General features: G+C 48.8%; 1 protein-coding gene across 1 annotated transcript; it reads right to left on the bottom strand.

Moving 5' to 3' along the window:
* Nucleotides 1-3,988: 3,988 nt before the first annotated feature.
* LOC144145344 (UPAR/Ly6 domain-containing protein crok-like) lies at nucleotides 3,989-26,293 on the bottom strand. The gene is made up of 3 exons (XM_077676918.1): nucleotides 25,852-26,293; nucleotides 8,355-8,513; nucleotides 3,989-7,495 (listed from the first exon to the last, which is right to left on the bottom strand). Exons 1-3 carry the CDS (start codon nucleotides 25,910-25,912, stop codon nucleotides 7,248-7,250), a joined length of 468 nt encoding a protein of 155 aa, XP_077533044.1. The 5' UTR covers nucleotides 25,913-26,293; the 3' UTR covers nucleotides 3,989-7,247.
* Nucleotides 26,294-72,089: the final 45,796 nt, after the last annotated feature.

The raw sequence follows: 72,089 nt of genomic DNA on the forward strand, positions 1-72,089 counted from the left end.
TGCGCGTGGTAGCGTGGTGAAGCGAGTGGCCAGCCAATGTTGCTGCCTTGAAGAAGACCAGAAGCCGAAGGCAAACTTAACTTGCTTACTACATGGCGAGAGATGAGCCGAAGCCCGACAAGAAGAATGCCCCGACGGGTGAGGTTACAGTACAGGACTCGAGCAGAGTGACAGCATTGATTCACTGCTCAAACAGGAATGAACTATATATATATATATATATATATATATATATATATATATATATATATATATATATATATATATATATATATATATATATATACAGCGCTTGGGGGGGGTCTTACTTATACCCAAAGCGCTAACGGTCAACTAAGCGTTCCCTCTAGATTGTGCACACGACACGAACGGTACAGACACACACAAAGCTCTTTCCACAGTTCGTGAGTGGTCGGTAGTAGTGGCGCACGCTGAGCCCCAGAGAGGGGAGAGAGAGGAGGTCTCCACAACGACATCCGCGTCCTTCGGACAAGTCTCTGCAAGCCTCGTCTGCCACCGCCGAAGTTTGAATCACGCAGAGAGAGAGGCGACAGCGATCTGGACTTTCCCAGACATGTAGCGTCGTGTCTGGATCCGTCGGCTGCAAGCGTGAGTCACCGACAGGGAGGCCTGCTCGAAAGACGCACGTAGTGGAGGTTTCGCCACACAGCCGAGGAGTGCGGCACAAAGCACTGAGGTGGGCTGATTCGTAACACCAGCTTACCCTATTTTAACCGCTGTTTCCACTGCCATTGTCGCTGTCGCATTGGTTCCTCTGGTGGAGCTTGGCCGAGGATGGTGATGGTGACCTGGTAGCGGGAACACTCTCTGCCTTCCGAGGATTCCGGGAGGTAGACCGCGACGCAGGCCTCTTCGTTTCTCCACCACCCCTCCGTGTTTTTGATCGGGAACGGTGCCGCGCGCTGTCGTCCACACGTGCACAGTTGCTGGAATGCCTCCGAGACGTGCTTCGGGAAGGTCTTGACTGCGTCGTAGAGGACCGCCGCTGGGTTTCGCGGTCCCGCTCCAGCGCCTTGCGTCGCAAAATATAGGGCTCACAGAACCGCTTGGGACAGCCCTTGCTGGCTGTCAAGTGGTCCCCTTTGCACAGGGCACAACATGGGCTACACGGGTGTCCTGGTTGGGGATTCTGCCCACCGCAAGACTGGGAGCTGCGAATGTTCAGATTCGGGCACACGTCGGATCGATGGCCCACGGTCTGGCAACCGCTGCAGAATGGCACTGTATTTTTTATAGAGATAGCACTTGACTTCTACTCCCTTGTAGTAGACGTAGAACGGCACTTTGTGCCCCAGGAAAGTGATCACAACCATCCTGGTGGTGCCGAGGCGCCGGAATGAGAGAAACTCGAACCCCGGGAAGTATAGGTCGTCTAAGACTTGCTCCATCGTGTAGTGGTTGGGTATGCCGTGGATCACCCCTTTGGCAGAGTCGTATGGGGCGAGCCCGTAGAGATTGATCAGGTATATTCGGCCCCCAATAGTCAGTTCTCGGGTTCTGTTAAAGGCCGATCTACACGACGGACCGAGTCCGCGGTCCAAGCGGTCACGTGATGAGACGTCACGGTCCGCCGCGGTCCGATCTAGAGTTCCTCTATATAGCTATATAGAGAACTCTAGTCCGATCCAGAGCAGAGCACATCCACACGGCGGGCCGGCTGAGCGGACCGCGAATGGCCGACCGTCTGAACTCGCAAGCTCTAAGGTTGAACACAGCGCCGTTTAGCCGCGACAACATGATGCAACGCACAAGCCTACACGAAACGTTTCATCCCCACAATAACAGCCACCCGCATGCCAGCCCGGCGGACGCGCTCACGCAGCCGCCGGTGTCGTCCGCACGAAGGCGACACTACGAGCGGCGACGGCGGGGCAATCCGGGCTGCATACGGCTCGTGACCGCTCGCTGGAACCGAACGCTTCCCGTAAATTGAGGTCCACATGCGTGAAACAAAGTGATAAGCTAGCATCGCACTAGGAAGAGTCATAGGACTCGCTAGTAAAAGCGCGGATGAAGTATGCGTCGCGATTGTTAAGGTCCCTGACCTCAGCGATTGTAAGCCTAGCGCGCCTCCTATCCCAGCGGGGGGGATTGACAGGCTCCTTCGAGCGCTTCGAAACAGCCGCGCTGCCCGCGCCATTCTGTATTGGCGCAACTGGACCCGGCTCCGCCCACGCGGCGAGGGAGCTGTCAGACCACGCTGTTTAATGTCGCGGTCCGCCGTCGAGGCCGCGGACCGAAAAGCCTCGGCGAATGTTTGGACCGCGAAGGCCGCGGTCCTGCGCGGTCCAACGGCGGTCCGCGCGAACTGGTGACGTCCTATCACGTGGTGCGCGGACCGCCGGTCCAAATAATCGTTTTGGTCCGCCGTGTGGATCGGCAGCTAGCTGATGAGGCGTGCTCACGGTTAGAATGTTCTGGGTTTCTTCTACTCGAATCCGCATGTCGGCTTCTCGCCAGGTGAGTCCTGCTTCTCGCAAAATCGCTTCGGATAGTTGGGCGGGGCCAAGCTTGGCGAGGGCGAGGCCTTCCCTGGGTCTGATGACAAGTTTATAGTCGTCTTTCGGTAGTCGTGGTGGCTTAGGCTTCTTGTCTTAAAGGACAAGAAGCTTGTCTTAAAGGCTTAAAGGAGCCATGGCTTAAGTGCCGGACGAGCAGGGGTGAGGCTTAGGGTGTTAGTGCCACTCACCTTAGCTTTACGTCTCTGAGTCCGTCCGACGTGCAAGATCCAGCTTCGTCATTGTTGCTTTCGGTTGGGTCTCCTTCATCACTGGGACCGCACTGCATGGTGTCTTCATCGCTTGGTTGTTCAGGCTGATCACTTTGGGGTTGAGCCGATGACATGACCGAGCTTGCCATCGTCGCTCGGCGCGCAGTCGTACTGGGCCCAAAGTTAGGCCCAGCGGAGCGCCACCGTTTCAAAAAGAAAACCGGCCGTGGAAAGAGGTGCCCTCACGGACGAATTCTTGTTTTGCACAGGCTCCTGATGACCTCAGGCACACGATACAGATGTTTTCGCGCGGAAACACTGAAGTTTTCTACTGGAAGGTCGATTTCCAGCAGAAAGCATTGCAAACGTGGCCGTGCCTCGTCGTCTTCTTCCTCTTTCCCATTAACTCTGAAGTTTTTTCCACACTTCACACTGCAGTCAGCACTTTTTCCAATGGGTACCAGTTTAAGTCTTAGGTCTCAAAGCGTAACGTTAGTAACACTGAAATTTGAGTTTCATGACGTGCCAAGCATGCAAAGTCGCATTGTACGTCGAGCTGCGGGTACAGGTTGACTACGTCAGTGGTGCAATCACCACAACTTTTGGGCAAAACAAAGTTATTACTACTACTACGTCAGACCTCAAGGCGTAACGTTAGGCCTCACGTCAGTCCGTTGCATCCCCGGGTCATCTCCCTAATAGAGTCTTCCCAATAAAAATTACCCCTGCAAGAAAAAAAAACAGAGGGACCTTTGCTGCTCAGATCACAGTTGTGCACACAGATTACGGAGTGTTCGAATGTTCCTTTTTGCTTTTTTTCAGGGATGGCACACTATGGTGGCCTCTGTAATAACACGCTGCCAACATTAAAAAAAAAAAAACGCGAAATTTCTTTGACGAGCAAAATAAAATGCGCTGCCAAAAGAATACACTAGAGATGAGAAGGTTCATCGGCCTGGTTCAAACCACGGCCGTAGAAACGTTGCAGCGAGGAATGGGAGCGAGTGCAGAGCCTATTGTGACGACACGCGTGAGCACATCAGCAGGGCCTCTCGATGAACCAGCTTTCTGGTTGGGTGTGCCCGCCAAGGAACTTTGATTACTGGCTTTTTTTTATATAAATGACCGCGAAAAATATTTATTCCCTTTCAGGATCTCGTTCCCTCCGGTTGATGACATCGGAGCCGAGGCACGACTGCGCGACGAGCAGCTGGCTTTGCTGCGTATTTGTGCAAGGAACAAGACAATTCACGAGAGGAAGCCTTGCAGAATCTTGTATTTCGCTCATTTTGCACGTTCCACGAGAACAAAACAAGCTTACATAATAGCGCGCACAACCAGCATCGTGATTTATTTTTGCACGTGCACGCTCATTGCATACTCCGTATAACGTGTTACATACATAGTACACAAGCACTCGCGCCATTCTTTCAAAAGTTCAAATGTGTGCTGCATTCGCAACTTTACTACAGTCATACGCAACCTCCCAAAGTATATATAAAAAAGATTGAAACAGAATAGAAAGTGCAACAGTGAAAAGAGTAATAGCAACACTTGCTTATATCTTACATAGACAATTTGTGGCACTTGCACCGTTCAGGGCAATACAAAATGGACGGAATGTTTGTGTCGCGACCCCCAGCAGTAAAACGGTATTGGACAATAAAGAAAACACACGCGAATATCTCACTTTCATCCGCTGAGGAGGTTTATGTAACCTTGGGGCACGAGTTTTGCGAAGCGAAGATGGGGCATGTGGTCCTGTACGTGGTAGTCAAAAGACTAATGGCCTCGCCTCCATGCGGTATACCCGCCAGACTCGTACAAAGTGCGGGTTATCGGCGTTCAAATTTGTGGCTTGATCTGGCGTAGGTGCACCGGGCTTCAGGAGCACCGTTGTGTAGGGCTCCCAATTTGGACCGCCTGGCCGCCTACACCGAAGTACCCGCCGCGGTGGCTTAGTGGCTAAGGCGTTGCGCTACTGATTACGAGGATGCGGGTTCGATTCCCGGCCGCGGCGGCCGCTTTTCTGATGGAGGTGTGTGCGCGAGATTTCGTCGCCCGTTAAAGATCCCCAGGTGGTCAGAATTACTCCGGAGCCCTCCACTACGGCGCGCCTCATCGCCTCCGTTGCGTCGGTGCGTTAAAGGGACCCAGAAAAGCCTTCTGTAAAAGTTACAAAAGGCCTGTATTGCCACGTAGCACCAATATAGCGATGCAATGCCGTTGGAATTATTGATCTACATTCAGTATTACCTGCGCCAGAAGCAATTAAAGGCACCTCTCCCCACTTGCCGATCGACTCCTCCTCCCTCTCTGCCTCCTTCAAAGCAGCTAGCTCCATTCCTGCGCCTAGGCTCGCGTCAATCACTGCGGAGCCGCCTTTGCCGCCTTTGCCTCGGGATCGCGCAGGAAGGAGGAAGAGCAGCCGGAAGCCAATGGCAGTGAAGCCGCCGGCGGCCGACCTTGCCGGCGATTGGGCGAATCAGGGGGCGCCTTCGCCGTTGCGTCAGCAGCGATCGCCGTTGCGTCACCCGCGGTCGCCGTTGCGTCAGCCGCGGTCGGCTCGCTGCGGCGTCGCGCTCATCGGCTGAGAAAGGCGATCTTCAAAAATTGTTTACAAATTATCTGTACAACGTATGGGGCTCACACTTGGCTCAAAAATCCCCCGTTATGTGTTCTACCACCTGAATGCATTTGATTGCCACCTTCACAAAGCTTTTCGGGGTCCCTTTAAACCCAAACAACCAATCAATCAACCTCTACACCGAACGTTGTGTGCACTAAAGCCTATCCGTCGTATTCCCAAAACCGTGTAAAGGTCGGTATGCGCACGAACGCCTTTCGCCCGTGACAAATGAGCCGGATATGTTTTGCACCCCTTTTTTATTAGGCTGGTTGTTTCAGCTTAGCTAGCCACTTGCTACACTTTTCCGGTGTGCCTATACGGAAGAAGTGAAACCGAAGCGCAACCAAAACAATCTCCGCCGAGATTGCGTCAGTTGAGTCGGCATTTATGAATGTAAGCCTTCTGACAGGTGATTGTTCTCTCAGGCACCCAGCACATGCGCTCCATTACACACGCGCTGTGAACAGGAATGATAAGTCTCGTGCCGATGATTTAGAGGCGATATAGATGTTGGCGTGAAGCCTTTGCACATTTCGCGAGTGTTTCGAACCTCAGGTTCACGCGGTCGGCTGTCGTAGAACACACTCGGCTTTTTTCAGCTGCCTGCGAGGTCAGGACCCGGTTGCTGCCACAGAAAAAAAGAGCTAAGTCCCGTGTAGGCACTCGTGTTGCTCCATGTTGATCACTTGCAGAGACGCACAAGAATCGTCGCATAAATGCTTGCTAAAACTGAGCCGTTCCGCCTGACACGCAATTTGTTTTACACTCACGCTTCACGACTCTAGACATTGACTCGAATGCCACAAACGGACTCTCGTCGAAAGGGATTCTCGGGGTCTTAAAGATAAAAAAATATCGAAGTGTGTGTAAAGGCGATCACAAGTCATTAAGGCACTCCATGATTTCCTGTGTATAGTACAGGCACATCAGCTGAGCGGTTTTTATGCTGCCAGAGGAGACGCCGGGCAGTGGCAGTTGCTGCTTGGACGGTCATCTCGTTCTTGCACAATTTCCCCAATGCATTCGCGATGAAATGACGTCATATTAGGTTGCGCCTAAAATGATATGACCGCTGCTCAGGCGATGTGCATTTTAGGAGGCAAGAATGCTTTAATTAGCCGTATTGCGACCCTCAATGTTTTTTAGAGGCACTTCTCTTGTGGTGTTTCACCCTTATGTGAGTGGACACCACATTCACTTTTTAATTGACAAAGGTGTAGCCACCGACATAATCCATGAACGCGTTTGTGCCTCAGCACAAACACCTGACGGGGAGAAAATATCGATAGAGGTAACGAGGAATTGTTTAGGCGCACTCGACACTTTTTACTCCAAGTCAATCATCAGCCCATAGCCTCCTGCCATGTCAACGATTCTGTAGGAATGACACTTTGAGATCGGAGGCTTGGCGCAGTTGACGCCTTATACGTTAAGATACCCGCAACAAATTGCTTATGCGGTAATCCCGAGAGCCTTTACAGCTTTTCTATCATATTCACATCCGGAATGAAGACCTGCAGCACCAAGGAACTGGTACTGTACGATATATTCCGCACCTGGTCCATTCCAATGGCTGTCCTATTTGTAAAGGGCAGCACACACACTGGGCATCACCGAAGGGCAAGGCGTACATATGTTGGCGCAGACACATGCACCATTGTCAATATACAGCGATTACGGCACGCAAGAAGTGAAAAGCACAAGCTTGTTTCTTCTCATCGTACCAGTAACACGAGCGACCTCCTTCACACGCTACATCTCTTTCGAAATATCGCGTGGTGACGTCGTTGTGCGGCGATTGTCTCTGCATGCGGGCGCAACCAGCCCGTGTGAGCCTTTGGCGGGGAAGTTGGTGCACACAGCGCATTCATGCAGGGCCAGGTGTGGTTAACGGGGCGCTGCTAGGAAAGCCCTGGTGGCAGCCACCGCCACGGTCCCCAGAGCCAGCAGCACCAGCGGACCGGCTCCGGCCGTCTGCGAGGCGCCGTTGCAGCCGTCCTTGCTGTTGCAGGTACACGTTTCGACAAAGACATCGAAGGTCCCGGTCCGCATGAGGCAGTAGTTCTCATCGTAGGTGCCTTCGCCAGGAGTGCCCAAGAAAGCGCAGGACCGGATGAAACGCCAGTTGCCGTTCACTGCGAACCAAGCAGACGGTAGACACTTGATCGCGTGCACGTGTCGTTGCACCGCGGTATGTTAACCGTTCTGAAAATTCGGAAGCCCAGCTCTGCGACTCACCTGTGCTCTAATTCCCTCTGCCGCCCCCACTGCATTATCCCGCCAATAAATTCCGGCCAACACATAGAAATTGCGAGAGCCCCGCATCTAGTGAAAATTGTTAAACCCACATAATGCCCTTGACGTGCAGACCGCTTTATGCCTAGTTCGTTCATTAATATTGCACGAAAAACTTTCGTTGCCGCGCGTTGCAGTTAAGTGGTCTAACTTGTTTGTTCTGGGCTTTGCATATGTAGAGGCTGGAAAAAAAAAAAAAAAAAAAGATATCTCGCTTCCGCTCCTCTCGGCGCCTAGGAACATGGCAGCGCTCACAATCCTAGAATATCTGTTCCGCTATTTGACTATAAAGTTCCGCATTCGCAACTTATTGAAGCACTTGGAAGTGAAAAAAAGAGTAAAAGAACTGGTGCTTCAAGCCGCACGTTATTGCTGTCTGCGAGCATATATAGGGCGTGCGACCTCGTGCGCTACACCGAAAGAAGCCGCGCACACGACACAAGCTTGAAGTCACAGCAGAGAAATGAAGCGCTTCCTGCAGTCACGGCGACGAGAAAGAAAAAGCATGCACAGTGTGTGCTTGACGTACACCACGTGCATGGTGACACTCGGCACGTGACATTCGCCTCGCCGAAGCACGCACGAAAGCTAAACGAGCTCCCCTATAAGAGGCCAGGGCGCACGTTCTCAGGAAACGATGCCCGCCCCTGCCCCGTTCTCTGTTTCACCGGCGTTCATAGACGGCGGGTGCGAAGTTACCTTTCTGGCGAATCTTTCGGCACATGCTGGCAGCGAGGTTCGGGTAGTGCGGCAGCGTTCGAGCCGCGCACTCGGCGATGGGCAGCGACGAGTTGTCGAAAGGGTCGGCACAACGGGGATCCGCGCGCGAGTTGCACTCCCAGCACTTGATCGCCTCGCCTGCGAACGAGAGAGGAGAAGCAGAGCTCGTTAAGAAGCCCGTTGTTGATCTACGGCGTACCAATAGCCTCTAAGCAAAAAATGGCTGTACTGTTTTGCCAAACCATGGACGCGTGTGGATGCAAGAAAGTGGAATGTTATTATTTGGTAGTTCAATTCGCTCTCGTACCACTAATACACCTGGAGCGGAATTGGTTGTGTCCGTTTCGAAAAGGTTCATTTCGTGCCTGCTTCAGTCGTGACGTGGTTGCACTCGCCAGACCTCTGTCCAATGATGAGCTGCGTCACATCTGGTCGTCTGCTTTCAGCCAATCAGGGATCGCTCGAAACGGACACGTTGAATCGGACATGAAACTGACGAAACTGAGAATTCCGCCTCTGGTCAGTAATAAAGCACTAGTGTGAATTCGCGCTGTAAAAATAACCCGTGTGTCTGCGTCTACCCCAAAGCCACCTGAATAGCTAACCGCTGCCATCAAACGAGGGAAATCGGGCTAATGGTGAGGCTCAATAGACAATTTTACTGGAAAAATCTGACCAGAAGTGACATTGTGCAATGTGTAATGTCACACTACAAATATCATTTTTTAAGTCAAATCCGTGGCATAGCCGGCATTTCGTATGAAATTAGCAGACCGGGGGGGGGGGGGGGGGAGGGACTGCCTGCCAAGTACGAAGTGGAAATAAATATATGAACCAGGTCATAACACGACACATTTTATAGCAGTCCAAACTTGCATCACACGGGATCTAGAACAATGAGCTTTCGCCATTTGCGTTTAAGGTGGGAGCCTATACAGCCTATGTACCGATAACATTCACATTTGTCATGACATCATGACATAAGGACTTGGTTGCTCCCTAGTTGGTGCATGAATGACAAAGAAATAAAACTGCGCAAGAAACAAGGACGAGAACTAGAGGGAGACAGGACTGCGCTCGACCCGTCTCCCTCTAGTCTTCTTGGTAAACCAGTCGACCTCCCTCCCAAACATTCGGGAATATGTGCACGGGCGGGCGCCACTCCCCGCCTGGTGGCTACGCCCCGGGTCAAATCGTATGTCGGGCCTCGTTATTAGTGAACATTTCTCCCTACATTGAGGTCATCAATTGCTCTTCTTGGTGAAATGAAGGAGCTGAACCTTACAGGCGTTGTGAGCATCAGTTAGGGCGTGACACAATTTTTGAGTATTTGATTTTTATTTCTTGGCAGAACCAAGGGGAGGCTGAGACTAAAGGCGGACGTGGCCTGACAGGGGCCTCAGCCACCCGATTTACAGCGTACATAATCGTTCTGTTCGTCGAGCAGAAGTCTTCAAAAGTACGTAGCAGCCAACGCCATTCGTGATTTAAACGCTACTTGGGAAGGCCGATAGCACCGAATGCCGACATTAAATATTTCTTATAATTTGTGCCGTTGTTGTTTCTCTCATTGTTGCGCGTGGAGGCCAGTTACCCATTCTCCCGGATTCCCTTGAAACGCGCGTCCTATCCGCCCCAAAAAGAAAAAAAAAAACTTTACGTAATCGCTATGAGGGACATTCGTAACAATCGGAATGAAAACAAGGAATCTTGTACCCAAGAATGAACAATACCTAACTTTCCTGGCGCTACGTTACGCTACCACCCGCACAACGACACCACCCCCTCATGCGTACGTCAGAACCTGCAGGTATACAGCAACACCTCTTCTGTAAACGACTTGTAGCTACCCCTAATCTCGTCCTTATCTCAGAACTTTCGCTATAGCTGGATGGCTTTCGTTACATTAACCATCAGCCAATCAAAGGCTAGAACAGGACGACAAGCGTGTCATGCCTTTATCCAAGGTTACATTAGCTGCACAATCAAGTAGGTTTGATACCGGCTGTACAGGCACAAGTAATGGCAATGCTGTGTCTATATCGAATGTCGTGCGTGCGACGGATATACAACGCGAAATCCTTCCAGCGCAACACCGCTAAAGGTAAAACATGTTTCCGCCCGTACTGTGGCTAGACAGGTACACTAGATCTAAGGCAATCCTGTGGCCCGGCGTCATCGTAATGCACTGGACTAAACAATCCATGCAGCCAACAAAGAAATTTCGGCGAATGACGATGTCGAGCATACGATTAAACCCAAAAGTTCGGCCTCAGCTGTCGCATCAAGCAGTGCAAGCATGGCGTTCTGCATTGCGCAATGCCACGAAGCAGATCACATTTTTGAGTACAATGGTGGTATCCACGTTGCTGTCATTCGCCGAATTTGCTTTGTTCGCGGCACGCATTGGTCACTCGAGTGAATTGCGATTGACGCTGAATTACGGGATTGCCTTAGAGTGTAGAATACTAGCGTCGAAAACGAAACACGGCAGCGCGAAATGGGCGCAGCGAAAGGGCAGACAGCAGAGACCGAATGGCGCGAAAGACAACTCGCGCGGGCGTTGATCCACTCTATGTGTGTATACATTCCCGCAGCGGTTGCTACGCCGGCTGCTTTTTGCGAGATCAAGGACCTCATGAGCGCGCGCGCGCGTCGGGGCGAGGCTGCGTGTGTTACGAACGTCAAAAAAAAAAAAAAAGTACGAGCAGCGGCTGCTACATCTTTCAGCGACAGCTCGAGCTCTTTGTCACGCAGCGTCGCCTGCGCTTGGATTGTCGCGTGTCCTTGTGGCGGAAAACCCACGCGTGCATGGCAACTGTTTAAAACACTCAAGACAGACACTCGAGACAGACACTCGAGATCCGACAGACAGACGAGTCCGAGACAGACACTCGAACGCTTCCAACATATCAATCACTCAAGTGTTACCTCTTCTGAGGTCGAAGACGCCTAGCAAACAAGTCATGTCGCAACAGGCAATGCTTGGGAACGCGAAAAAAAAACACAAAGGTGCAGTGTAAAAGCAAAGACAACGCGCTTTTCCCACCCATATCGTGCCACTGCGAACATGGGAAGATGTTTTTTTTTCTATGCTGTAAGAGTATAATTCAACGATGCGCTGATGAAAACTTAATTTTTGAAAGTAACGAGGGAAAATAAATGTATAGGAGTGGTTGCTGCGAAGAGGAGTGCCTCCTCGTACACTTTTCGGACATAACAGTGTCTCGACCCTCCCATAAAAACTTTTTTTCGAATATCATTAACGAAACGACTCGCTCAATCGAGCACATGGAGGGGAAAAAAAGGTTTCTTTCCTCCATGATCGAGCACATATTCATATTCCGACACCATTTCCAAGGTATACTTTTTAACGAAAGGTTTAGCTAGAATACTGGCAAGGTTCGCCCACAATAAATTAAACACTGCATTCGCTCGATACGAAGTACCGTCAGAGCAGCAAAAGAACATCCAGACTTTGAAGGGAAAAAATGGAAATCCGGAAGGGGTTGTGCTGTCAGTTACTGGTAAGAAATAGTGCCGTGAATAAACGCACTCTTCCTCTGCCACCCGACATTCGCAGGTTCCAATCCTGGTATATGGTGACTTTCACAGTGACGCAGGTATCAACGGCCCAATTTCGTCAAGGTACTGTATGCGTTATGTCGCCGATAACCCAGCGGTTTCCGCGAAACCATCTAAGAAACGAGAGAAAGGCGCGGGGTACAGATTGGCCGCTATAGTATATACGGAGAGCGACATTGGCTCGAGCGCGGTCGTTCGAGCTCAGCTTTGATGCAAAGTTTTGGTCGAACTTCCCAAACCAGACTGTAAGAAAGTTCTATTGCCCAGGCAGTAACATTGGTCCCCTGGTCGCTGGCGCCTGCTACTGAAGTGGGTATTCAGAAGCCTGAAAACATGCGTGATGTGCTGAAGACTGTGCTCGACCTATATAGTGTACTTTTCCATCATCTCCCCCTTTGTTCTTGACGCCGCGAGAAACGAGAAAAGCTGAACATCGCAAGGACAACGCATGGAACCGCGAGTGAGAGCTTTTCGAACGAGATATTTTGGCCATTCTCGAGTGATCACAACTCCCTGGAGAAAAACAGCACCGAATTCCGTTAGAGTTCCTCGCAAGCCATTGGCATGCGAGCGACGGCAGAGGATGGCATCATAAATTTTGGCAGGGGGTTAAATAAAAAAACTGTGGTTTATTTCTCCATACCCAGCTTTCTCGCTCAAAATTCCGACCTCTCAGGAACCTAGGAAAACCACTTCAGGAAAGTAATATTTGGCACAAAGCAAGAAGGCAACGTGAAGATGAAAACACTAGAAGAAATTTCCAGGATTTGGAATATTTCATGTGCAATTCGCTGTCAAATCTTACTCCCCATGCATTTCTATGGGATAGTTTCCATGGCTCAGGAACCTAGCCGCAAAACATGCAAGACTTGAAACTGTGCGCAAATCAAGTTTTCACCCCTAATATTAGCAGCGCAAAAGAACTTTACATTACGCTAAATACCTACAGAGTAATCGCTGTTGAAAGGACTGCCATGAGCGGGAAAGCTGCACATGCTGTCATAGGAATCAGTAAAACAAGAAAGTGAAATGTGCAGCGAAATCTGCAGCTGAGCATGATTTGCAGGTCGGCGGCAGTCTTGTGGGTGTGCTTGGCGAGCGACGTCCTGCGGGCGGGTCGCTTCGGCAAAGGTGTACTGGCGTAATTTCCGTGATGAATATAACGTCAGTGAAATCGTGGGGTATCGCGGCATAAAACACTTTCGTGTTAAAATATAAATCCCGAAAACGAACAACCCTAAGTATAACGTACTGATGATGATGATGATTGCTATTGGTTTCCCCTTTGTAGCGGGGTGATGACATGTCACCTTAACAAAAAGGACAAATATACCTATGTTTTAATACTCTTGGTTTAATACTAGCGCTGCTTCGGGCAGGCGCAAAAGCTTATAAGGCACAAAATACTTTATTTTTTCTGTTACAGGTGGTAACTGTCCTAGGCAATAATCCCCTCTTTGCTTTTCGTCCACCAGCATTCTAATACCACTGTCAAACGCGCCTATTTAAGTGCACTTACGCCAAGTGCACTCGGGCTTTCCGAATGACACTTTGGCTGCGCGCTGCTAAACGGCGAATGCTTGATTGTGGGTTTAACGCGCCGACGCAACGCAGGCGATGAGGCGCGCCGTAGTGGAGGGCTCCGGATTAATTTTGACCACCTGGGGATCTTTAACGTGCGCCGAAATTTCGTACACACGGGCGTTTTTGCTTTTCGCCTCCATCAGAAAAGCGGCCGCCGCGGCCGGGAAACTAAACGGCGAATGAAAGTGCCCTTGGCCATGATGTCGGTGACGATAGAAGGCATAAATATTACGCAGAGTGACTTGAAATTTTCTCTGTTTATTACGTGAGCAACAATGTAAACATCACGTTGTGTTTGCATTGTTCAAAATCGCAATCGGCGCTTTGCACAAGTCCACAAAAAAACGGAGTCGAGACGGCACCGGCACCGGTGCTGATATCATCACTGTTATTCACTGCACAGTGAATCGCAGCAACAATATAATTTGAGGGAAATTATCTCAGTGTAGAATATAACAGAAGAAGGCTGAAACGGGAACACAACCACAGGGCCACAAGAAGCCACCTACGAAAGCGCCGCAGAGAACGGCCGCCATAGAGCAAAACCCCACCAGGCGACACTTGCACGTCGTTGAGAGCGCCGTTATTTTCTTGTGCTTCGTCACCACTTCTCTTTTTGTAGAAATAATTGAACAACATACCCATAATTAAATTGTAACGTTACTTATTAAAATCTAAACGCTCACTGTTTTATGTCATTTTTCCCGATTTTGGACCCCTGCGGCCGAGACAACTCACTCGGCGAGCCGGCCCGGGTAAAGTGTGTTTCGGAAACACACTCAGCTTAAAGTGTGTTCGGTGGTAAGTGTCATTCGGGTTTGCCATTTAGCTGCGCCTGAATGACACTTTAGCCGAGTGCACTCTGTGGAAGTGCACTTAAATAGGCTCGTTTGACAAGGGTATAATCTTCTTTTCGTCACCTTACAGCCTTGAAGTTAACTGGGCTTCTAGAAGCTGAATATTTCCCTCATGTAGGCTTGGATGGATACCCTCACATTCTAACACTATGTGCCGCATAGTTTCTGTTTCTTTTCCGCAGACCACGCATACCCCATCATTTTGTGAATACTTCCCCACAAAACTCTTAGTTCGCAGGCAACCTGCTCTAGCCTCAAAAAGCAAAGCACTGCCCTGGGAATTATCGTAGAAATTTTCCTTTCTGATGTTCAATTTCTCAGCCCTGTACATCTCTAACGAGGTTTTAGCTTCCATTTTTTCTTTACATTTATTGGTTTCAATCTGCCTTGCCTCTTTTTTGGTTGCCTTGGCTGTTTTGGATTCTCCACTGTTCTTTCCGTATTTCATCGTTATCCTTCTAGTCTTCCTTAACCACTGCGTGTCCACGCTTTTCAAGTATAGGTACCTAAAAACCTTAGCTGCCCACCTTCGTTGATCCATTGCTCTCAACCTCATCTCAAAGCATATTTTACTCTGTGCTTCTCGAACTTCAAACGACGCCCAGCCCATAATTCCCTGTACTGCTTCGTTAGTTGTTTTTCCATGCGCGCCTAAGGCCAAACATCCTACCACTCTCTGGTTCATTTCGAGGCCTGATAGAACGTCTGATTTTACTCTCTAGTGCTAAAGGTTGCTTCTCCGCACGAAGACCCTGTGTGCAGAGGTGCACCCTTTACAGGCCGCTTGCTTCGTTGTACAGGCGTCACTTACGTGATGGATATGACGTCAGCGAAACCTTCGTGTATCCGGGAATAAAACACTTTCGTGTTAAAATCAAATGCTGTTTCACACATTTCCGCAAGTCGTCCCAGTTGTCGAACGTGTTCTGCATAATGTTAGCCATAGTTGTACAGACACGCTCAATGTATTATTGCCCGGTAGTCATTCGGGTGCTACAGAGCCACGGAACCGCGCCACTCCGACCACAGTCACGTCGCCATGGCTGCGCACACGCAGTAGCTTTTATAGTGAGCGTGCGTCTGGAGGCTATACAACTGCCATTGCGGGAAAACGGTGTCGGGAAAGCAATTTATTGATTGATTGATTATGAGGTTTAACGCGCCGACGCTACACAGGCGATGAGGCGAACAGTAGTGAAGGGGTCCGGATTAATTTTGACCACCTGGGAATTTTTAACGTGCGCCGAAATCTCGAACACACGGGCGTTTTTCGCTTTTCGCCTCTACCAGAAAAAGAGGCCGCTGCGGCCGGGAATCGAACCCGCGCCCTTGGGTTCGCCGCAGAGTCAACGCGGCGGGTGCCGGAGAAAGTGAAACACCCCATTGCAAGACGTACGACGACTGACTCACTGCATTGAAGGACTCAGCAAGAATACTCGCATCACGCGTTCCACTTAACAGGCGTATGACTCAGTACATGAAATTGCCGCGGTAAACGCCACGCGCCTGCTGGCACGCGAACGCGGCAGGCAGGCTATTCTCGCATGCGAGCTGAGCGCGTGTCGCACATTATATGTTGGCCACTTGGAGCGAAGCCAGTTCCGTATAACCAGCGGTCGCTTATTATACGTGCGCTTGTTTCAGGTGCTATTTATAACCTGAAAGCATTTACAAAACATGCGCACTCACGCGCGAAACAATGAGGCGACGACCAATAAATCAGTGCACATGGGCACTTTCACACTACGTCGAGTCTTGACGAATCTTCGAGGCCATGTTTTCGCAAGACGCTCCACATGCTTTCAAAATAGCTGGGCGCGTAAAGGTAGCGGCGTGGTTTGGTCACTCGAGCATTGTGGTGAAGAGTGCGTAGGTTGTCATGGAGGGGCGCTGGTCTTCAGCGATAGGGCCGGCTATGCCCTGACGGACATCATCATCGTGTTATAGAAATCGCGATGGCAGTGCGAAGGCCCCGATAGATAGCAATCTCCGCCGATGGTGAAAAGCCACGCGTGTGCCAGAGAGGTTACTCCAACGTACGTCACCTCGGGTGGGAATGCGAAGCCCTGAGGGAATTCCGCGACGAACATTAGTTCCCAACAGTGGCGTTCTACAAGGACTGGATCATACGCCCGCGATTTTCCAGAAACACTAACTTGCTTTGAAGCTCTTCGTGTGAGCTTCCGTAGTGAGCCGCGAATACGATTTTCCCACGTCCCTTCCAAACAGGGGACCCAGCCATCCTGCTTGATAAGCTGTTCTCCACCCACACCTGGGCGCTGCGTCAAACTTCACAGGAGGGTTCCAGGTGAATCTATGCCACCTGCAGGGTTATCTAACGTGTGCACAGCCGGTATTTTTGTCCTTTAACTCCATCATGAAATTGAAAGACGACCACAAGGGCACTTGTACATTTCATCGTCAGCTGCTTGACACTCGGTGACCTCCACTCATATCCAACGATGATACTTCTTACTTTCCTTTTGGGGTGACTGCTACTATTATACTATATCTTGTTATTACAAAAGTAACTTTTGTTGATTACCCACTGGATCAAATACCCTTACTTGAGAATAAAGGTCTTACAACAACATATCCTCTTCATTAAACCTTGACTTAACGCCCATCTGTAAGTATGTGCGGGGCGTGGAAGGGTCTTTTTTGGCGAACCACGGACGATCTGATCTCTGAAATCAAGACACTAGCAGACTTCACAGTAAGAAAGCAGCCGCAGCGTCCTAGCTTCCAGCCAGAGTCTGCGTACATAGCAGTAGAGGGCCTATTGTCAACAACCCAACGTGGAGGGATAATTACATTAATCGGGACTCCGCATCTGCTTCTTTCCAGCGCGCGTGCTACAAGTCCGTCACGCTGCCGGAACGCTTTCAGATTGCCGAAGAATACAGCATTTATTTCGCCACTGTTTTTTCTTTTGTTGCGCTGCGCTTCTCCACTTCCGTGAGAGATGGGTGGTAACCGGATTTTGTTTGACTGCGAAAAGTTGAGTACTGTCATCATTCTAGGCCGATTCGCACCCGCGAATTATCCGACGCACTATAGCAAACTCGCGGCAATACACGGAAGCCAGTCGCGTAAATACGCCCAGCCGTAACCGCCATGCGACCGAGGCACGCACACGTTAGCCCCCGTGTGTCTCTCGGATATAGGAAATTCGAAACAGGGCGTTTCCCAGCTTCGTGGCAGCCACCCATGTATCCGCCCCAGGAATGGCTCTGTGAAAACAGGCGCCGCCAAATACGGAAGCAGGCTGGCCAGCCGATTGAGTGCGTGCCTGAAATGTATGCATATATTTGCGCACGTTCCGGCGAGTAGTGCGCCCTTTCGGCACCAAACATGGAAACCCTGCACAAGTGCTAAAATAGCAAGTATAACAGCCAAGCTGTGTACATAAAGTGCTTCTGGGCCCCTCGTTCGCCATTTTTTTCAATTCAGGGCATCATCACCATCGTCACCCCCACCGGCAGCAGTCTGTTAGTGTCCATTTCAGGGCGAACGCCTCCCCGAGAGACTTTGAACGACCACCCATTTACCTCCCTTATCCTTTTACCTCCCCATCCCTTCTTTCCTTGCTCCTCTGGCACAAAAATGTGCGATTGCACAGCATGGTGTCTGAGCCCAAAATAAATGCGTATTACCACCAGCACATTTTTATTTATTGACGTAGGTATACATATTTATTTGTTACGAATACCTACAGCGCCCGATGGACATTATTGTAGGAATGTTAAGTCTGTAATCACATGAACAACTAGTAAAGATGGGAACGCAAGCTACAGAGTGGTAATGTTAGCAGCTTGGAAAACACTGACACAATAATATGGCCAGCAAGAACTAATTTAATACAGTAACACTTAAGACACACTTTTGAGGACACTTAAAAGATGCCTTTTTATTGATTTCATTTAATCCACTCCTAATGTTATATGGCACCTTTGCCACCCTAAGTTATCTCGCATCTCAGACGTTCTTATTTCAAACCGGAAGTTATGTGTAACAAATCGTGCTGTGCGTTTCTGTACCCTTTCTGATACTTCTTTCAATACTTCCGTGCACAGGTCCCATACTAGACACGCGTATTCTAAAACGGGACTAATGCTGGTGAAATATATTGTGTCTTTTAATGATTTGACGAGTCTTTAACATTTATTTAGAAAAAGTGCAAAAACCGAGACGCTTTAGTGGCTGTTGCACGAACACAGTATGGCTAGTTTAAATTTCACTCGATGTCACACCAATATATTTCACTTCTTTTACACTTTGTACACCATGGTTTAAAAACAAGAACAACGCATAGTTTTTTAATCAGTAAAGATTAGAAGGTAGCATTTAGCGATGTTCTAATTCCTTTGACATTGCGCACCCCAGGCCGAAACCTTGTACAAATCTGATCGCAACGCACTTCGGTCATCAAAACATTTGACAGGATAATACAGCACAAAGCCATCAGCGTGCAATTTTACATTCGACCAGGCACCACTGTGCCACGGCCGGTCTGGAGCATGCACGCCTTCCAGACAAGCCGTGCACTATAAATAACTGACGAAAACAACAAAAAGCATCGGCGAAGGGACTGACCCTTGGGCCACGCCAGGCAGAACATCGACGGGCGATGATGACGTATTATTTATGATGATGACACGTTGCTTATGTGCAATGAGATAATCTTGCAGCCAACCAAGAATGCAACTAGGTATGCGCAAAAGGGATAAGTTATGTAACAGGAGGTTGTACGGTACTTAGTCAAACGCTTTTTTTCTAGGAAAACTGTGTCAACCTGCAAGCTTTAGGCGAAACAAAACGCAGCATCATACGCAAACTATCACACGTCATCGGGCTCATAATTTTTCCCGAATTTTATTACCTGGTCCACGGCCGCTGAATTAGAGCGCACGCGCAGTCATCCAGTAGCCGTGTCTGGTCTCTCACCCGGTTTTCTGCCTACTCATACGTTCAATCCGGCCCTCCGAACCAATTTTTCCAACTCTGGTAATCGACCTGTTGTCAGTCCTCCACACCAAATGTCCGACCCAACTTTACTCTCTTAACTTCACCGAGTAGGTCGTCTTCTATATGAGCTTGGCTCCTTCCTATTCAAGATTACTCGGTAAGTGTTTTCTGCGACCATAATTTGTGCCCCACAAGATATCAACGAAACATCGAAAGTACGTATTAGTTGTATACCATCGGTTGTGTATAAACCCTACACGGGTAACCGCCTATGCTTCCAAAATACACACCAGCCTACATTAATTCTACATCCTTGATTTATTTTTCGTGGTTAGGATCAGCCCTGACTTGTTCAGGATAATTATATTCATCTAACCCTTTAGTATTTCATCACCTAGGCTGGTGGATTTGCTCACTTCTACGCTAGTACTATTAGTGGTTATCTATACTACCTACTATTACCACTTTTTCGACCGTTTGATTCACAGTTATACCTCTGCCCTCCTTTTGCACATGACTTGAATCCTCGTCCATCCGCCACGCAGGGTCAGTGGCCGAGGCGCCGGAACGAAGTCGTGGCTTTGATGGGGGTGAAAAACCGCGTACACGAGGTGTCGGCACTGGTTACGGATCCCGTGTGGTCGAAATCAATGCATCGCCCTCAACTACGCACGGTTCTCGCCATAGCCGAAGTGCATATTCGACACATAAAGCCCCAATTGGAATTTAAAGGGTTCTTAAAGCCGTGAAGCAAAACTTCATACAAACGCACGCCTGTTCCTGGCAAAAACAAAACAAAACAAAAAAACAAATAAATCATCCCTTCATCCGGACTGCTACTCTCATGGACGATGCCTAGAGCAACGATGAACCATGTACTTGAAACAAAGACCTATGGCGAGTGAAAATACTCCTCCATGTGCCCTGAAAAGCAGCAAGTGTTGTGTCCACACTGGTATACAAAAAATAAGGTGTGCACACTTTTCATGGGCCAGTTTCTATGGATATCAACATGAATAACGCAAACTGCTATAAGCCAAATTGCCGGAACACGAGCGAATATTTTCCTATACGCGTGCCTGCAAAGCTTTTCACAAGACGGACCTTCCAAGGTAGAAGGTATACCACCTTTCTTCGTTTGGTGGCCTTCACCAGGCATGGGCGACTCTGAAGCGGCATTGCAATCTTAATGAGTAGGGGCCACGAGCAGCCCGTGAGTGACCGTGCTCTTCCGTGCGTTTAAAACGCCGAAACATTGTTCTCGGTGAGGCATGTAAGAGTAAGTCAGCACAGACGTTATAAGCACCCACACCTTGGACAATCGCTGTCGTTAGTCACAACAGGTAGCGCTTCAGTTAGAGAAGACCATATTCAAGAGGAGACCGGAGAGGCCCCACCCGGTTTCCTATTGTTACAGTCTGCGCTAGCGCTTAGCGTTAGCCCCAACAATGGTGACGCAGCCACTCCGTAACGACGTGTTTTCGCGAGCGAATCCAAAATGCGTGTTTGGGATAGTCAGCTAGAACATGGCGCTTGTTTCAAACCGCTTTCCTGGCCGCCGCAACGGGACATTCCGTCTACCGTATATGCCGTAAATTACGTTTAAGTCGTTGACCTACCTAGAGCCACTAAATAGTAGCTATGGACCTACCGTCAATCACTCAGCGTTTGAACAGCCGAGCCAGTGACGGTGAGTCTTAGCTGCTGCACCATTGAGTGAGTATCTCTGTTCCCCCGGGCCCCTACAACGACGAAATTATTGCACGCGGAGAACATCAATCCCCTTCCTAGCCACGCCGCACATTTGCAAAAACAGGCGGCACACACGAGCGTCGCGTTTTCGTGGAGTGGCACGAACGCAAGACCCCCGCTTTATCTCTCATGGTCGGTAACGTGACGTCACGCACCTCAGCCTCCTCCCCCCCCCCCCCCCCCCCCCCCATGCATCATCATGACATGGCAAACGCATGCCATGATGCAGACGCATCAGAAAGCTTTGAAGTGCTATTCATTAATTTCCCACCCTCCCGTAACATATATGGATTAGAGGACTGAGGCGTTGGACTCTATTATCCCACAATTTTTATTTCCAGAACGGCCACAGAAAATTCTGGCTACAACCCCGGCACGAAATACCCGAGGCTCTTGTTCACCGTAACGCCCCTGAATCACCAATCACTGCGATGAAGGCGAAACGGTACACCACCAACGAGTTTCGGATTGTACGATTTGACTGGAAAGGTGTGATCTTCACTCTCTCAGTCTGTCTGCAACAGAAGCATGATTTTTGCATTGCTTACACATCCCGTTTTTGAAGCAAATATGTCCAGCGTCGTTATTCACCAAATTCATCCCGTATACAGGACGCGGCGATTGGTCACTCAGGCTCACCCAGCAAAACAGGCCTGCACAATTTTTAGAGGACATTGCCGCGGACGTCCTCGAGTGTTTCGTGGGTGGGAGGGGCGAAGAGGCTGGGATTGCTACCAGATACGTATTCAAATACAAAGAAACTATATTGCCAAGGCGGAAAGATGTGCGTTTTTAACATTTTTTTTTATAACAATAAGCGCAGTTAGCATTCATTTGGGCTCCCGTACGCCTGTTTTGCCACAGCGCACTCAAGCGAAACTCAGTGCCACCTCTGAGCGAGTTTGCAGTTCGACTTACGAGGCCAAAGACACGATTGGAGTGAAAAGATATATATATTAGGCGCTTCTCCGGTGCGCAATGTTCAACCGACCTCTCTCCACTGATAACAGCCTTTTCGGTGCGTTGTGGTCAGATCTACGGGGTTTCATAAAACGAATGGATTTATAAGCCGTTGAACTGCTGGATGCAGACTCTCACACCCACCCCTACAATAGCCCAAGAATCACGTGAGCTGTTTTGGACGTGGCAAAATATCACGCGTTAGATTCGTCACAGTTCAAATTCAGGGAGGCACGTCTAGCTCCGGCAGCGAGGAAACAGTCTGGGCAACCAAGAGAAGAGCACGGCCGCTCGATGTGCATGAGTGTGCATTGAGTCAACCAGTATGGGAGGAACATGAAGCCGCAGCGGAAACGGGGCGAAAACAAGACGTCTCGCAGGCAGGAAGCGGCCTTTGTCGCGTCGTCTTTCTTTCTTTACGGCGTGTTGTATTCATGGGACTTCGCCAGACGTGCACGCCCCGTACTTTTGGCAACAACGTCCCAGTACGACGCCCTTTTTTTATGTTACTGCATGAACATTTCGCAAACAGAAAATGGGAATAAATAAAAGCTGTAAAGCCAACCATGCATCCTGTTTTGTACTTGTCTCTGTTATCAGGACACCACAAAGTCATCGCAACACCACATGGGTGCGTCTCCATTAGCTGCTCATAAACGACAATTAAACGTGCTCAAATTGAAGTTTTCCTCAAATGGGAAGTGACCTCAAAGTGAACCTAAATCTTGCACACACCAGCGTGTTTATTTTTCGTTTCTATCAGGAAAAGAGCCGCCGAGGTTGGGGATTGAGCTTTATGGAGTTCGGCGCCACCGAACCACCACGGCGGATGAGCAAAAGCACATGTAAATAGCCAATGGCCGATTATCGATTTCATGCATCGCGCTCTACGCACACTATGTCGGTTACGTGGCTGTCTTCCGGTCCCGGTAGCAAGCAGGCAGTGAATTTTAGTATGATCAAACAAAACATGAGCATGAGTGCGGCACAGTGTAACGCAGGCTCTGACTCCTTTGCTGCGCTCGGTAAGTGTGGTTTAGTGGGACGCCGTAGGGGAGCGAATCGGGGTGTGTAGAATGGTGCCCAAATGGTACCCCAAGCGCTCCCCCCCTCCCCCTTGCTTCATTTTTGTCCAACTATACTCATTTTCGAGGTGTAAATTACAGTAGGCTAGGTTCCCGTTAAGACCAACTCAAAGGGACCGTGAAAATTGGTTCGTATGATCAGAAATTCGTTTTAAGCGGAGGTTTTTGCATTGTGGACCCTATAAAGGAGAAAAAGTGTAGTTAGTCTTAACCATGAACTTCGCCTTAACCGAGTTCGTCTTAACCGGAGTATACTGCATAATGATATCGGATATTCGTAGAAACAGGTGCGAACGAAGTCAAAGTTCGCAGGGGGACCATAGGGCGCAATTCACGTACAAAGACATGCAGATGACTGCTATAACGCCTTACTCTAAAAGAAGCATGGATGAGCTTCCCAACAAAATGATTAGGTTTGGCGGAAAATAACTGTAGTAAATAAAAAGCGGTTCAGCCACGCCGTGGCCGTTGAAACGCCCGTGCGCCGGAGAGCTTTTCCTGCATTGTAGCAGTGTAGCCCTCGAGGGCTACAATTCAGTTTCAACCCCATGCGCCGAAAACCCGCACACGTTTTGTTTTTAGAGCGAAGCTGTCCATGGCTAGGATCCAGCAGATTATCTCCGACAACAGAGCGACGTAGACAAGTATCGCGCGCGAGCGTAGCGCCGCCTTGCGGCACCCACTCGAATTCCCGAGATCTTAAAACTACGCGCCACATCTTCAGCGCATGGAAACAATTTATAAAAAATACAAAAAAGGTCCTAGTGCTTTGATATTGATATAGGACGGCTTATACTAGCCCTAAATACATGTCTTCCCAGCAATGCATTTGTGTTTAGAGGTGAGGCCGATCTTAAAGAGATCGGTGTAAGCTTGGTTTTTGTAGTTGGCTTTTTGTGCATTGCACAGTGAAGCATGGCCATCTACGGAAGGAGTATGATTAGAGAAAACGGCTACAACTCTTGTGTTATCAAAAGTATCGCGAAACAAATTATATGACAATTAGCCGCGAAGACAAGTCTACCATTGCGCCGAGTTTCATTTGCTTATCTTGAATAGTTCACAGAGAAGTTGTAAACGTTACAGAATTACTGCCTGCTGCCAATACATACATCGGCCATCTACGGAGGGAGTGCGGTTACAGATTATGGGTGTAACTGTTGTTTTCCCGGATCTATCCGGAAACAAATTATGTGGTATGCCGGAAATCTACCCCCGCGCTCAGTAGCCGAACGTTTGTGCCGCTGAATCCTCACGGCGGATCCGCGCGTCTATCGTTCAAAAGTTTACCGTCGTATAGAAGACCTTAAGGCCCGTTCACACTTTGGAGCGATAGTAGCGACGCGATTTCTGTCGCTTTTGTCGCAAGTGTGAACGGGCCTTATATAGCACAATAAAGACGTGAGATGGCTTGGGGAACCAATGAAGGGTTGGAGTTGTTATTTAGATTTGCCGGACTCATCCTGACGACAGACCCCTCAGAAGGTGAACGCCTACTGCCCAATTTCTGCATCAAGGAACCTCCATACGAAATCGTGCGGCGAAGTATAAACAGAACATAGTAATTTCTTCGAAGTCGTGCAGCGCGCTTCGAGGCGGCAATTTGGGAATCTACTCACGAACTGAAAGGTATCATTGAATATCCTGGCTCGGTTCACTGACACTTCCCTCGCAACCTTCGAATCTGGTAGCCGATCAACGCATTGCCTGTTTTCGCCCAGCGAAGGCCAGTCAGTGCGCACGATTAGTATGTACCGGTGCGGTGACGTCAGCCGGGGCGGAAACCGCAAAATTCCCGCGCTCCTTCGGAGCGTTCGAAGGGCGCACGCCACGCCGCGTGTGCGCGGTCGTCGCCGGAATGTGGGCAAACATCCAAGCGGCGACGTCGGTGACGCGCCTGCGCGCTCGTCCGCAAGTTCAACTGACAACGCGCGAAACCCAACTGACCACTTTGTGGGCGCAGGACGAAAGCGGTCAGACGACGATCGACAACAGAATCGCCATTCATGCGCGCGGTCCGACGTTCGCTTAGCGGGTCATCAGGCACGCATTAGCGAGCGCCGAGTCCATTTTCCCCTTTTCTTTTTCCCGCCAGCCGCTGCGGCCTCGCAGGAAGCACTCAACGGACGTGGCTAGTTCGGAAACACGCGCCGCCGCGCTTGTCCGCGCGATCCCGAAACCGTTGCGCGTCCGTCGCCGACAACTAGCGCGTGACAGCACATCGATCGAGGCACAGCTGCGAGGTAGCCGCTTTCTTCGTCTCGCGCGGGATTAAAAACGCGACGATGCTTCGCATATCGCCGGTTCGTGACCTGCGGGCCGTTTTTGGGTCTCTCAAAAATGCTCACGCCGGTTCTGCTAGTAGGCCTAACATCCCGCCCATCGTCGCGGGTGCGCATGCGACGGGTCTGTCCCGTGGTTATGTCAACACATAGCATGGCACGTTACCCGACACTGCCGCTTACATGAGTGGCATGCAATACATAAGCGCAGTTAGCTAACATCTCCACGGTTAGGCGAACACACAGCTACGTCCTCCGCATGTGCCTTCGCGAGTAGCGGGCGCATGAAAACCACGCCTCACGAAGCGACATCCATGCGCGCACGTAGCTCGCGTTGGGGACTCTATGCATTTGTCGCCATCTCAACCGCCACTCGCGCAAGAAGTAACAGAGGCAACGTTACCCGACTCCCACAGCAGGACGAGGCATAACGTGAGCGCCGTCACGAACGCGCTGGTCTCCATTGCCACGCGTGCTTCGCCTATCAGCAGCAGCACCTGCTCGTAGCGTAATCACCACCGGCACCACCGTCTGACGAGTGCCGTCATCTGCGAACTCCTCCGTCGGCGCACTGCTTCGAGGGCCTTTGTGACACGGCGCGCGATGTGCAGTCGGCAGCGGGCGGGGACGCTTGGCGAAGGTACGGGCGGACAACGCCACTCAAGTGAGCAGGCGAACAAGAAAGCCGCGGCCGCCGGCGGGAGCGGCCGCTCTCTTTCCCTTCCCCGCCCGCCTCCTTTCCATGGAAACAGGTACGGTCGGTCAGGTAACTGCACGGTGGCGGCAGCCTCTGCACGCGCGGGGCTGCGGCGAGCGCTGTTCGTCGGCGATTGGAGGCGCTTTGGGAGGTGTCCGAAGCACTGGGGGAGACTGCCGACGCTTGCCGCCACCGCAGCGACGCTCCGCGCGCGAGTTCGTTCTAGCGGCTCACGAAGAACAGCTGGCGCTGCCGAGGAGACAGCGTGAGGTTCGCTCAGGCAAATGTTTCCGTTACTTGTACAAGCGTTGCACTATTGACAAGAAAGGGGGCGGGATCACTTGCGCTCCTCTCCGTCACGCCCCTCACTTTTTTAGTGAACGCTCCCAAAAAAGGACACGGGGCTTTAACCGCTGTTACAACTGTAACGCTGCCTACTCTAAGCTCCAAAGTCTCATCAAAGTTCCAGCGTGTCTAATTTAACCACTTTTCTCCCTACAAAGAGATAAGAAATATGTGTAGGCGAACGATTCGTCCCCCTCCCATACCTCGCGTTTCCTTGTGTATTTTATTTTAGTGTCAGTGCTCTGTTTATATTTCGGACCTCTGTTTCCCCTTACGTCAAACTGGCGAACGTGCTCACACGGTCGCCTCGTTGCTCGCCGTCCCGTGTGCCGTGTTTATGACCAACCGAGCGGCGCCAAGACATCCTACACCGGCAACTCAAGTGGTCTGGCTCCGGGGCGCGAGACGGACTGTGCCCAGGCAGTCGAGCGTTTGAGCGTCAGCGAGTGTGCGTGTGTGGTGAGAGACCTGAACGGATCGCGAGAAAACGTATGTGAGCGAAAAGAACGGCGCCGCCCAGGCGCATTTGTCAGTTTTGTACGAACCCAAGACAATAATTAAACAGTTGTTTTTGCCTTCTCCTATAAATCGTACGAAACTATTATTCGACCGTCCGTCTTCAAGCAAGAAAACGACCTGAGTGAAAGTTAACTCAAGAAAGTTAACATATGCAAGGCTCGTAACGTTTTGCGAAGTGGACACTGCGAAGCCATGAGATTTGTACATTCAAATAAACAAAAATACGCACGAAGAGACTTATTTCTCGTGATAAGTGAGGTCACCTAGAAGTTATGCTATAAACACAGGAATATGTGCGTATAACAAAGTCATGTGTCGGGGTATATCTCATTTTTTTCTTTTTCCTTTACTGCTGCTCAGCTGTTCGACATGGGTTGCCTGATGCTGTCGTCAGTAAAAATAGGCGATCTACTCGGGCAGCATGCTTGCAGAAGTTTTTCCATCATGCTTAGTAGTAGAAAGGAAAGTGCTTCACCATACTTCTGGTGGCATTTTCGAGCAAAATTCAACGGGTGGGAGTAGTTGCGTGAGGAGGAGGCGTTACCGCGTAATCGATATCCTCAATGGACACGCAGAGAACAGATAATAAACAGGATGTGTCGCCAAATTCGTCTCACAATTCAAGAGCTCTCTCCCCTCCCAAATTACCCAGGACCAAATGATCAGTGTCTCGTACACACCGACGCCACATGGACAGGAACATGTGGAGCCACGACGTGGGCCAGCCCCACTCACCCCAGCATGGAAGGTCGTATTATCTACGCCTCTGTAACATGCACCCCAATCCTGCTGGAATTGCGGGCTATACACGACGCCCAACTCTGTGCAGCCGCTTCCAATTCAGCCTTATTGCCCACCCTAAATGTTCGTACCGACTCTACGCAGGTGATCTATTCTCTCAAACAGGTCGCGCACACTCTCGTCGTCTGCCAACGAATACACCGGCTTCGCAGCAAAATGTCGTCAAAGGTGCTTGTGTCATGTGTGCCTGGCCACACCAATATATAGTGGGCAATCATCCGTCTGACATCCTGTCACGTAATTGCCCGGCCCCGTCATCCCCCGCACGGTTCCCAAGTGACCCACGGGCCACACGCATGTGCAGCTTTCCCGCTCATGGCAGTTTTTTCAACAGTGATTACTCTGTAGTTATTTAGCGAAACGTAAAGTAATTTTCGCGCAGCTAATATTGGGGTTGAAAACTTCATTTGTGCACAGTTCCAAGTCTTGCACGTTGCGCGACTAAGTTGTAGAGCCATGGAAACTATCCCATACAAATGCATGGGGAGTAAGATTTGATAGCGAATTACCCAAAAAATGTTCAGGATCCTGGAAAATTACTTTAGAGTTTTCGTCTTCACGTGACTCCTTTCTTAATGCGAAATATCACTTTCCTGAAGTGGTTTTGCTAGGTTCCGGAGAGGTCGGAATTTTGAGCGATAAAGCTGGGCATGAATGGCTCCAAAGGAGGACCTTCGACGCCGAACTCGTGCTCTTATGCCTTCGTGTTCGGTTCTCTTCCTCCTCCACCTTATCATGATGGAGGAGGTTGTCCTAGCAAGGATCGGGTTGGGGGTGGCGCTTACTCCTGCCCGCACGCATGGATGGAAAGGGGACTACCATGGACATGTGGAATGCCCGACCTGCTCCGATGTCACGACTCCGGCAGACCTCCACCATCTATTATGGACATGTCCCGGTCCTGTCTACCGTTCCTTGATAGACTGTATCCGGGATGCTAAACTAGCATCCCGGATATTTCTCGTACTCGCTTCGTATCCACTAGGGCTCGAAGCTATGAAATAAACGAAAACACAACAACAGTATCTAGAAAAAAGCAAGTTGCAAAAGCAACAGTTGTTGGCAAAGCGCACCTGACATAACGCCTGCCTGTCGTTATCTAAGCTACCCAAACATTCTGATCCTGTCGTCGCTGCTGCGAAGGATCGGCTGTACGTCGTGACACCATTGTAGCTTGCAGCTTGTTGAAGTTCAGCCTAATTAACTATTCATTTCATAATTAACGCGGCTGACTTGGCCCTCAAAAACGTTTTCCTCTTCCCTAAAATAAATACTCCAGAGGCGGCACCAACGTTTCAGAACTACCGTTTCTAGCGGCTTCAGCATTGACTGGCATAATGCGCAGCTTCGGAAAAGATTGGGGCAAAAGGACAGCAGCGGGGATTTCACTCCTTTGAATATACCCCGGCAGAAAAAACGACTACAGCACCCAACCCTTAAGAAAAAAAAAAAAAAAAAGGAACCTTCTGAAGATGCCCCCCAAAATATACGATAAAGTTACAATAGCCCATGCAAGGAGTGCTTTGAGAGAAATAGAAACTAAAATAGCCGATAATAATTAAGCACGTTTCCGAAAGAGCTAGTTGGAAACTTTTTGACGTGGCCTCATCGTGCGAATGGCGTGACATGTGTGTAACGCAACGAATATATATAGCTGCTTTCCTGCTTGTCGGTGTTACTTTCATTTCCATGATACAGCCGGTGTATTCCTTTGGCGCTAACCACATGGAGCGATTTTGCAAGTGATTTGGGGAGCGACGCGACTAGCGACGAACTACTTTTCGCCGCGGACCAAATCGCTCATCGAATCGCTCGGTTCTGGGTCGCCAGAAAAAGTCGCTCACCTCCCGGGAATGGCCTGAGTGACTAGCCAATAGGGAGGCGAAGCTAAAGTTTGCCGGGCGAGGGCAGCGCTGCCCTCTCCCCTCCGTGGGAGTACGCGGGGGCTGCCGCCGTTTTTGCACGTGCTTTTTTCGCTGCGCGCGTGCTGCATTTTTCGCGCTAGGAAGAGGGCTGGGTAAAATTTTCTTTTGACTTATGAAACCATACGCGTCAGCACGTGTCCAGTAAGTTCGGTTTAAACGTAGAGTAGTTACTGAGTTCATTTTTGTCGACGTTTGTCTTGTCGTCTGCTACAGACCCGCCGCTCGACCGGCAGACTCACCCCGACGATTTTAAGGGGGGAAACGCGTTGTTCGGCGGTCGCCGGCTGCTGTCTTTTGGTCTGCAAGGCGACAGCTGTTCAGCTTGTCACAGAGTACTTGTCTCATGTTTGTTACTCCCTTCGCGTGCTCGCGCTTCGGACATCCGGATTTTCTGGACTGCAGCAACACTGAGGCTTGCAAGAAATGTAAGATAAACGTGATTGATTATGTTAATAGGGTATTTCTTACTCTTGAAACAATCAGCTGCATCTTATAAAAACGCATTAGAAAGGCCCACGCTAATTAAGGGGTGGCTTATGGCGTATAACTTGTGGCGTATAACTTCTAATTACTATTAATATACAGAATTTAGTGTATACCTCTTTTAATTACCAGTATTTGTAAATGTGGGGGAAAAACGAACAACGCAGCAATTCCGTCGAGAACACAAGTCACAATGACAAGACGGACTAGAGCTACTACAGCCAGGTAAATCGCTAGAAATTATTATTTTTTTCACCCATCCGAATTCCGGCCTCGAAGAAGTCTCCTCGGAAGGGCACTGCCCGCCTAACCAATTGGTCCGCGTTTCGAGATGACGTCACTCCTCTACCACCCATAGATCAAAATCTTGACGAATGGACACTGGAGCTTGAAAAGCGGGTCAATAAGCACACCCAAGAAATCGCACACACTGACAGTACACCAGCCACGGACCCCCACCTTATGCACATCTGGGAAGCTCGACGAAGCCTGTCAAAATGTTGGAAACGCCAGAAACACAATCGTTCCTTGAAAAAACGCATAACACTTCTAACAGCACAGACCTACGCTGCTGATCTTCAACGACAGAATTGGCACTCTTTTTGCGACAAGCTCCAAGGCACTCTGCACACGAAGAAAACCTGGCATCTGCTTCGGTCCCTCCTCAACGACACCACTACCAGGCGACAAACAAACCATAAAATACACCAGTTGATTCGGAACAGCTCGCTGTCTTCTCAAGACCTCCTGAGGTCTATCCAACTCCACCTTTTTGGAGACCCAGCCTCTTATCCGACCTACCCGGAAACACATTACACCGGCCAGGCAAATGATGAGTTGGACTCACCTTTTATCCTCGCCGAGCTCCATGCTGTACTTGCCGGCTTGAAACGCAATTGCACCAGGCAAAGATCAGATAGCATATCGTATTCTCCGAAACCTGGACGAAGACACCCTGCAGGCGCTCCTAGACCTGTACAACCACCACGGGGTTGAAGGCACCTTACCTGAACAATGGAAATATTCGGACATCACTCTAATCCCAAAGCCAAACAAGCCCGTCTCCCCCACGACCCTTCGGCCCATCTCCCTGACGTCCTGCCTCGGGAAACTTTTCGAACACCTGGTCCATCAACGTTTATCTACGTACTTGGAAGATCACAATCTGTATCCATTAACCATGTTCGGGTTTCGACAGCATCTCTCTACGCAAGACGTACTAATTCAGCTCAAGGAACAGGTCCTAGATCATCTGAGCATAGCCACTCCTAGGGCCATCTTAACACTTGACGTCAAGGGCGCGTTCGATAACGTCACGCATCAAGCCATTTTGAAAACCTCAACACGACCAATTGCGGCATCAAGACTTTCCACTTCGTAAAAGCTTTTCTCCGAAACCGGACCGCAACACTGCGACTTGGGCCCCTTCGATCCCCCATCTTCCACACTCCGCCCAAGGGCACCCCACAAGGCTCCGTTATTTCGCCATTGTTATTTAATATTGCCCTCCTTCACCTTCCGAGTCACCTACAAGCTATCCCCGGTCTCCAGCACGCTCTTTACGCGGACGATTTGACCATTTGGACAACGCAGGGCTCCAGCGCCGCACAACAAGACGCTCTCCAACAAGCGATCGACACAACTATCGACTATCTCTCGCCCAGAGGTTTGACATGCGAACCTAACAAATCGGCTCTCCTAGTCCTTCGCGCCCGCACGTGAGGTCGGCCTGCTGTGGCTACTCCCGATCCGCAAGTTACCATCCAGGGCTCTCCTATTCCCCAAGTCCCCACTCTCCGTATATTGGGTGTGCCTATCCACTGCGATGGTTCCGGCGCCACCCTCCTGCCGCAGCTACAGAAAACGGTCACACAGCTCACTCACCTAATACGACGAATAAGAGGATCCACTCACGGCCTCAAAGAACAAGACACCTGCCGCCTGGTCCAAGCACTGCTGGTCAGCCGTATAACCGACGGAACTCCTTTTGTCAACCTAAAACCACAGGAAATCGACAAGCTGGATGCTCTAATACGGAAAACGTACAAAGCTGCCCTTGGACTCCCTACTTATACTTCCAATGCGCGTCTGCTTCACCTCGGCCTGCACAACACGCTCAGCGAACTACTAGAAGCACAGCGGGCGTCCCACCTCCATCGCCTCGCCCTCACTCCCTCAGGTAGACGCGTTCTCCAAAACATTGGCCGGCCCTCCCCTTCCCCTCAACACGAACTCCAACGCAGCCCCCTGTCCATTCGTCAACGCCTGAAGGTTAGCCCGGTACCCAAACACATGCACTCATCTTTCAATCGAGGACGTCGCGAAGCCAGGGTGAAGATGCTTGATAAACGGTACGGCGCCGACTCTCAAACCCGATATACGGATATTGCTACAACTCCCGACCGCACGCGCACCACCCTAGTTACTGTGGACTCGAACGGACATCTGGCCACAGCCGTCACCTATAGAAATCTACCGGTCACCTCAGCCGAAGCGCTTGCCATCGCCCATGCAACTACCACACACCAGCATCAACCATACTTGACCATCATTACGGACTCCCAACAAGCCTGTCGGCTGTATCAAGCTGGTCTTGCACCACCCCAGGCCCTCCCTGTGCTCCAACACCTTCCCGAGGACATTAAAATTTCTATCGTCTGGACCCCAGGCCATGCTGGCCTTGCCGGGAATGAGGCGGTTCATGCCGCAGCCCGCGATCTCCTTACCCGGGCACTCACAACCGCAAGGACCGACACCGCCGGGCGCCTCATCTCTGACCATGAAATCCTAACTCCGCTGGACTCTACCCACAGCTCCCTCCTCACGCACTACACACACATCAGAAGAACATACCCTCCTCCACACCACAGTCACTCCAACCACCAAGCTCACATATATCGGCGTCTACAAACAGAAACCTTCTACAACCACTATATCCTCTCCCACATATCTCCTTCCATTTTCCCCCACAACTGCCCACAATGTGACATCCCTCTCACAACCTACCACCTTGTGTATTCATGTCCCCACCACCCCCACCCCATTCACTCCCCCTCCCTTGAGCAGTGGGAGTCTGCGCTGACCAGCTCGGCGCCGGAGCATCAAATCGCCCTGGTGCAACGAGCCCTGGATTCGGCGCAGGCTCGCGGCCTCCTGGACGTAGGAGGCTGACCACGTCCCTTTCCAGCTCCCTTGGCTGCTCAATAAAAAAAATGTTTTTTACCACCACCACCCATGCAAAATCTCAACCAATTTTGTTATATATGGACGATATCGAACGGCACCAGCTAAGCAGCTCTGAATTTCATTTATTCTAGCGGAAAACAATCATTGGCAGCATGCATTAAAAAAAAGTATAGATTGCCGATGTGTTGGCAGCAGGCCGTGATTCTGTAACGTTTACAACTTCTCTGGGAACTAACTATTCAAGATAAGTAAATGAAACTCAGCGCAATGGTAGACTCGTCTTTGCTACTAGTTGTCATATAATTTGTTTCGGGACACTTTCGATAACACAAGAGTTAGAGCCGTTTTTTGCAATCATGCTTTCTCCGTAGACGGCCATGCTTCACTGTGCAACACACCATGTGGAAAAGCCAACTTACAAAAACCAAGCTTACACCAATCTCTGTAATTTAGGTCGGCCTCACCTGTAAACACAAATGCATTGCTGAAAAGGCATGTTTTCAGGGGTAGTATAAGCCATTGTATATCAAAATTTGAAATCCCTAGGACATTTTCTCGTTCTTATGATTTTTTTTTCATGCGCTGAAGATGTGGCGCGCAGTTTTACTATCCTGGGGATTTTAGTGGGTGCCGCAAGGCGGAGCTACGCTCGCGTGCGATTCTTGTGTACATCGCCCTGTTGTCGGAGATCATTTCATTTTATTTCATTTCGTATTTATTAGAGAATTTCGCGCAATACAAATATGCAACAATCTGCATATGAGATTGTTGAGATAATCTGCTGGATCCTAGTTTCCAGTTTGCAGTTTCCAGTTTCCAGATCCTAGTTTGTTTATTTTCCTAATTAGCCATTTATGGAGTACACGATCGAATGCTTTGGACAGGTCAATAAATATTGCGTCGGTGTAAAGTGATTTCTGCAAAGAATCGTGTAAATCCGTATTTAGTTCGAACAACTGCGTTTGGCCGGAGCGCTTGTACCTGAAGGCATGCTGATTTTCGAATAACCAATTATTTGCATTAAGGTGACACATAATGTGAGAGTACATTATAGCTCTAGAAGCTTACAACAAACTGATGTGAGTGATATATCAGGCGGTAATTGCTTGGACAGGATGTCTCACCAGATTTAAATAAGGGTACAACATGAACAAACTTCCAATCATCAGGAACGCAGCCGGTATCCAGTGATTGTTGAAATATTAAAGACAACAAGAACGGTGATACATGGGAAGTTAGTTTCAGCAGTTTTGTACTGATACCATCCGGTCCAGGACTGGAGTTTAGAGGGAGCCTGGTAATAGCGCGGCGTACACCTGCAACAGTGACGGTTATAGGCTCGCTTGAGTGCGTTATCGTGCAACTAGAAACTGTGCAGGGCTCGTCAAGTGGTGGTTCGTCGACAAAAACATCGCTAAATGTTTTGTTCGGAATATGAGGACATAATTTACTGGGCACAGTGAGACTCAGAGTCACTACACCATCGACATCTTTCGGGTTAATCATATATGCCAAAACTTTTATTTGGCGTATAATTTTACATATATAATTGTATTTTTATTCTTTTTAGGTTGATTCGCTTATTTGTGGTGAATTTTCCCTGCTCAGTTTCACTGCAAATGTCGTCGAAATACGATTGGCTTTGGCCGCCCTTGCCACGTAGCTGCCTTTCCTCTCTCCCCCGCCCATCTCCCACGCTGTTATGCAACTGCCCATCGTTTCTCCCAAGAGAAACGCAATCGAGGTTTGCTGAATGCAATTTACTTCTCCCGCGTGCGTACTGCTGGCGCCCCATCTATTGAAACCTTTGTTACTGAATCCCGTTGATTCGTTGAAAGCATGCAGAGTGGAACGTTGCAACCTTCTGTGTTCCTATATAAAGAACTGTTGTTCTTTTTGTGCTCTCGACCTGGCAGTAGTGTCCGTTGATCGATCACAGCGATGGAAAGTATCGACAGCGACACATCACTACTGCAATACTATGGTACTGAAACCTGGTAAAGCGAAAGGGAAAGATAGCCGAACTGTGAGTGCAGCGGCGAACAACATGGATCGACTCCGTTGAACGGGAACGACGATCGCCATGGAGCTACAGAGGAACAAGAGAAAGCCTCAGCGGGTCCAAGTAAGTCGACTTGTTGGTGAGGCAGAAATGCTGCTACCGATGCCTACGCCAAGTGCAGAGGAACTCGAAGTTTTGATAGAACGTCTTCTCCTTTTTGAGGAGCAACCTAAAGAAGTGAACGCAGCGATTGAGCCTTTACTCACAGACGAAGACGCAGAGGAAGAGTTCACTCATGCCATCGAGTAAAGGAACAAGATCGTAACCTGTCTGGCGAGACTGAGAGGCAGGGTAAAACGAAGCAGCAGCAACAACACGGGTGGTGGCAACTCCGAACAAGAGCGGACGACAAGGACAGCAATGGCGGTGAAGGTCAAACTCCCAAAATTGGAGCGCCTAAAGTTTAACGGGAACCGAAAGAATTGGCAGCCCTTTCAATCGAAAAAATGGGCAGCCCTTTCGGGAGAAGTTCAAAACCGCGATTCACAAGAATTCGGGCTTATCACCAGCGGAAAAATTTAACTACCTGAGGTCAGCGCTGATCGGAGATGGAGCAGGCGCCGGGACTACAGGCCGACATCTGAGGGCTACGATGATGCCATCCACATCTTGCAGCAAAGGTTCGGAAACCAGGGAGCGCTCATTCAAAACCCAGAGCAAGAATTATTGAGGAGGCGGAACAGGGCCTGCTCCGGCGGCGCGATAAAGTTACGGCGCCGGGCACGGCACCAACGCGCCCTCTGTCGCGAGGCGCACCGGCGCGATTTCCGAAAACGCTGGCCGGTTCAAGGTCAGTCAGTGCAGAGCCGGCTTTCTCTTTTTGCAAACACAAGACAAGTAGCTGGGACAGCTCGGAAATATTGACGGCACGGCGTCTGGTAACAGGACAGGCCGTTTAGGTTTGTCTAGAAGGACTTCATCACCAAGCTAGCCGTAATACCCCCGCCTCGTCGCTCTTCGAGAAGTGCTTTGGGCAAACATGGTCACGAGATGTGAGCGTCCGATCGTTTCTGGGAATAGCAGGAGCCCACACTTCCAACCGTACCGGGTCACTGGAAGCTTTAAAGGTAATTACCTGTTCTTTGCAGGATGCGTAGCCACTGTTGCAGTTCGGCTCGTACACGTTTCCGCCCATCCCCAGGAAGCACGGATGGAAAACACTTGCGTTTGGGCAACATGAATTCTGAGAAGCCGGCGAGAGGCGAGAGTGAATCACTCGTGGCGAGAAGGCTACGTCGGCAGACGTCGTCTGCTCGGAGATTCCTTCTAGTACTTCGTTTCAAGCGCGTTAAGGCATGTCACTAGGGCAGTATTTATAAATAACTACAGCTAAAATGTCCAGAATTTCCATTTATTTATTTTACAGAAAGAAATCTGGCAATTTTTACAATATATTCGATGGTATGAATTTTCTGCGCGTCGCGTTCATAGAAGAAAATGTAAACTATGACAACAGGGGCCTTAATGGCAACACGCTTGACGCGTCATCTGTTGTGCTGCTCCGCAAGCTGCATTTATTCCTTGCACTCAGCTCTGGTTATTAGTCGCATTCTTTACCACTTGCCTCTGATCTCCCCTTCAGAATTCCAGTATGAGCGCCTCGAAGCGTTGCATAGGAAAGGGCTGAGGATAGCAATTGGAGTTCCTCAGGGAGCGGCAAACGAGAAGGTCATACGGGAGAGCCAGTCTGCTACACTCCTCTTGATGGCGTCACAGAGGTTACTGACGCAGGTAATGCGTCTAGGGGAAACCAGTGCTGGAAGAGCAATAATAAGGCGGCTTCGAACAAGGACGGCCTTTCATGCGCACACTGCTCTTAACACTCTGAGAATATTGTGCCATTAGTGGCCGGTGAAGCTTCCCATCTCAATGCCGCCATGGTCTTACGAGAGCCTTCAGTGTCAGTTAGATGTTCCTCACATGAGAGTCAGGCGAAACACGCCAGTGGAAGCAGCCAGATTCTTGGTTCTTAAACATTTGGAGAACACTTACCCCAATCAGCTTCAAATTTTTACGGATGGCTCAGTCAATACGCACAGAGGAGTTAGTGCAGCAGCGTATTGATGCCCAGGTTTCACGCCTAGATCATGTGGTGTCCTCCACCGAATCCGCGTGTATTGCCATCGCAGCTGCTTTGAGGAAACTTAAGTCATATAAGCCGCAGGAAGTTGTAATCCTGATGGACTCAAAAGCAGCACTACACCTTTTGCAGCGTGGGATCCCCAAGAAAAGGGACCCTCAGCGTTCCTTACGGCTTGTGAAGAACTAAGCAGCAAGGTTTTTCATGTGCGGTTTCAATGGATTCCATCCCATGTTGGCGTCAAGGGCAATGAGACCGCTGATCAGATGGCACGGAATGCGCTGCAATTTGCACCGACTGTTAAAGTTTCCACCAATCACTGGAACGACTACAGGCTAAAGGCGAACAGTCGTCGAACATTTTAAGTCCTTGGGAAATCCCTATCACCAGCCTTGCGTCGCAAAGGGACTGACAAGATCGGAGGCAACATTGGTGGGCCGCATCCGAACGGGCTCAGCGAAGACCACAACATGGCTAGTCAAGGTGGGCCTCGTGCGATCACCTCTGTGTTCGTCATGTGCAGTGATAAGGGATGTACACCACTACGTAATGTGTTGCCCAGAGCATGATGTAGAGCGGACTGCAATGTTCTCAGCGATTCGAAAGCTGGCAGCTCCACACAACACTCTGGACCACATCGTCTTTCCAAGGGGACATTGGATGCTGCGCAGAGACGTGTCGCGCCTTCTACTAAGCTTCCTTCAGGAGAAGGAACTGGCAAACTCGGGGTGAAAGGACTCTACCATGGACTAATTAGAAGGAGCTTGGGCGGAGCAATTGCCGGCATATCCAGCCTGGCTAACCCCGCCTGATCCCACACAACAACCACCACCATGCACCACCACATCAACAGAGAACGTCCGAGCACTGCGCCGCATGTACGACAATGTCTAGGAAGCACAGCTGAACACATTTGATGAATTAGTCCATCTGTGTCGTCGAGCCCGCCTCCAAAAGCAGGCCCTCAACCCAGATGCCGCTGCTCTTGTAGCCTACATGACCAATGCACCAGCCGCGCAGTTATCTAACACCACCATAAGACCACAGGGGAAGTTCCACGAATGAACAGATACGCGACCTGTTTCCCGCATTTATCCTCGAACGGTTGGGGCTCCGGTTCCGGTTTCTATGAAAAAAGCTGCTACTTCCTCTACGGTGTCAGATACTCGATCTGCTCCATTCCGCTGTAGTTTGCCCTAGCATGGCTCCCGACCCTATTACGTGCACCTACATCACGGCGGAAAAGTGCATCCACACAACCGGATATCGCAGTGCGGGATCCTGCTGCACACAGCGGTACTTCCCACCCCGGCTTTAACCCAGTGACGAGGATCTGGCCACCCCAGTACCATGCCCCGTTTCACTCGACGTGCCCCTTCCCGCTTCTGTTGAGCAGGCTACAGCAGAACATTTTGTGGGGAGCTGCTCTGCCCTACGAAGACTACGCCTCGTTCACCTTGCCGCCTACGGCCCGTTCAAGGGCCGTCCCCCGGGCTTCTCGTCGTAGACACAGGGTACACATCATGGCCCGCGTCTCCGGTTTCGTCAGGAATTGGGAGTCTATATTTATATATATAGTCTTGTTATGCTGATTTTCAAACTTCCGCAATAAAAACAAGGATGATAACGGACGCCCAAAAATACACACTCAAAATAAGCACGTTAACTATGAGATGGTGTTAAACCGTCAGCAAAGCTTGCAATATGTTTTCTTGGTGCCCTTTTTGCGTAATGTACTTGTTCGGTGGGTGTTAAAAAGAAATGACCTCTGGTGTGAGTAGGTTATACTTCATGAAAAAAAAGTATACATAAGTGCTTCGTCGCAATATAAAACAAAGTAATATAAACGAATAATTCTTTAGGGCAAAGGAAGGACCGGAACAAACGCCAAATATTATACAAAGCACAGAACCTTCATGCGCAACGACAACACATTAACATCACTATATACCAGGAGGCACATGTCTTGTTAGGCAATTTGTAAGAGTTGGAAATTATGTTTATTGGAAAGACTTAGAAATTATTACTCTGAAATATTAGGAGCAATTATATATCGCGTGAACGCCACTACAGTATAGCATTTGTCATGAGAAGCTACTAAAAGGGCAGGAGACAGTGAACCTTGGACTAACTGGGGATACATTACAACAAAGCAGGTAACTTGGGGTAATCGATGAATGTTGGACGTTGTCACAGGTCCGAAAAGAGCAACGACGACAAGAGACGAGGCGATCAACACGGCCATTCCCACACAAACAAAGTTCTTTTATTTTATTATGAAATATATATGCTCAAAGACAGCTAAAATTACACGTTACTACAAATCAACTAAATCGCGCACGTGGAAAGGACGTCAGTGCTAACCTATCCACATTTATGTTCCCTGTGTAGTGTACATGGTTCCCGATGAGCAGAATGAGGGGTGTGCCTTATACTACTCCAGCGCGAACGAGGAGCACCTGACACCCCTCAGGCCATAAGTGGGGCGGTGGCGAGCGCTTCCGCTGCCTGTCGAGCGAGACGTGAGGGCCGCTGCATGCTGGATCTCCAAGAACTCGACGCAGCGGTGCACGTGCAAGCGCAAGCAAGAGCGCTTCCGCTTCCTGTCGAGCGGGACGTGAGGGCCGCTGCTTGCTGGATCTCCAAGAACTCGATGCAGCGGTGCACGTGCAAGCGCAAGCAAGAGCGCTTCCGCTGCCTGTCGAGCGAGACTCGAGGGCCGCTGCTTGATGGATCTCCAAGAACTCGACGCAGTGGTGCACGTGCAAGCGCACGCAAGAGCGCTTCCGCAGCCTGTCGAGCGAGACGTGAGGGCCGCTGCTTGTTGGATCTCCACGAACTCGATGCAGCGATGCACGTGCAAGCGCACGCAAGAGCGCTTCCGCTGCCTGTCGAGTGGGACGTGAGGGCCGCTGCTTGCTGGATCTCCAAGAACTCGACGCAGCGGTGCACGTGCAAGCGCAAGCAAGAGCGCTTCCGCTGCCTGTCGAGCGGGACGTGAGGGCCGCTGCTTGCTGGATATCCAAGAACTCGACGCAGCGGTGGACGTGCAAGCGCAAGCAAGAGCGCTTCCGCTGCCTGTCGAGCGGGACGTGAGGGCCGCGGCTTGCTGGATCTCCAAGAACTCGACGCAGCGTTGCACGTGCAAGCGCAAGTAAGAGCGCTTCCGCTTCCTGTCGAGCGGGACGTGAGGGCCGCTGCTTGCTGGATCTCCACGAACTCGACGCACCGGTGCACGTGCAAGCGCCAGCAAGAGCACTTCCGCTGCTTTTCGAGCGAGACGTGAGGGACGCCCCCAGAGTGTTGCTCGGCCTGCGTTGAGCTCCCGCAGTTCCATCCCGACTACCGAGAGGAACCCGTTGCACGCCGTCAGTTCCGCGCGAGGGCAACATTTGGACAGGGCGGCCGCAGTCCATCTTTCGCTGGCTGATGACGGTCCGGAGGTGGTGCACGTCTGCCCATGGACACGGGTTGGGGCGCCGGGTCCCAAGGCATGCGGCATGCTGACGCAGGCGGCCGTTGCAGTATTCCAGGCTCTACACCTGGAGACACAGCAATAAATTCGTTATTGCAACGGTGTTTTCTTTTTAAAGAAGTGCAGAGATCTTCCAAGCTATTTTGAACTTTTTGACCATGTAACAGAGTTGTGAAGGCCGAGTTAGACGGCGTGTGAAGGACAGCCCCTTAACCCTACCAGCTATTCCGTCCACATTGTCTTGCCTTGAAAACGGTTGTTAAGCCTACACCATGTCTCGTAAAAGGCGCAGCAGAGCTAAGAATTCTTAAAGGAGCCATGAAGAGAAAATAAAACTTCGTTTAATTTGAAAGAACTAGGATTCAGTATCTCGCTCAGCTCCATTACAGCCACAAAAGATGTTTTTTTAACGAAAAAAAAAGCAAGAAGTATTTAAAAACTTTCAAATTTTGCGCCACAGTGACGTGTTATGAGCAAGAATGACATCATACGGGCCAACAATAAAACATAATTTTCAGTGCGTTAACAGCACGGTAGCAGTCAAGTGATGCGGTCATATGGAACTAGAGGCCCCATTACAGGCGTCCAGTCATGTGTCGTCGCGACAGGTGAGTTAGGCGGCCGCCAATCGCACAAACAAGGTTCCGTGACGTCATAGAAAAGTTGCGGGAAATTGGCTAGGGGGTCGCGACTGCTTCACACGTTTTCTTTAATATCTCCGTTATTTGTTCGAAGATTGCGATGATATTGGTATCATTGTTATCGGGACTGAAGCGGGGGACACATGGGCGGAGAGGGGCGCGTCTGTGCACGCGATTCCCCGTTCCGGCAGCCGGAACGGCCCCCGCCTGGCACCCAAAACCGGCTCTCCGCATGCGTCAAACCTGCTAGATATTTTCCGCCGCTGCCACGCGTCAAACGTGTGGGCAATTAACTGGCCGGGGGCGGCAGCCAATAACAGCACGAGGCGCGGAAGCGTCATTCACGACGTTTCGCGCGGGTTTCAAAGTGGAGCCTGTATTCGGTGTGTCCTCCGCTGCTGGATTTCGCGAGGTGGCTTTCTCCTTCGCCGCAGCCATGAGCAGCTCAAGAGCGGCCCGCATCGCCGAAAACAATCTGCTGATATCTCTGGTACGAGCAGAAGCAAATATATGGGATCAAAAAACAACTGCGTATCACTTTCGCCTGCTTTGTAACTGCAAAAGACCACGCTGCATAAAGTAAAATTAAGAGCAACATCTCTGAGAAGCGTCGGCATTGCAGTGTTTTTTTTCTCCGTGTAGTTAGTGAAGACTTCCTTTATCGTGGTTGATTCGGTGGTTTTATTAAAGTTCATGTGAAAAGAACAACCACCTAAACCATATTCTTGCCACGTTGAATAAGAAAAGCATTTGTAGAAATCCAGATAATTGTCAATAATGCCTAGCAGTCTTACGCCGCTAGTATTTATTGAGTTTTTTAGAGCGAGATTTGGCCATGAGTAGCCTAATACGTTGGGTTATTTTATTTTGATTTTTTATTTTGTTTCTTTTCGACAATGATCTAAACTGCACCATTATATTGATTAAGCGCATTCACTTGACCAATAGAGTGTTCTTCCGCAGATGACGGGCGTAGGGCTGGTTTCGTCCGTTTGCGCGATTATTTACTCGTGTTGCCGTTGTTCTTTTCCGGGATTTTTTTAGTTGAGTCTTCGTTTTTCAGAATATATGTAACTATGCATTTTTTTTTAAATTTCGTCCCCATTTTTCCGAAATGGTTATGCTGTGTATGTGGGGGGATATTCTGTTTGACCATTTACTTCATTACGCTATTACAACGATTAAATGTGTTACTTCCGCCAGTTATGCATTTTTGTGGAACTGCAGGGCGTTACATGACTGGCTCGCCTCCTCAAAATTTTTTTTCGTAATTCCAACGTTCTTTTCTTGGCTTTTTAAGTTACGTATTCGTTTTCGAGCACATGTAGGACATATTTTTAGTATGTTCACTGTTGTGATTATTTTTTTTCTATTTTTGTAGTACTAAAATGTACTACAAAAACTAAAATGTTTTTCAATACTCCGCTTGGCCAATCATATCCATTTAAGCTATTAATGAATGTAATTGACCCTAATTACTTAAATCTACAATAACCTACGAGAGGAAATCACGAGCATCGCGGGGCACACAGGAGAACTCCGTCAAGCGTCAATGCGACCCTTGTGCGGGCTGCCAAACGCTGCATGCACGCACGACGGAACGGGGCGGAGCTAAGCGCCCCGACGCGTCGATGGCGTCCGCGCACCATGTGTCTCCAATTCCAAAAAACGGCGGGGAGCGGTTTCCGGAACGTTTACCGGCACCGAAAACCGGCTGCAAAGACGGACATGTGTCTGGCCCTTAAGCCGTCTTTTTAATAAACCCAACTTGTATTTTGTTTTCATGACTCCTTTAAAGCCGTATTTCGTGTCTGCTACACACCAAATTCGAGTTGCACCAGCACGTGCTTGTCTGGGAGGTTGTGGCTGAAATGCAATTAAATTCACAAAAAAATCTTTGAAGTTTAGTGTAATTTTTGTTCCTCGAATGGACTACTTGAAGATTCGTCAGATAGTACAGGAGCAATAAGTAAGTTTTTTAAACTCTTCCTTCATTGAATCGGTCTACCGTTCCTTCAGCTGGACTGAGAATGCGTTTATGTTTAGCTGTCAACGGTGCCGTTATACTGTATGGGATTTCAGTTCCGCAAGGACGCAAGTTGGCCAGTCGCAACTTTTCAGGGGCATGCCATTCTGTGTATTGACTGGTATGACGTATCAGAAAAAAATTCTAACCTGGCTTAAACGTTGACCAAAGTTCATGGCTGTTACGTTTAAACAAGTTATGAGGCACGCAGTAAAACAGATCTCCGGTCTCGTTTACGGCGCATCTTTTCAGCGATATAATGAGGAGCAGCACTGCTTGGAAAGAGGTATACGGTACTGGAAAGGACCGTGGCAGGTTTACAATGATTTAAAATATGGTACGGTGTTGCAACTGATGGCACTGCGGGTGCAAATTCACCAGGAGCGTATATAGGCCGGTTATCGCGGAGGGGAATGCCTGCAGAGAAACATCAAAGAAGGTCTAACGAAGAATAGCTTGGGTTCGGGAGATAAATGCAAACTGTAAAGTGACCCTGAAATTATGGGAACATAAGGGGAGCAGATAGCACGGGGAACGAGGCCTACCGGCTGAGGAGCTGGATTTTTATATCAGGCTAAGGAGGAATGACTTGAGCATGAAAAGGAATGCTCAAGTCCTTCCATGAAGGAATTGAAAGGAGGGATCTGAGAAGGAATTGAAAGGAACGCTTAGCATTGAAAGTAATCCACAAGGATTGAGTTAAGCATTAAATTTTCAAATACAAGGCAGGAAATTTCAGGGACACGATTATATTTGCGTCAAGAAAGTATAACAGCAACAACGCTAAAATGGCGAGAGCTGCGATGCGTGTTGGGCAGCTCGCGCACGGCACCAATCGGGGATGAGGTGAGGAAGGGACCATATTTTCGTTCAGGTTCTGTATCAGCACTGCTACAGCTTCGATAAAAAAACAACAACTAACGATTCATAACTGTTTGCATCGTTCATTCACTCGGAAACGAATTACCGATGAAATTAAAAATAAAGACATCTTTTTGATCTCATCAATATCCAACCCTGCAACGAGAAGTAATACGGCAGTTTGAAAAACAAAGGCACATTTGGGGGTATTTGCTGCGTGTGTTTCAAGTGCAGACATTTTTACACCTTTTTTAGAACGTCATGGGGTGGCCTGGCATCTAAACTAGTTATGGTTCAAAACCGCGAACCGCGAAAGTTACCATACGCTTTTCTCCCTGCCAGAAATATCCTGCAAGGTTGTGGTTTTCTTTATGTTCACGCCAAAATAGCAGCTTGTTCGTTTTCAGTTTTCTGTCCAGTAGCGTTACAACACCTTTTTCGAGCAACAAGGAGCGTGTGCAGCCGACCATTGACAATGAAGGGAGAAAGAACGGAGCCTTAGCTCGAGACGCCGGGAGTTCGTGATGCCCACCTGATCTCCGACAGCAGGGCTGCAGGAGGCGCGAGCAGCGCAGTGCTTCCGAAGGAACAGTTCAGGGGGATACGTGCACGAAATTTCCTTTTACGTCAAACCACGCGCTGGCAACCCTAAGGCCTCGAGGCGCGTGGCTGGCTGGACACGAGCGACGGCCAACAACTGCAGCCTACCACGATTACCCCGTCCGTTTCCTGAATAACCAATAGGCAACACCTAGTCCCACTAGCATCGGTTATGAACAGGTACAGCGCCCGTGCACCAAATATTTACACGAACATCATAATAAAATGAAAATCACACGCTCCCAATATTGCAATGAACAAAAAATTAGTGCCCTTTCATTTGGTAAAGATGGATGACCTGCGAAGCTGGACGCCGTCGGCGGAGCGCACGAAACAAGCCACGTTTGTTTGTAATTTGCGATTGAGCATACTTCGTAGCCATTTAGCTGAATGAAACTTGGAAGGACTCGAGCTCTATTCTAGCGAACAGACATGGGGCTGTCTGTTTACCTCCCGCATGGTAGGCATCTTACTGTGTTCTGTGTAATACAAAACCCAATCCGCTTGACCAATAAAGACATTAGATAGGTCGCATTCGGCTGTCCGGCGCCCCCTTTTAAGCCTACCGGCAGCACAACGGACATGTCATCGGTGAAGGCATGAAACCCATAGCTTCGCATGCACGCCCCCCTTCCTTCCTCTACTCCCCATCCGTGCACGCATAAACCACCAACCGTTTATGCGCGCGTGCATAAAACGAGAAAAACACCGGCAAATAACAGGTGTGAACGAGGGGTCGGCGGTGGCGTAAAGGAACGCCGCAAGGACGCCGAGTAAAGCGGCTTCAGCGGAATGAAAATTGAGAAGGGGGCGGGGGTTAGACATATTCCACTTCGCAGTAAAAAAAGAAAAGGTACACCCTATAGGAATCGACATTTCTTTCTGCTTGCTGACTCTGAACGAACCCCTGCAGCACAAAAAGTACGATGCTTGTCTCTGTAATCCCCCGGGCAGGCTGCTTGCATTACAGCACTGTACCGATTCGAGAAAGCCAAGTGCATGCATGATGGCAACGCTTTTCAGATTGGCGGACGAGGTCCCGGCACTTACTCTAAGGTGGCTAGAGATCACGATGCCTGGGACGTGGGTCGTCGCCGAGCTGTCCCCGAGCGCTGAGCTGTCGACGTAAGAAAATTGCAGGATCGACGAACGCGGACGTGGCATGCAGCAGCTGCACCTCGAGACCGAACGGCATTTGCACGCGAATGGAGGCGCATTCTGCTTCTTCTTCTGCTTTTCTTTTTTTTTTAACACATCATATTAGTGGCTACTATTTTGCGTGAGCGTGGCGAGTCTGTAATATTATTTTATTTTATTCCAACCCCTCCCCTTTGACTCAACGACGGTTCGGTCAAAGTGGGGTTGAAGAATGAATCGACGACGACGACGACGGGGATGTGATGATGATGGTGGTGGTGGTATGGCGGCTCTTATTTTGTTGAGCTGAATGAACGATGATACCGCCTGATAGCGTCATTACGAGCTCCTGTAGATCCAGTACGATGTGATTGTGCCATAAAAAGAAATGTCATGTAGCCAGTACTCGGTAGCCAGTCCATGTAGCCAGTCCTTTGGCGCTCTTTGCCCCAGCTGGCCTTGCGCCAAAAAACTCCAACCATCATCATCATCATCAGTCCTCGGTAAGAACGGCCAAGAGAGGAGATGACAACTAAACCTCTTAAAGTTGGAACTACTAAACAATCGGTTGTCAAGAATACTGAAGAGTACGAAAAGTCAGGAAATAATTTCCCGGGAATGGTATATATTTTTCGCGGAAAAATAGTGTCAAGATAACGGAAACACTTATCAACTACGGTTTTCCCGCTCCAGACTACTTTTGCTATCACAATCAGAGCTTGAAAAGGTGAGGGGACACGTTCGATGTCTTCTTTTCTGTCTTTCTTTCTTCCTTCATTTCTTCTTCTTCTTCTTCTTCTTCTTCTTCTTCTTCTTCTTCTTCTTCTTCTTCTTCTTCTCTACCGCCAACACCACCACCTCAATGAAGTGGCCGGTCGCTACACGACGACGACGACTAGGCGTGAGCTCCTCATGTTGCGCAAGCCCATGCGCAAGTCTGGATGACGCCGGGCGGTCGCCGCGAAGAACGCGCTCACGTGCTCTCTGGTTTCGAAAAATGGCTTTAAATCATCGACTTTATATCAGACAAGGGGCGTCCCCCAAGGCTCGGTGCTTTCCCCCATCCTATTTAATGTACTAATGAGCTCAATTCCAATAAATCAGGAAGTCTGTACTTATGTTTACGCTGACGACATAGCCTTTTTCTCTGCTGCCCAGGACATTCATGTTCTTTATGAAATGCTACAGACATATTTGTTTTCCATCAAAAGGTGGTTAACATACATAAATTTGAAACTTAACGTCAATAAGTGCGCTGTCATTGTTTTTCCGGTATCTCCTCCGGTTACCCTCTGCCTGACGTATCGGGAGGCGACTATTCCTCAGGTGGCGTCTTTGAAGTATTTGGGTGTAATATATGATCAGACAATGGACTGGCGCCCTCATATAAACCATATTGCGACCAAAGGGGAGCGGGCACTTGCACTGTTGAGGAGACTCAGCAATAGGAGTTTTGGAATGAGAAGGGACACTTTACTTTTTATTTACAGGGGGTACATGCGTCCCATTTTAGAGTTTGGCTGCGCCCTCTTTTCTGGTTCACCAGATTACAAACTCAGAAAGCTTATTATGTTGGAGCATCGTGCACTGAGATTGTGCCTCGGCCTCCCAAGGTGCGTGGCCAATAATATCTTGTATTTGGAGGCCCGCATTCCGCGCCTGGAGTCTCGGTTTCGGCTACTAACAGCACTGACGGTTATGAGGATTTTTGAATCTCCGCAGAGCAGATATTTTTCTTTGATGGTTGCTCAGCCAGCACTCTTTTTCAGCTCTTGGTGGCCGCGGTACATTCGACCACAGTGTGTTTATGCCCAGACGTTACTCTCACCATTGAGTATCAATATTCCCACAGTACTGACAATGCCCTGTGACGTTCCTCCTGCGCCTTTAACTTTCCATAATATTTTCCCCAGCAACGCTAAAATGCTTACTTCGCGATTTTTACCAGGAATACTCCACGACCATTTGGCAAGCTTTAAGGATTATGCAATAGTTGCAACAGATGCATCCCAGCGTGAGGAGCGAGCAGGTGTGGGAATTTTTAGTCCACCCCTTAACTGGTCAGTCTCGCTGCGTTTACCTGACTTCACACCAATATTTCAAGCCGAATTCCTAGCGATAATTCTGGCCTTAAAAAACGTACCTCCGCAGCACTTTAACGTAGCAATAATTACTGACTCCTTATCGGTTTGTTCTGCTCTGTCTTCATCCGAAAATTCCGCTCTTATTCGTACATTCAACTTTCTTGTGCCTTCCCATTTGCGGGACATCTGCCTCATTTGGGTTCCAGGTCACAAAGGGTTACAGCTTAATCAACAGGCGGATTCCTTGGCACGATCGTCGTTAGATGGCCCTCCAGTTGGCCTATGCCCTATTCCCTTCATTGTAGCAGGAGCAAGGCTTCGTACCTACCAACGCCTAGCAGGAGTGCAGGAAGGAATCATCACTAATTTTGAAGATTATGTCCACTTAAAACATAATTGGAATACCCGTTTTTGTGAATCTCGACAATGCGAGGTCACATTGACTACCTTCAGATGTCGAGTCCCCCAACTCAACTTTTATATGCGCCGGGCTGGTCTAGCCTCCTCCTCCCGATGTGCTCTCTGCGGCGATGTGCTGTCTGCGGTGACTTTAGAGCACTTTCTATTGGATTGCCGCGGTTTTTCAATGATGAGGCAACGTCATCTTGCCACGCCATTACGACGAATTGGCCTGCCTATTTCCATGCCAGTTCTACTATCTTTTGGGGCCACATCACTGGGATATTGTCACCGAGGGGTGGCTGCAGCCATTCATGCATACGTTTCCGAGACCAGGCGCCTGCCCTGTTAGCGTTGATTCTGGCATGTAGTTCTTCCGGTCCAAAAAGCTCAGTTGTTCTAATCAAAAACCCACCTATAACTTTCAACCAATTCCATTTTTTCTCTTTCTGCGTATAAATAGAGACGTGTATTAGTTTCCGGTGTTTTAAGCGGGCGCATTAGCCCTTCTCACGCCCGATTCCTGGTCAATCCCCCACGTGGGTATGAGCCAAATCGCCAGGAACAACAACAACAACAATTTTCTGTCTACGCCGCACGTATTTGTGTCGGCCTAGACAGCTCTGCTGTTAAAATAACCAGATTCTGCCAGCAAGAAAGGCGCATCCTCTTTTTTCTTGCTGGCTCGATGTTCTTTCGCTCTACAGACGAGCAGCTCTACGTATGCCCAGGCGTTGGAGAGACTTCCTCGTCTTTCTAGCTGGCTCGGTATACGTGTGCTTACGCTAAAGAGGCTTCACAAATAGCCAAGCTTTCCGTTCATCACGCATCTAGTGGTCTCGCGCTGCAGTGCAAAGCTGTATATGTGCCCACGGTTACCGGTTCTATCTATGGGAGTATTTGAGCTTATAGCGCGCCGCTGGGCACAAAGCTGATGTAAGGGGGCTTGAGTGCAAGCCTCGGACCTCCGACGTCGGCGTGGCTAGACGCCCAACGGCGGAATGAACAAGCAGCAGACAGACTCGGCTTTCCCATTTAGCGCACGGGTCCTTCAGCAGATAGCAGACAACCGAACGGGTTGAAGATAGAGAAAATACCAACAAGAAACAGAACACATTAGGGGAGGGTATAGACATGGTATAGGAGAGTGCATCTTTACTGGCACCAGACGAGCTGTTCTGAGCATGCCCAAAATGCCCCTGGAGTTGCCTAGCAACACAGACGACTTCTCCCCCTCCTTCTTCTTGCTATCTCGGCAGTATTTTGTTCACAAGGCTTCCAAAACTTCGAAATCATGGCTTCTTCAGAACGACACGTCTAGTGCTATCGCACTAAAATTGCCTGTCGGGAAGCAAGAAAGCTTCACCTGGGAGGCGTTCACTAAAATATTCAGCCAGTCTGGAAAAAAGGGACGTCTCTGTGACGAATGCATTTTACTTGTAGGAGAATTCCATTGCGTTGAATTTGTCAGTGGATGGTTATTACTGAATTATAGAGGGTGAAACGCTCACTATAACATTTTCCCGCGTCCCAAACCAATATCCCTCGCTAACATGATCCATTCCTGTCGTACTTGCAGGGCCATATTCCAAGTCTGTCTTCCACTCGATATGTTTCCTCGACTCAGCTGAGTGGAGGACAAAATGCTTTTAAACGCGAAGATTGTTTTCAAGGATCTCCTCGACTGGAGGCTCGAATGGAGGGGTAATTTAGAATACCAGGGCTTGAATCGGCTGAGTGGAGGATACCGCGATGCATTTGCATGGGAAAATCGCTTTCAAGGATCGCCTGAACTGGAGGCTTGAGTGGAGGAGGGATTCAGAATACCGGGTCAGTTTCCCTTACGAGACATTTTTGTACACAAGTTCACTCATCGAAGTACCCACTGCCTGGCTTGCTGTGCCCGCATACTGGCCCAAAAGCGATACCAGACGACAGGAAGGCGGCTGCAAGAAAGCACTATCCGCACGCCCTGGCCGGCAAACACCTGCAAATCATGAGGATGGCAGGCCGAATAACGTTGGCTCGCCCTGCCGTGTTTGGGTTGACCACCTGGGCGGTTTTTGACCCGCAAGCGAGGTTTCTCTCGAATACTGCTGGTGGCCAGTGAAACCCCGGAACTGGAAGTATTGGTTTGACTTTTTTTTGCTCACGACTTCCAATAACTGTGTATACCTCAGATGTTACAACCCAGAATTGCGTTTTACTCGTACTACACCGTGCCACTCTTACTGTAGTTTACCACGTTCTCTGTTTCGTAAGTTGGTGTTTTGTAGTAAACTTCCACTGCGCATCCACGACGGGTTACATTGTAGACTTTCCAGATCACGCCAGGGAAAAAAAGGAATAAAGCACTAGCTCGCACGATTTATGCGTAAATCCCTCCTTCCCCCTTGAACCCACATTCCTACCTACCCCAATCCTGCTCCCCCGAACGAGCGATTGCTAAAATATTCGTTCCTCGCCCTCCCCCCCACAGAAGGATCTCTTTTTGAGAAAATGGGGCACCTCCAGCAAGAAGGCGGTAGTTAAAGTGTAGAGCAATTGATTAGTTATGGCATTGCACCATTTGTTACGTTCATTACCGTTTTCTTTTTTCCCCAATTAGCGCATTGCGAGCTCACTGCGACTGACCTATAAACGAAAATGCCCGTGTGTTCGAGATATCGGTGCACGTTAAAGATCCCCAGATGGTCAAAATTTATCCGGAGCCCTCCACGATACGGCGCGCCTCGTCGCCTGTGTAGCGTCAGCGCATTGAACCTCATAATCATATCAATCAATCGACTGACTCATCTCCAATTCAACGCGTCAGTCACGCAGATGCGCGCAGAAAATTAAATAAAAAAGGAACTCGGATGTTTTCCTCCCCGGCCTTATACAATGACGAAGCAGGGCACGCGCCGATTGAGCAGCATGGTTTCTGTTACGGTGAGCGACAAAAGTTTTCCCGCAATGCTGGAAGCCTTTCTGCCAAGCTTATATTTTAAGGCTCAGTGGAACCCAGTGGAACCAATAACTATAGGCTAAATTTTGCATACGGCTAGTTTTGCTCTGGGATAGCGTGAGAAGAAATATATAGCACGACACGTGGGGAAATTTCTCTAATGACTCTGAAAGGGGCTCAGCCCTCTTATTTTATTTATTTATTTATTTATTTATTTATTTATTTATTTATTTATTTATTTATTTATTTATTTATTTATTTATTTATTTATTTATTTATTTATTTATTTATTTATTTATTTATTTATTTATTTATTTATTTATTCGTTCGTTCGTTCGTTAGTTAGTCCGTTCATATGTTTATTTATTTATTTATGTATAAGGAAAGCTGTGCCAAACTATGAAACTGGTGGCATGCATCATACATATCGCCGATGTTCGGCAAAAAGAGAACTTTAGGAACATCTGGTAAAGGCACTTTAAGCAAGACATAGGTAGTACGTAACCGACAGTAGCAGCTTTTCTTTAATTCAAAATCGGTGTAATGTTGTTGCAGTAAAAATGCTGTAAAAAACGGTGTAGAAGAGAGGCGAGATAAAAGTAAATTTTAAAATAGTCTTCCCGAGCTGTTCCAAGAACGATGTAAAGAAAGGGTCCTGAAATATGGCGTGAACAGTGGGAATGTAGGGAAATTAATAGAATCGAACAAACTTCAGTTGCATTCATTATAGAAGGAGGAAGAAGTTAGGCGAATAGCACGAGGGGTGTATTTGGGAGAGGATGTTACGACACTGGAATGGCCAATAACTATCGCCTTTCGACGACATTTGCAGCTAGGCAAGCAAATACGCAGACAATTTATTTATTTATTTATTCGTTTCAGATACCTTACAGGCCTCGAGGTACATTCAGTAAGGGAGATTACAGAATCAAAAGCATAAAAAAGAATACGCAACCTTGTGAAAACTGCTACACAGGACATCGAAAACTAAAAAAAAAGAACACTGAAAATTACAAAACTTTCGAAAAGAAAATAAATCGCTTGACACTATTAACAAAAACAAAAGCGTTTCACAGCCACATTTTCGAAAATAACGGGAAAAGGAAGTGCCAAGGCAATGACACTAAAAAGTACACGAGAGACAAAATGAATAAATAAAGGGATACAGTGACGACCTTTCATGGGGCAAAATGCGAGAAGGAAATAACATATACTGGGTAACCAGTAAACACGTGACAGAACAAAACAGATCAATTTATAAAAGCCAGAATATAGTGCATAAATCGAAGAAAACATCCCACACAGTTACAAGCACCTTGCCCAGTAAAAGAGACAGTTAACGAAGTTTCTTGTAATTGCTAGTCTAAAAAATGCTTGCGTAGAAGATGGCGAAATTTTTCTGGATTAGACGTTAGAAATTCTACAGGGAGGACTATTCTACAAGCGAATGGTAATAGGAAGAGCGGAAATATTAAACGCGCGAGTCGTACAGCGCATACGTTGAAAAGCATACATGCGTGTTTGAGGCGATTCGGGTATGGAATCTGAATATTGTGGCATTATATATATATTTGTGAGGCAGCGATATATGAGCGATATTACGGCGAGGAACCAATGGGGTGGAGGAATGACGCAGCTTGATTTGTGTTACTGAAGAATGGGGCGATACTGGCGTGAGATTTTGATGCGTTTATTACCTTGTAATTTTTTTCGCGAATATTATGTGCCATCCCCAGCAATTTATTTCCTCACTTTTCGAGCTATTTAAAAAAAAATTGTGCTACCTATTTACTGAGTATAATGAAGTTTTCAAGGGTTATTACAGTATTTCCTTGCTTTGACGAATCCTTCTTCGTGAGTTATCCCCACCACATCGTACCGGATCTGTGAGGGTTCCTGATGACTGTTCCAGATAGTCTTATTGTTCATTCCCTTCAAAAAAATGAGCCGCCACCATCGTCGATTTTCTACACGAGGATGCATCCCTCCGGGCTGCGAATTGGCTCGAATGGTTTGTATGTGCGCGCCATGCTTCGCTTTACGTACTAATTTTCATTTCCTTTACGGGGGCGCCACGAGACGCCGCGTTCCTTCGAGGCTGGGCGGATTTCGCCGCACGCAAAGCACCGCCCCTATAAAAGAGCCAGCATCCCGAGAGACGAGGCTTTTTGAGAGCCGTTAAGGTTGTTAAGCTTCGTAGGGCGTTAAGCTTTAAGCTTCGCCGTTAGGCGTTAAGCTTCGTAGCTGTTTAGCTGAATGAAACTTGGAAGGACTCGAGCTTTATTCTAACGAACAAACATGGGGCTGTCTATTTACCTCCCGCGTGGTAGGCATCTTTCTGTCTGTGTAATACACAACGCAATCCGCTCGACCAGTGAAGACACCAGGGGCGGTATTCTCGAGTTTTGTCCCTTTTGCGTCCCTTTCAAAAGTGTCCCTTTTGGCGAGCCCTGATTGGCTAACAGCAAACAAGCGGAAGTGACGTAACGCAAGCGCAACAAACCTACTGCTAACGCCCACTGCTTAACCGGAAGTACGTCATGATGAAAGGGACTCAAAAGGGACGTTTTCAAAAGGGGCAGTTACGCGAATACCGCCCCAGGTCGCATTCGGCTGTTGGGCGTCCACGTGTAAGCCTACCGCCAGCACAAAGGACATGTCATCAGTGAGGACATGAAACCTATAGCTTCGCTAGCACGTTCCCCCACCCCTTCCTCCCTCCACTCCCCGCACGTGCAGGCATAAACCCGGCAACCGCTTGAAAGACACCGGCAAACGTGAAACGTGAAACGTGAATGAATGAATGAATGAATGAATGAAGCTTTATTGTGAAACTACCAGCCGGGTTAGGTACCCTCAGTTCAGGGCACCTCTAACAAATTTCTTTACGAAATCTGCAAGGCGGCGTTGGTCGTTTAGGGCTGGTGATTGGAGTGCTGCTCTCCCTCCGGGGAACGGGCTGCATCCTTCGGTGATGTGGTCCTGGTTGAGGGCCTTGGAGCACTTTGGGCAGGTGGGGGTTGGCGTTCCGTTGTAGAGGGCCACTCTGGCTGGGGTTAAGAGGGTACCCATTTGCGCTTGCCTAAAAAGTACTTGTTCGTGTTTCGATAGTTGTGGATGTGGGCGAACGTATGGGTTAGGGTAATCGCGGAGGTCTTTGAGAGTAATGGGTTTCGGGGGCGTAGGTTCCTGGGGCTGGCTCCGGTTGCAGGGAGCCCGGAGAGCGGTCTCACGGGCGAGCTGGTTGACCCCTTCATTGCCCTGCAGCCTGGCATGACCAGGCACCCAGTAAATCCTTACGTCTCCTTTAATGTTTTGAAAGAGGCTGTGTGCGCTAAGTGGGATGTTATTGTGTAGTATGCGGGTGCATGCTTCTTGTGAATCAGTATAAATGTTAAGGGGTCTGTGTGCGGATGCATGGTGGACAATGGCTTTTCCAATAGCGTGTGTTTCTGCTTCTGTGCTGTTAAGGCAGGGGCATATGTCGGAGGAGGAGAAGCGAGCCTCGCACGTACTTACTGCCCAGGCCCATATGTTCTTAGTAGGGTGGCATGCCGCGTCCGTGAAAACATGCTTTTCATCAAGGGCTTTACTGATCTTTTTAGAAAAATATTTGGCTCGGATTCGGCGTCTTTCGTCGTTTTTGCGAGCCGCCATGTGCCTAGGTATGGGTGCTGCAGTGATGCGGGCATGGTCTTCGCGGGGAATGGCTAGGTTTGCCGTGGCAGCCTTATGAGCGGAAAATCCCAAAGAACCTAATAATTCCCTGCCTGGTTGGGTGTTCCGAAGCCGTATTAGTTTATTGTGGCGATGGGCCGCGATGATTTCCTTGCACGTAACATAGAGCCCCGTGTTCTCTATGTGGGTGTTCGCCGTGCAGATAGGAACACCTAAAGCAAATTTAGTAGTCTTTCGAATGAGGGCGTTAATCCTCTCGTGATGTTGATTTGTGAGAGTGCAGTATGGTAGCGCGTATCTAATTCGGGAGATAATTAGAGCATTCTGTAGTTTTAGTAGATCACCTTCCTTCAGGCCGTGGTTTCGATTTGCAATTCTTCTGCAGACATTTAGTAATTGAGCTCCTTGTCTTAATATATGCGTTATCGCCTAGTCTGCTTTGTAATTGCTTTGGATGTGGAGCCCAAGTATCTTAATCACCTTGCTGGTTTGCATCGGTTGGTTGTCTAAGGGAAGTTGAATACTTGGGGGATTCCATCGTGGGTGGTGAACAGGGAGGAGTTGGGACTTTTCAGGGCTGCATTGGAGACCGATTTCTTTGGCGGCTGAGCTGATGGCGAGAAGGGCTGTTTGCAGAGTGTCTGGAATTTGTGCTGGGGAGCCTTTCGAGGTCCAAATCGTGATATCGTCCGCGTATAAGAGGTGTTGGAGGTCGGGTATATTCTTCAAGGCCCTGTGTATTCTTAGCGTGGCCAACGTGAACAGTATCGGGGAGATCACTGCTCCTTGGGGAATTCCTCGTTGGGGGTGTTGGATAGTAGGCGTTTGGTGGTCTCCTATCCGTAGGGTCAGTTCACGTTCCCTGAGGAAGTCCCGGATGTAGTTATACATCTTTGGCCCGCATTTCGTAGCTTCCAATTCGCGTAGAATTACGTCGTGGGCTATGTTATCGAAGGCTTTCTGTAGGTCCACTGCCACGATGGCTTTGAGTTGCGCCAAGCTGGGATCCTTTGTGACATCTTCATATAGGGCCAGCAGGGCGTCCTGGGTCGACAGTTTGGGCCGAAAGCCAAGTAAATTATATGGGAGGTGGTGAGCGTCTTCAAGGTGGTCCTGAAGTCGTATCAGAGCCATCCTCTCTAATAGTTTTCCTGCATTGGAGGTTAGTGTGATGGGCCTGAGGTTTGTGGTGGTGATGGGTTTTCCGAGCTTTGGTATGAAAATCATCTGGCCCATTTTCCACTCCTCGGAGAGCGGAATTTTGCCGGTCCAAATGCCATTAATTTTTTCCAGGAGGAATTCCTGATCGACATCGCTAAGGTTGCGGAGGGCCGGAGTGGTGATCTGATCAGGCCCCGGGGTCTTGAAGCCTTTGCAGGTGTTGATGGCCGCTTTTAGTTCATTTATAATGAAGGGTGCGTCCATGTATTCGTTTTCAGGGCCTTGATAGTCTAAATACTTGGGGGAGGCCATTGGTGGAATATGTTTTTGCCGGATTTCTGTAAATAGTTTTTGCGGCTCTTCGTGTTCGTTGACCAGTTGGGCGATTTTCTGAATGCCCACTCTCTTGGAAATTGCTGGATTGAGCAGGTGTCTAAGTAGCTGCCATGTCTTCTTCATACTAAGCGTACCTTGAAGGCTGTCGCATAGATCAGACCATTGCTGCGATAATAATTTTGAAGTATATTGCTGAATGTAATTGTTTTCAGTTTGTTGATACGAATACGGAGTGAACGATTCGTTTTGTTCCTTTTCCAGCGTTTCGTTAAGCTATGTCGAGCTTGCCAGCAGTGAAGTAGATGTTTGTCACCAGCGGGTTCCCCTTCGTATTGTACTGGATACTGCGTAAATTTTTTCCACGCTTGTTTGAGCTGATCGGCCCACTCTGTGATGTCTTTTGCTGACACTTGCGAACGGGTGGCTCTGACTTTGTCTCAGTCGGTGAGTTTTGTCGTCTCCACTTGATTCGAGGTGGTGCGAAGTCGATGTCGATTAGGATCATGTTATGATCACTACCGAGATGTTCTTGTGTGTTGTACCATCGAATGGGTAGTCCTGCAGGTCGGGGGGCTATCGCGCTGTACCGAGTTCCCGTGACGTGTGGGCTCATGGAGGTCGTTGTGCAGCACGTACTGACTGGCAGTGGTGTATTTCCCCAATAGTGCCCCTTTCTTCGCATCTCTGATGTATCCCCAGGAGGTGTGGGGCGCGTTGAAGTCGCCGAGCAATACATGTATATGGGACACCGGCAAACGTGAAAGACACCGGCAAGTAGCAGTTGTGAAAAGGGGGTTGGCGGTGGCGAAAAGGAACGCCGGAGAGGCGTTCCACTGCACCTGCACCTGTGCGTAGGGACACAAGCCCTAACTCCTTTTCATTCTTATCATAAAATAAGGTTTCACTTTCACTCCTTCTCCTCCGAGTAAAGCGGCTTCACCGGAATGAAAACTGAAGGGTGGGAAGTAGACATATACTGCATCGCAGTAAAAGCTGTTTATTTCTCATCAAGCTTCAAATCATAATACCCCTGAAAATAGAAGGGATAATGCAGTTTCAGAAACAAGGCACATTCTGGGCTATCTTGTGTATGTGCTCTAAGCGCCTAACACCTTCGGTGAGCACTTCATGCGGTGGCCTGGCGCAATACCGCAAGTTGGGCTAGGTGGCGCATCACGGAAAAAATTGAAAGCGCACAAAAAACGGGGACGGAAAGAAAGGACATATGCGCTTGTTTGTGTCCTTTCTTTTAGTCCCCGTTCTCTGTGCGCTTTCAATTTTTCGGTGGCTTAGGGTCTCACCAAGCACTGAACTGACGTAACCAAAAACCATAAAAGTGACTTCACGTTCTATCCCTAGAGAAAAATCGTGCAAAGTTTTGGTTTTCTTATGTTCACCTCAAAGTAGCCGGGTTTTTTTTTTTTTTTTAGTTTTCGATCGAGTATACTAGACTGGCTGTCGTAACTCGTAACGCTAAGAGTTACGACACCCTTCTCGGGGCACAAGGAGCGCCTGCAACCGCCCTTGAGAAAGGAAGGGACGAACGCTACGGCCGCGGCACCGGACACTCGCGGTGCCTCCATGCCTCCAGGAAGGTGCCAGAGGATCGGGATATTGCACACGCACGGGGTGCGTACCAGTATCTGCAGCCTGCATTCCAGGGTGGCTGTTGCGTTGACGCCATGACACGATAGGGGTAAATGTCCACTATAGCCTGGATTTGTAACACACGTTCGTTTGACGTATATTTTTTTCGAAGCTCTCGGTCAGCAGCGGATGAATCAGTGCACACGTTACACTGGGTTGAAGCCGGGGAGGGAAGTACTGTTGGTGGGAAGGTCACAGGTGTGGAAACGTTAAGAGACTGTTGTAGGGATGACAAGGGGTCTTCTTTGAACGTTGGTATTTGAGCAACCGACATCCGTAACTCGTCCCACTTGATGATCTGGCATTTAAGACGTAGTAAACGAGAGGGCGAAGACGGATGATCGAGGTGAATGGGATGATGGTCGCTACCACAACATGGTCGGCTCCCGCGCTAACTAACTGCAAATGGACCAAGCCACCAAGCTAAATCTGGGGAACGCGGAGGCATACGAGTGGATGTGGAGCGGCGGGCCGACTGAGTCGTGCCATCCAGTAAAGTAAAGCGAGCATGCTCCATCGTCCTGAGGAGATCTGAACCCCGCACACTCGCCGTGTCATAACCCCAGGCTGGGTGAGGAGCATTGAAGTTCCCGGCGAGGAGGATGTAGTAACCAGGGTGTAATGCTTGGAGGTAGGAAATCCACCCAAGCCGAACACCCGGGGCATGGTGTGGACGCTCATTGCAGGACACAAGGATTACTGCGCAGTGACGCAGCTGAACTTTCACCGCCACCGTTTCTTGCCATGGTGAGCACCAGCTGTGCAGGACAACGGACGGCTGTGGAAGGCGCGTGAGTACATGCATTACAGCTTACAGCGTACATGCATTACAGGTGGTATGTGACGGTGTTCAATTATTGCTGGAGACGCGTAGCGGAGGGGCTACAGGGTAGGCCGTTCGTTTCCTCAAGTAGCAGAGCCCATGTGCAGCCTAGACGAACGCATTCCTTATGTTCACCGAGTTTTTAGGGCAGGCCCCGGATATTCCATTGTAGTGCATTGTCGGTTGCGGATATGGTGGGAGTGGTATTTAGCGGATGCATGCTTCCAGAGTGTCGGTTAATATTTGTAGTTGCTGAACCACATCGGTAAGAATGGAGCGTGCATCAGATGCTGATGAGAGGGGGGCTGCTGCTGGAGTTGATGCTGGAGGAGGTGGAGGCAGCGAATAAGTTAACGCAAAAGCTGTAGCCTCACACGAGTTCTTATTTGCAGAAACCTGCTTTGAGCGCCTCTGGGCCAGCAACTGAACGCGACGAGCGGGCAAATTTGCTAGCTCAGCGTGTAGTGCCTAAAGACGACGATCAATCTCTTTCAGGGCAGGCGTATTCTGGTGGGTCTCTTGGAGACGGTTGCGCTGACGAGGATGACGCATTCGCCCCACCTGGCTGTATGACATCGAACTCGAAAGTGGAGTGACAGAAACCAGTTCTGGTGCCTGACCTGCAATGTCGTCATCGTCGTCGTTAGAAGGCAGGAGATCGTACCGGTTCGAAGGCGGGAGCCGTTGACCAAACTGTGAATTGTTCCCACGCCTGCGCGGCTTGGCGTTAAGCTTTATAGGACACTTTCTGTCTGTGATATGATGATAATCAGACTTGCCCAGTCCGCAAAGAAATTGAGAGACAGCCTCAAGGACAGGGACAGCGGTCCCGTTGGGGTTAGGTGGGATCACAGTGGGAGATGGATTGGGACAGGAGGTACTCATATGACCCTGTTGAAGCTTGAAGGAACTGATAGAAAAGTACTGGCCTCGCCTTGTATGGCCGGGGGCGAAAGATACCTCCATTGCAGATGAATCGCACTGGCTGTTCTGGGAGACCAAGAACAGTAACGAGGCATGTACGACGACTGCCAAGATATCGGGCCAGGAGCACGTGATGCGTCTCGCATCGGATGGTGTGCCGGAGCACGTCGGGAGACTCGATGGCATTGGGGCCAGAGACAACATAACGTCGGACATGAGAACCACCTAGGATATCGGTTTGTGCCGTCAGGTGAACTCCGGGGGAGACGAATATATGAGTGAGGTTTTAGAGCTTATAGAACGCCTCTAATGAGGCTACTCACACGAAAATCGAGTTGGTGTCTCGGTGGACGGTGTAGCCATTGTGGCTCAGAAGATGCAGACATGCTGATAGTGTTTGTAAAAAAGTTTTTTTTAGTTGATAAGAATACGCGTTTGTACGACTTGATGTTGTACTGTGACTGCGCTCCAGTAAGAGTAAATATATTTATTTCAGAACACATAACGTACCTCACATCACAGGACTTCTGAAACGCATACCGAAACGCATACCGAAAAAAAAAAAATCAAGAAAACAGAATGCCAATGTTTCGGGAGCAGTAGCGGTCCCAGAGATTGGTTTTAGGGGGGGCGATTTTTTTTTGGGGGGGGAGGGGGGGGGCGATTTTTTTTTTTTTTTTTTTTTTTTTGTGGCGCGAATAAGAACCGCTTCTCTCCTTGCGTCAGTTCTGCGGAGGAACCCGCTTGCGTACAAATCACTTAGCGACACAGTGGTTTTTGACTCCCCGTAGGCGGTGCAACGGCTGACTCGAGCCCGTATTTCTGACGGTCGCAAGACGTTTGCGACCTCGAACAAGTGGGATTTAACCTCGTGCAAGTGGAATGCTTCGAAAAAAACAAAAAAATAAGGAGCTGAGGACCTCTTTGGGGGGGGGGGGGGGCGATCGCCCCCTTCGCCCCCCCCTTGGGACCGCCACTGTTCGGGAGCGTGTAAAAATAATTTGAACTGGGAAGAAGATATGAATCTCTACTGGGCCTGGTTTGTCTGCAAAAGAAGACTAAGAACAGCGAAAGGTTGGGTGAAAAATTCAGCAAAGATTCTGGCCGTGAGTGGGACGAGAGTTCTCACTAGCTAAGTGACTATGCTCATGAAGGACAGTTACGAGCTCGTTAGTATATAAAGCAATGAAGAGGGTAGGCCTACCTCGAAAACTGTGACACGCGTTTTGAAGGACAAAAAAGAGACAAGGAGCAGGATTAAAAGTTGGAATATGATGATGACTAGGCGGTCAATAGTGACAATTTATGCGAAAGAAAATTGGCGATTATTGTCATCATTAGCACCGGAGTCTGCTTTCTTCCTCTCCTGACAAACGGTTTTTTTTTATTGCGGAAGTTTTTCTATTCAGCATAAGGAAAGCTATACATTTACAGATACACTCCAGATCCCCGAATAAATTGGAGCAGGGGGCCATTATGTGGACCTTGTATCCACGCCGTAAAATCTGGCGGGCGTCCGGGGCGCAGGCCGCAGGAGACGATGTGCACAAGGCGCAGGCTTCGCAGGGCAGGGCAGCTACACACCCAGTGCTCCGCTTTAGCCTGCTCAACAGGACCGGGCAGAAGGGGCACATCGAGTCAAACGGGGCATGGCACTGATGTGGCCAGGTCCTCGTCCCATCCTGCGTGAGGGCAGCTTCCACAGCAGTAGATTTCCCCTCATTGCTTCTTGTGGAAACAGGCCTCCGAAGGGGACGAGGATCGGGGTGGGTCTACGCAAAATGCGTATGGAGGGACTTTTAGGTCAACGCACCCGGCAGCATGTGAAATTCGGCGACAAAAAGGGTTCGCGCATGGGCCAGGGCTTTGAACTTCAGAGAATGGAGCGGACAGAAAAAGTAGCCGCGGCGGCGTTCACCACCGCTTGTAAGGTAAACTTGATACAGTGATTCGAAGGTTGTTGAGCTACTTTACAAATTTTACTTGATGTTTGTTTTATTTGCTTTGACGATTCGATATTGCCATCAAGACTTGCTGTAAAAAAAAACAACTTCATTTGACAGCTACCATTTGCGCTGTATTGTGGCCTTTGCGGTGTTTTTCGGATATTTACAACTTACGTGCAACCGAATAAGACGTTGTTGCACTTTCTGATTTTGCACATGCATAAGGAAAGGATGGTGGCCTCAAGTGTAGAAGACGTCCTCGAAGAATTTGTGAGCAGAACAGCGGAGCGAGCAGCATCCTTTGGTCCCTGTCCGAAATGTCAGTTGCTTGTGTGCATTATTGGCAATCGCATACATGTATTAATGCGTGCTTGTTTTTATTGTGGTACAGTCGAACTCGTTAATTCGAATTGCCCGCCCGCACAGACTACTTTTCGTGAAATTCGAAGCCGAAGGCCAATGTTCAATGCGTCACTATAGCCTCCGCAGCTCCCCAAACCCGTAACCGTGCCATGGGCTTGCTCCGCGTACCCTGAAGCAGCTGGCATAAACCATGCGGCCTCGCTTCGTTGCGTATGCCGCACCATTGCGTGTGCCGTACTTTCGAAGCACGTAATTATTGCAAGTGCACTCCGAAGGACGTGCAGTACCGTCTACTTTATCGTGCATGCGTTTCTAATACCGGTAGCGTTAATACGCTTTACCGCCAATCAAAAGGAGCCCGGTAAATTCGAACAGATTTTCTATCCCCTCGGAGTTCGAATTAACGAGGTTCGACTGTATTTCTATTGTTGTTATGTCATGCTATTGTTGTTATGTCATGTTATGTCATGTTTATGTCTCACGAACAGAGCAAAGTACATGTAGCTAGGTATAGAGGAGGACTTCAAAGAACAGCGGAGACAACAACAGCATTTGGTTCCGTATAAGCCCCAACTAATAACACTATTGTCCGAAAAGCCTTCGGCCTTCGGGTACTATTGGTAAATGATATGTATTCATTTATTCAAGACAATCGTCATTACAAGTTTGTCTTGGGTGGCGTGGCTATAGGCAGAATTAACGCCTGACGGGGCCACGACGCCCACAGCGTGTATCACAGCGTGATTGTTTGTACTGTGGTATTGCAATAATTGCATTTATGTTACGCTTTTTGTCGGCGCGAATGTGCAAACGTGCCAAACATTTTGTTGCTTAAATATTTTGTCAAATGAGAACGAAATGCAAGCGCTCTCTAAAAAATCGTTCTAATTTTTCTGGTCAAGGATTGTATAATATGCCTACCGGTGTGGGAGCAAGACATAACAAAAGCATTTTATCGTATTGTTAATAGAAAGAAAAGTCAAGCTTTTTCTCTCGAGTAACTCGGATTTTAATAGCCTAAGATTTTGAAGTACATAAAAAAAATTCAAAACTATGATTTTTTGACCCCCCCCCCCCTCCCCCCCCCCCCTTTAGCCTCTGCTTTTGCTTGGTTGCTTCAAACCAACCCCCTGCTTCGAATGATGATTGGGTAACTCTCGGTTGTCGCGACCTTCACTCGAGGATCATTTATCCCGCCCTCTTTATCATTCACACTTTCATTCGTGTTGCAGCAACTTCCCGCACAGCCGGCAGGCGTAAAATGATCTCTTGGGCAGCCGTGCAGCGCAAAGGAGGTAACATCGCTTCCTCCAGAAGACATTTAAAACTGCGATAGCCCTCACTAGGCCAGCGTGCACGGTTTCATCCGGGTCTGCCCGTCCATATGGTGGAGGCGATCCCGTTTCCTCAAGGGCCTTCGAAGTTAGCGCTACCAAGCCTACGGTTGGCGACATACGCCCTTTTCGTCCCCCTCTTGGCCACGTACGTATCACGATTTGCGCCCCTCCCTTCCCTTCAAGCGGTCACTCTGGATCCGCATCTGCACACTACCTCGTCGGCGAACGCTCGCGCATAAAGTTAGGCCAGTTTTCCAGCATGGAAACCTTTGTGATTCCAATATCGCGTCTCAACGAAGCACCGTAAATTTTGCGCTGTGTTTAAAGGGCCCATGGAGACAAAATACAAGTTTGTTCCATTAAAAAGACTGCTTTGTACAACTAACAATGATACCAATTTTACAGCAAGCGTCACACAAATAATCGAGATTTTAAATACGAGAGCTGAAGCAGTGGAGAGTACTATCCAATTCCTGGCGAGGTGTATATATGTCGTCACAGAATCTTGTTCACGGGCGCCGACCATAACCACCGACAAGCAACATTACTTGTCGATTGTATACTGGGGCCTCTAGTTCCGTTTGATTATATTACTTGAATGCCAACGTGCACTTAACAAAGCGATAACTATGTTTTACAGCGGAGCTGTATTATGCTATAGGTTGCCATGAATTTTTCGACGCCATCCCTTCAAAACTCCCGGGGCCCCACGCGCCTTGTAGCGCGAGTCGTTCCAAGGCACGCGCTTTAACCCGGCACCACCGAAACGGAACGAGCAACGGCGCAACACGCAGGAGACAGATCGAAACTATTCGAAATCGTAAGGCGGAAGCGGATTGCGATGCAAATCATGCCAAGCGGTAAGAGGAGGAAGCCCCTTAGAGAACGCTGGGCGGAAGCAATGTTAGGCATTCAACAGGACGTTCAGAACTATGTATTAAGATTAGGTGTCTTCGATCCATGGGTTAGTTGCGAGAACACTACCCTCGAGGTCGTAGTCAGTAATTTCTATGTGCATGGGTCGGCACCGAAAAGGGAGTGCGTGGTTTACGCGTTTCGTGTTGTTGACATTTGTCTTGCGATGCCACACCGACCCGGCCCAACCGACCACACAGCGGCTCACGTGCATCAATTTGACATCGTCCAAAATTGTGTGCAGTTGCTTGTACGCCGATCAGTGTAACAGGGTGTTTCAGCGAACACTTTCAAAAATTCTTAAAAATAGGCTCTTCGAGAAAAAAAAGAAACCCTCTTCAGAAGGAGATTGCTAGCTGCGGCGGACGCCAGATAGTATCAAGTGTGTGCACACTAGTTAGGTGGGTAATTAAACTCTACTAATGAACTTCTTAATTAGCGGAGTTTGGTGGTTATCGTCAATGGCGATTTTGTAGCCCCGGAGAAGATGATTTCATATCGGTTTTTAAAAGAACAAAAAAGTCGGTGTTTAAAGCCCTGTAGCGCGAGGAAACCTGCCGTTGTTTTTCGCTCAAAAACGAAACTCGGCGCTCGAGGAGAGCTGGGAGTCTTGAGCGAACGCAGCGTCGGCTGGTGACGTGTTTCAATGAATGTGGCGGCCAATTCAAAATGTAAGTGCAATTTTCCCTAGCTAGGAAGCCTCAGCATGCAGCCACAGCCGCGAAAGCCCTCCTCGCCCAGCAAACAAACCTTTCCTTTGTCTGATGCGCTTTCTAACCCGCAGCGATTATAAAAGAACAGCGGATAAACCTAACGAAAAAAAAAATGAACGGATGGTGACGTTTCACATATTGCACGTCTGGTAGCACGTCAGATGTGGTCGAGACAATAAAAAAAAAAAAAGCAAAACTGTCGCCAACGCCCACTAGGGCGCCCTAAACGGGTGACCGTGTTGTGGGCAATGGCTAGCCTCTTTCTTGCGCCTACCAACGAAAGAAAAGAAGAAAAGATAACGCTAGCCGTGGTATAAGGTGAGCGTTGATCATTGAAAAAATACAGAAGGCGATGGCGTTGATATCAGCTGATACCCTAGCGTGGGAAATCACCAGAGCCATCTTGCATTGGGCGACACAGTCACTGCAACACGTCACCAGCGGATGTTGCGTTTGCACTAGACTTCTGGCGCACCATGTGCGCTGCGTTTCGATTTCATGGGGGGAAAATACTTGATTTTTGCGGGCTGCAGGGCCCTACAGAGTGTATTTTTCTTTGCTTTCAAGACTGATTGGTTATCGTCGTCTCCGTGGCTACAAACTCACCATTGGCAATAACCGCCAAACTTCGCTAACTAAAAAGTTCATTAGACAGTTTTAGTTAATTAACTATGTAATCCGCATGTTTCTCATAACTGCTGACGCCCGCCGAATCTGATAGCTTGATCCTTAAGAGAATTCCTATTTTTCTTGAAAAGCCTACCTTCAGGAATTTTTGAAAGTGTTCACTGAAACACCCTGTATTACAGCAATAGCAATGCCATTGTGATCCTTTTTACTGTGACAATAACTTTGCAGCTCCGCTGGTCATCCACATTCACAGGGCGGAATGGCCTTGGATTTTTAAAGCGAAGCTTGAGTGTCCTCACCGATGCCGTTGTACGCCAATACGCCCTGCAGAAAAGCCAACTTTCTCTGGCGACGATGATGAATGATCGTGGGTGAAAAGCGCTCCCCGTGACCGGAATTGAATCTGGGTCCCCGCGTTATGAAGCCAATGTCTATCCGATTACTCCATTTCGACATGGTCGAAGCGAATTCCAAGCAGCAGGTACCTATTCGCGCCGTACACCCCAAAACCAAACGTTCGGGCCTACGGACTGCACACTCGAGAGTTTCTGTGGGTATTCTAGAAAAGTGGTGCGCACTTCCACACGAGCACATACTCGCAGTATGGGATTGCCCAACCAAAGAGTCTATCACGACAAAGCTTCGCGTGCAACCATCGTCGTCGTTAGACGGAGAGGTGCATGGTTTTTTTTTTTTTTGCTTCTCTCTATTATGCTACGCCTGTAATTGTTCCATCACTGATTACGGCGTGTAATACGATATTTGAAGGTTTTTCACGTTTGTTTCTCGTTATTTTTAAGGTGTTTCATGGCTGGAATGGAGCTGAGTGAGCTACTCTTCCAAATTGAGCAAGGTTATATATTCTCTTCATGTCCCGTTTAAGAGGGCCTCACCTGTAACATTCCTGTGGGACTTACTACTTCAGAACCCACGGGTTACCAAACAAAAACATCGTGCGAGACTACGAAAAGTTTTACAAATAGATACAAGTGCTCACAACGGCATAGTTTGCTTATTTTAGAAATATGTCTCTTCTATGCAGAGATAAAGACAAAACTCTCGACGCCGACGTCGACGATGACGACGACGATGATGATGATAATTTTGCTTAGCGGCTTCCCCCTTGTAAAGACCTTCGTCACAACACCATCGCACACCACCTCGCCATTAAAAAAAAACTTTATGGTATTTCTGTGCTAGTCTCACTTCTTCGTTCGGATGTCTTCCAAGCTTCTTCTCTGCTCCTTTCTCACCAACATTCTTATCTTCTTTTACTAACCCCTACTGCTTTCCAATTCACTTTTCCGTTCACCTTAAAACCAAGGGCTTCCGGAAGCTGGATTCCTCCCTCACTGAGGACTGTACGGATACCTTTGATCTCCGTTACAATATGTCGCATGGTTTCTGGCTCCCTGCCGAAACCTGCTCACAGTTCCTCCTGTACCTGCTCGCGGATAAGCGTTTTTGTTCGCAAATAAGCCGCCCGGGTTTCAAAAAGCAATGCACTCCCTTTGGTATTATCAAAGAACTTTTCCCTCGTGATCTCCCACTTCCCGATTCTGTATAGATATCCAAGGACTTATTCGCGTCCATCTTCTTTTTTAGGTCGTTGTCTCTGATTGTTTCACTTCAGTTTTTATTGTCTTGGTCGTTTCCCCTGCACTTCCAGTTTTCATATACTTTGTCCTGGGCCTTCTGGTTCTTTTTCTCCACTGTGTGTCCACGCTTTTCACGTACAGACACCGTAACACTCGGGCCACCCATCTCTGGTCATCAATAGTTTTAAGTTGTTCGTCAAAACATATTTTACTCTGGGCCTCTCTCAATTCAAAGGAGGCCCACCTGTACTGCCTCATTTGTTGTTTCACTGTGGGCTCCTAATGCCAATCGACCCACCGCCATCTGTTTTACTTCTAGCCTTGATTGAATCTCTGATTTGACACACACTACTGTGTTCGAAAAGGTGAGTGCCCGTACTATTGCCCTTTTTCCAGATTCCTCCCACTACTTCATATTTGTTATATCCGCATGGTGCTCTGTGCTTCATCGTAGAGGGGTTTCTTTTTCTTGTCATTCTTAAATGCTCCTCGTGAGTTTTTAGATACGCCTGACCTTCGTTTAACCACATGCCCAGATATTTGTATTCCGTTACCCACGGTATTGCTGCTTTTTGAACGAATACCGATTCGTTACGGGCGTTGTCATTAAAAACTAGAACTCCTGACTTTGCTGTGCTAAACTCAAACCCAAGTTCAGTGCCTTCTTTCCTGCACATGTCTGCGAATTTTTTCAGACGCTGTACGCTATCGGCTAGTAGTGCTATGTCATCTGCATATATCAGTCCTGCGATGTGTTGTTGCACTTCCTGTCCTTTGCGGCTACAACATAGACTGAAACCTATTTTACTATCGTCAAGCTTTCTTGCTAGTCTTGCCATGTAGGCGTATACAGCATGAACAGCAACGGGGACAGAGGACAACCCTGCTTTAAACCTATATTTGTGACTACCGGTTCGGTGCGTTTTAGGTCCTCCCAGGTAATTTGCACCTCGCTCTCTTTGTAAATTCCCTGCAGCAGCTGTATAAAGCCCTAGCCTAATCCCTCCCGCTCAAGTAGGTTCCATAGAAGTTCTCTATCTACATTGTCAGAGGCTCCATTTATATCCAGAAATGCTATCCATGATGGTCACTTTTGAGCATTCACACGTACATGCACTGAGTTGGGACGCATAGGTTGTACTATAAGCGCCTGCCTCGTATGAATCCGTTTTGTAATTCTCCCAGTATGCCGTTCCCCTCTATCCACTCTTGTAGTTCCGCTTTTATACAGACTTTCATTGCCAGCCTGTATGCCACTGAGGTAACTGCCATATATATAGGCCTGTACGAGTTGCAATCAGCCCTGTCTCCTTTACCTTTATAGATCAGCTTCATCCTGATCTTACGCAAATCGTCCTGTACTTGCTTAGTTTTAATCACTTTTTCGGTTGCTCGGATCAGCCCTATAGAAATTTCATCTGACCGTTTTGGAGTATTAGCAGGAACATTTTCTTAGGCTTTTTTTCCAGTTTAGTTTCTCCAACTTTAGTTCTCTATCTGTACGCACGTCAGTTGCCCTACTCGCTAAATGCTGGAATCCTCTCTCCGTTCTTCTGAACTTCTCATGTATGATTGAGGGGATGTGAAGTACCTGACCTTCACAGTTTATGATATGAATTTGTACTTCTTCAGTCTTTTTCCTTAGTTCCTTTACATGGTTCCAAAACTTTCTCGGGGCGCTTTTATCCTTTGCCCGTATATTCGAGAACCTTCGCTCATTTTCTCGTTTAAGTTTTTGCTGTACAAGTTTTTGCACTTCCAGCTTCTTTAGGCGGTACTAATTCCACTTCAAAGTTATTTCCTCTGTTTGCATCCCCACTCGCTTGGCCTCCCTGTGCTGTCTTTGTGTTATAGCTTCCTTGATTTCCTTGTTTCACCAGCTTCATCGCTTTCTTTTTCCTTTTTAGTAGTTGCGTTATTTCGCATTCCTTATAATCTCCCCCTGAATAAAACCAATTAGTTCACTGTATTCCAAATCTTTCGCAGACTGTCTCTCTATTTCTGTCTCCAGACTTTTGGCAATATTAGCTATCTGCTTACCGTTTAATTTCAAGTTTTCGGGTTCTGATCTTTGGTCAGGTGTTAGGTATAATTACTATTTTTGCAGTCTTACAGATTTTGGGGAGGTTGCCTGTCAACCAGCGCTCGTTTATGGATTTGGCTAACGTAGCGAGAGGAGGCTCGTCGAAGTGTCTAGGCATCTTGTTGGATATGCCGTCGGGCCCCGGTGTCGACTTCGTTTGCAGCTTTTGAACAACCGCACCGAGTTCCTCGAATGGTACTGGTCTGTCAAGAGGGGTACTCGGGTCCGGAGCAGTCCGGGAGCTTTATGGGGGGATTGGAGCCAGCGTACTTGTCTTTTATTATTTGTATGAGCTCGGTGTTTGTCCCATTGTGCTCGTGAAGGATTCTGTTAAAATTTAATTTCTGCACGGTTTTACCCTACTCAGGATTCATAAGGCATCGCAGAGTGTTCCATATTTTGGGGAGCTCGCCCCATTCTACAACCTTGATTTTGTGCCCTTTGGGTTTAGCTGGGCCAGCACGGATTTGGATGGATATAATGAGGTGGTCGCTCCCCAGATTTTCCTGGGTGTTATTCCAGGCGACGTGAGATGCGTACTTGGTAAAAGCGAGATCCGGAGTTGTGTCCGTACTGATGCTGTGCCCGTTCCGCGTGGGATGAGCGGGGTCAGTTATGAGAGAGAGTCTTTCTTGCTGGGTGGTTTCCCAGAGTTGTTTATCCTTGGGTGTGTCTCTGTCGTATCCCCAGGCCGTGCACGTGGCGTAAAAATCCCCAACTATAAGTAGGGGTTGTCTTTTTGCAATATCTGTTGCCTTCTAGAAAAGAATTGAAAAATTTTGTTTTTTTTTTCTATGGTTACTGTAGTAGTTTAGCAAAGAAAAGGACTATTTTCTGTTTGTCTTTTTCTCGTAGGAAAAATTTCTATAAGGACGGGTCAGTCAATGGGATTCCGACGTCGTGTTATTTTACAGGAATGTTTCTCCTGGATAGCGGGCGCCGGGCAAACTGTGGGTTTGTCTTTGCTCTCATCACCCGTATTTGAATAGAAGGCTTTATAATTTAGTAATTTGGCTAAACATCCAACTTCCTGCAGTGATATGACAACAGGCGTTTCGGTGACGGGAAGGTTTACAATGTGGTGCTACGCGTCCCTTGCGACGATATCCCCTGCAGTTACATAGCCATACAGCGTAGCCCTCGATAGTGTTGGTTTTGTTATTCCTTTCCATGAGGAGAGTTGTGGTTTCTGCTAATGTTTAAACTGTTTATGGGCTTTCGGCCGATGGCGGGCGAGCTTAGGGTTTGTGCTCCCTGATGGGGCCGATACTTGCGCTCGACTGTTCAGGTAACGCTATGTTGGCCACTATTCCTTATAGCGATGAAACCCGATTTGCTAGGCCGTCAACATGAATGTCTAGCGTCTGGGCTAAGCTTGATGTCATAGCTTCAAATTTGCTGTTCAGTGATTGCTTAATTTCTCTCCAAGGCTCGTACCGAAAGTTTCAAGGGCATGCCTGAGCTTTCCTTCAACCCTCGTTTCTTCTGCTTCCAAGCTGTGTCCGATGTGCGGTTCCTTGCTCTTGTTTCTTACTCTTTTCGGTGTAGGCGGGTCCAGGATTGTGGTTTCTATATGTCAAGCTCAATATGTGTGAAAGCCGGTTCTTGGCGCTCCTCCTTTTTTTCTTTTGCTTTTGGTGTGCTAGCGGTGTTTACTATTTTGAGGCTACTGATCTCTTACTTGAGTTTGGAATTTTCTATAGTGAATTGTTCTAATACCTGTTTGAATCTAGAAAGCTCCTTCCTTAAAAGTGTGCTTTCGTTAACCCTAAAGGCACATTCCCACTGGCGATGCGCCTCGTCGCGCGACGAAAAGCGACGTCGCAAAGCGACGTCGCAAAGCGACGAGCCGGCCGTCGCTTTTCGGAGTTTTGCGACGGCGGAGCAGATCGCTCTGGGTCCGAATTCCCTTGTCGCGCGACGGCCCCGCAAAACCGGTAAGCCAATCATGGCCGCGGAGTAGGCTGACGTAGCCGGAAACGAAACGTTTCTTTACATCCGGTATGCAAACGCTGCGGGCGGGCGGGCGAGCGCCGCCACCGCCGCTGGCTCGCTCGGCCAGGCGCTTGGCTGGCTTGGCCCGCTATCGCTGTACCCGCCCGGGTCGGGCCGGCAAGCAACTTCCCGTGTGCATCGGTTCTTTGGTCAGTGGCTTCAGCGTACGCGTGCACTAATCAACGAATAGCGTGGAACTCATCAGTGTGGAGAAGCGTGTATGG

This window comes from Haemaphysalis longicornis, unplaced genomic scaffold, assembly GCF_048455015.1.
Source record: "Haemaphysalis longicornis isolate Haplotype H1 unplaced genomic scaffold, Haemaphysalis longicornis Haplotype H1 scaffold_1, whole genome shotgun sequence".
NCBI lineage: Eukaryota > Metazoa > Arthropoda > Arachnida > Ixodida > Ixodidae > Haemaphysalis > Haemaphysalis longicornis.

What these genes read in the sequence shown, in the direction of transcription:
- LOC144145344 (XM_077676918.1), bottom strand. Translation starts at nt 25,912, where the DNA reads ATGGAGACCAGCGCGTTCGTGACGGCGCTCACGTTATGCCTCGTCCTG. An exon ending in CGTCCTGCTGTGGGAGTCGG is followed by an intron (nt 8,514 to 25,851) that starts GTAACGTTGCCT and finishes TCTCGTTCGCAG; the next exon opens with GCGAGGCGATCAAGTGCTGG. An exon ending in CCGAAAGATTCGCCAGAAAG is followed by an intron (nt 7,496 to 8,354) that starts GTAACTTCGCAC and finishes CTTGGTTCGCAG; the next exon opens with TGAACGGCAACTGGCGTTTC.